The sequence below is a fragment of the Silurus meridionalis genome, chromosome 10 (genome assembly GCF_014805685.1).
Source record: "Silurus meridionalis isolate SWU-2019-XX chromosome 10, ASM1480568v1, whole genome shotgun sequence".
Lineage (NCBI taxonomy): Eukaryota > Metazoa > Chordata > Actinopteri > Siluriformes > Siluridae > Silurus > Silurus meridionalis.
Genome location: NC_060893.1, coordinates 23,780,566 through 23,852,654, shown reverse-complemented (window position 1 = coordinate 23,852,654; position 72,089 = coordinate 23,780,566). Strand labels below are relative to the sequence as shown.

The following is a 72,089-nucleotide window of genomic DNA, read 5'->3' as shown; positions in this document are numbered from 1 at the left end:
AGTGTCTTTGACCCACACACGTTCACCCGGACGCATGACATGCGCTTTGTGTCTTTGGTTGAAACTTTGTTTCTATTTCAGTCTGTACGTCAGTTCTATCTGTTTTAGCTTTTCCAAATCTGCAGTCTCTGGAATGAGCTGAGACGGAATCACAGGAACTCGCGTTCGGAGATTCCTTCCCATTAAGAGCTCGGCAGGACTGTAACCATTGGCGAGAGGGGCCGCTCGGTAAGCCATAAGTGCAAGGTAGGGGTCCGCAGACTTATTAAGGAAATTCTTAATGGTCCTTACAGCTCGCTCTGCCTCCCCATTACTCTGCGGAAAGTGAGGACTTGAAGTCACATGGTCAAAACCCCAGCCCCGTGCGAAGGCCCGGAAACCCTCAGAAGCAAACTGTAGCCCGTTGTCCGAGCGCACCACCTCAGGAATTCCATGACGTGCAAAGATGGATTTAAAGTGTTCAATTACAGCTTCCGCAGTCGTTGAGGACAGTTTGGAAACTTCAAAAAACCTAGAAAAATAGTCCACAATGACCAAGTAGTGCTTGTTGTCTTTCTGGAACAAATCTGCTCTCACCATAGACCAAGGCCTTGTTGAGAATTCAGTAGGCAGCAATGTTTCTTTAAAGTTAATTTTTTCCCGAGCACGTGTCACATTTCTCAATCATTTTTGTAAGGTCTTTGCTGAGACCTGGCCACCAAACTGTCTGCATAGCTCTCTCTCTGCACTTAGTTATGCCCAGATGCCCCTCATGCAACTTCCCCAGGATATCAGCTTGGAGCGATTTTGGAATGACAATTCTGAGTCCATTCAATAAGAGCCCATCATGCACACAAAGGGACCCTGAGAAAGCCATGTAAGGCTGGATAGTTTGGTCAATAGAGAACTTACTTGGCCAACCTTCCACACAGTACTTCTTTAGCTGCTGGAGTATAAAATCTTTGTCTTGGTGCTCCCGGATCTCTTTGAGCCTCATTTCAGTGGCTGAAAGGCGCGCTATTACAGAGTCAGCATACAGGTCAATATCCTTTTCAGAAAGCCCTTCCGCTGTACTGTTTATTGGAGCTCTAGACAACACATCTGCTGTCGCGATGTTTTTGCCAGCCACATGTGATATGGTGTATGAAAACCTCAAAAGATGCATGCGAAGACGCTGAATGCGGGGAGGGAGTTTGTTTAACGTCTTGGAGCCGAGCAGAGGAACAAGAGGTTTATGATCGGTTTCAATGTGGAAACTCTTCCCAAAGAGAAACTCTGCAAACCGCTCACACACCTATGTGGAGGCCAATGCCTCCTTCTCTATTTGTGCACAACGTTGCTCTGTGTTACTGAGAGCCTTTGAAGCATATGCTACAGGTTTACATACATTGTCTGATTGCTTTTGGAGGAGAACAGCACCTAGTCCATATGAGGAAGCATCTGCAGTAACAACTGTATCCTTATTCAGATCATACATCGCCAAACCTGGTGGTGTTGTCAGTTCCTCTTTTATTTTTCTTGAAGGCCTCAACTCTGGACAAAAAAGCAACTTCCGGCCATTTGCTGAAGTAATCCACAAGTGTTACTACGTACTTGCAATCTGATGGTGCAGTTTCAAATGGTCCGACAATGTCAATGGAAACCTTTTCCCATGCAGCAAAAGGGAATTCAACAGGATTGAGAGGAGCATCATGTGTAACAGCAGACTTGTCATTTTGTCTGCACGTATGGCAGTTTCGAATCTAAGATTCAGTCTGACTGTCCATTTTAGGCCACCAATACAGTTGTCTAAGTCTCTGCTTCATACGGACTATCCCTTGATGTGATTTGTGAGCCAGGTCTATGAGTCTCTTTTGTAATGACTCCGGTACCAAGAGATGGTACATTCCCCTGATAAAGAATCCATCCATGACAGAAAGCTCATGTCGAATTGGGGAGTATGACTGTAAGTCTGGATCAACATCCTTTTTGTCTTTTGGCCAGCGTGATTGGTGATAGGTATGCAATTTAGCGAACACCGGGCAGCTGTTACATGCAGACTGAAACTCATCTTTGGAGATTGCACTGGAAGCAAATGAAATCATAGCAACAGACTCAATAAGTTCAGCATAGTCCGGTTCCGTGCTTGTAAAAGGCAATCTTGATAAACAGTCAGCAACACTGTTTAATGGACCAGGTCTGTGTTGAACATTGTAGTCAAACTCCATTAAGCGTGCGGACTGGCAACACGTAAACTGGTCCGACTATTCCCTTTGCTTGTAAGAAGAGTGGTAAGAGCTTGATGGTCGGTGCACAGTAGAAATTTTCTTCCCCACAGCCACGTACACCATTTCTCTGTGAACCAGATGCATGCCAGTGCTTCCTTCTCGACAATGGAGTACCTTCGTTCAACATCGTACAAGGAGCGTGAAGCAAAGTTTTTGTTGTACAGGTTTAACTTTAGGACAGATCTGGTGATCTGGCTCTTTCAGAGACAGAAGACAAGGAAGGCTCCCGGCCCAGACGGTGTCTCCCCCTCCTGTCTCAAAGCATGTGCTGACCAACTGGCTCCCATTTTCACCTCTATCTTCAACAGATCACTGGAGTTGTGTGAGGTCCCCTCCTGCTTTAAACTCTCCACAATCATCCCAGTCCCCAAGAAACCCTCCATTACTGGACTGAATGACTACAGGCCTGTCGCTCTGACATCTGTCGTCATGAAGACCTTTGAAAAGCTGGTATTGGCCCATCTAAAGAAGGTGACAGAACAGCTGCTGGATCCCCTACAGTTTGCATACCGAGCAAACAGATCGGTGGATGACGCAGTCAACATGGGGCTAAACTACATTCTGCAACACCTTGACTGCCCAGGAACATATGCCCGGATTTTGTTTGTTGACTTTAGTTCGGCTTTCAATACAATAATTCCGGGAATCCTCCACTCCAAACTCCTAAACCTTACTATACCCCCTGCCATCTGTCAATGGATCACCAGCTTCCTGACAGGCAGGAAACAACAGGTGAGACTGGGAGGTGTTACCTCCGGTATTCAGACAGTCAGCACTGGTGCTCCTCAGGGGTGTGTCCTTTCCCCACTGCTATTCTCCCTTTATACGAATGACTGCATATCAAGTGACCCAACTGTCAAACTCCTGAAATTTGCAGATGACACCACGCTCATTGGACTAATCCAAGATGGTGACGAGTCTGCATATAAGCAGGAGGTGAAGCAGCTGGTGCTATGGTGCAGTCAGAACAACCTTGAGCTAAACACACTCAAAACTGTGGAGATGATAGTGGACTTTAGGAAACATCCTTCAACACTACTCCCCCTCACAATATCCAACATTCCTGTGTCACCTGTGGAGAACTTCAAGTTTCTGGGCACTACCATTTCCCAAGACCTGAAATGGGAATCAAACATAAACTCAATTCTGAAAAAGGCCCAGCAGAGGATGTACTTTCTAAGGCAATTAAGGAAGTACAGTCTGCCACAGGAGCTGTTGATACAGTTCTACACTGCAGTCATTGAATCTGTCCTGTGCTCATCAATCACCATCTGGTTTGGAGCAGCAACAAAACAGGACAGAAACAGACTGCAGAAAACTGTTAAAACAGCTGAAAAATCATTGGTGCCCCCTGCCCACTCTCCAGGACTTGTACCATACAAGAACCAGAAACCGGGCAGGAAAAATCATTAATGACCCTTCACACCCTGGACACAACATCTTTCAGCTCCTCCCTTCTGGCAGGCGCTACAGAACTTTGTTCACTAAGACTGCCAGACACAGGAACAGTTTCTTTCCCCAAGCAATCACCCTCACTAACAACTGACCATAATTATATTCCCTGCTCATATCTATGAGTACTGCACAGAACTGTCACAGAACTGTCACTCATCACATTATCTGTATATGTTGCACACACTATTGCTTCTATATACTGTACAAAGTTTTATAGTAACCTCTCTCATCATACCTGACACACAATACTGTCATTTGCACTACTATGCACTCCCACACTTTATGTACATTACTGGTCTGTATCCCTATTTATTACCCACACTGTCTATACTGTCTCATATTGTCTGTATTGTCTGTATTGTCTTGTATAGTCTGTTTTTGGCTTGTTGTGTCTGTTTTGTCATGTATAGGTTTTTATTTATGTCTGTACTTTTGAGAGTAACAAACAGCTGGAACCAAATTCCTTGTGTGTGTCAACACACTTGGCCAATAAACCTGATTCTGATTCTGATTCTGATTCTGATCTTCACTTTGTGTGTGAAATATTTGGCACATCCAAATCCAGCGGCAATTGGTATGGGAGCAGAACTACCATTAGAAGCAGGTGAAATACTGGAAGGTTGGAGCATTGCACAGGTTCACTCAAGCAAACACCTTTAATCTCAATGTCCAATGCTTGACATAAGTCACGTCCAATAACAGAAGTTCCTGATTTCACAATGTTAAACTCACCAGCGACAGTCTTCCCACAGTATGTCACATTCAGTGTCAGGTAACCACATATAGGTATTTTCTCTTTTGAGTAAGTCAGAAGCTGCACTTTTGGTGGAGACAGGGCACATGATTTGAAGTATTCTTTAAAGATGTGTTGCGGTAAGATTGATACACCAGACCCTGTATCTACCATCATCTTAATGGTGCAGGTCTCTGTAGGGAGTATGGGTGTAGCTATGGTAAAAGTACCCATTAGGGCTCCATCATCTGTATGGCGGTCATTCACACTAAGAACCGTCAATTCAGGTAAGCATACTTCATTAACTGATTTTGATGGTGATTTACACACCCTTGAGAAATGTCCGACTTTTCCACAAGTTCTACATTTACAGTCTTTTGCGGGGCAGCACTTATCATTTGCAAGGTGATTAGCAGAACCACAGCGGTAACACATCTGCTGTCCTTTCACATGCTTGTCCTCCTTCGATTTTATTCTTGTTGTATTTTTGTGCATTTTCTTGCTTTTGTTTCGCTGCTACTTGCTTCGATTCCCCTTCAGCTATGACCTTGGTGTCTACTACTGCCGCTTCAATTTGTCTTGCAATAGCTAGGGTCTTTTCAAGGGTTAAATTGGGCTCTAGTAACAGTCTTTCATGTATTCGGGGCATGCATGTTTTTTCCACAATCTGATCACGGATCATTTCACGTTGTCTGAAGCGGTATCTCTCTAAGACCACATTCAGCTTGGGAAAAGAACTGTTTTAGTGCTTGTAAAGATCCATTGAATGTATCGGCAGTAAGAGGCAAAGTATTATAAATCTGTTGTCCTTCTGTTCCCAAACAGTGTATCATTAGAGCTCTTTTCCTCTCAGCAGAAAACTCTTCCCCACCGATAGCAAGCAAGTAGTTCTAAAATAACTTTTCCTATGCATCAAATGAAATTTTCGGTTCACCTGGACATTCCAGGAATTCCTGGTGGTTGTAGAGAGAGCAGGGCCATCCTAATATCCTCGTTGCCACTTGTTATATAGAAGGAGGATTACCACTTCCTCATTCCACCACCATGTCTTTTTGCCTTCCTTTCTATTTACAGAAGTCACACCAAGTACCTTTCTAGCTGTCTCTCTTATTATGCAATTTATGTGGCGAGGACACTTACTAGTCTTTAGCCCTGTGTTTTCTGTGATTGCTGTTGTATGTAGCACAAGGGTTCAGGAGGAACATCGTTTCATTTCACTGTGTAATGTGTCAGCTATATATGCTTGAAATGACGACAATAAAAGCTTCTTGACTTCTTGACTTGACTTGAATCACTTCTGCAGTAGTTGCCCAATCATCCAGCACCTCTTTACTACCACACAGACCCTGTCTGACCTCTTCCCTGAACCTTACACTACAGTCTTTCTCCTTTAGTTTCCACCATCTTATTCTACTTTCAGTCCTCACTCTCCTCCTCTTCTTCTTCACCTTCAAAACCATCCTACAGACCACCATTCGATGCTGTCTAGCTACACTGTCCCCCGCCAACACCTAACAGTTTTCAATCTTCTTCAGGTTGCATCTCCTGCATAGAACGTAGTTCACCTGTGTGCACCTTCTTCCACAGTTATACGTCACCCTATGATCCTCCTTCTTCTTAAAATATGTGTTCACCACTGCCATTTCCATCCTTTTAGCAAAATCTACCACCATCTACCCTTCCACATTCCTCTCCTTAAGGCCATACCTACCCATCACCTTCTCATCACTTCTGTTCCCTTACATACATACCCATTAAAATCTGCCCCAATCACCAATCTTTCATTCCTAGGTACACCTTCTACCACTCCATCTAATTCACTCGAGAATTTTTCCTTCTCCTCCATGTCACTACCCACTTGTTGAGCATAAACACTGATGACATTTATCATCACCCGTTCAACTTCCACATTCATCACTCTATCAGAAACTCTCTTCACCTCCATTACACTCTTACTGAACTTTTACTTCAGGATGACCCCTACACTATTTCTCTTTCCACATCCATTTCCACACCATGATAGAACAGTTTAAAACCCCTTCCATGTTACTGGCCTTACTCCCTTTACACTTGGTCTCCTGAACACACAACATACAGTATCTACATTTCTCCTCTCCATCATATCAGTGCCATCACTCCCTTTACCGGTCAAAGTACCCACATTTAATGTACCAACTTTAACCTCCACTCTCCTACACTTCTCCATTTTCTGCTGTCTCTGTAGACGTCTTCCTCCTCTCCTTCTACTCCTTCGGCCAACAGAAGCCCAATTTCCACTGGTACCCTGTTGGCTAACGATACCTGTGGCGGTTGTTGGTAACCCGGGCCTCCACCGATCTGGTATGAAATTCTGATACATGATCCGCATATTTGTTTTGGCACATGTTTTACGCTGGATGCCTTTCCTAACGCAACCCTCCCCATTTTTTTCGGGCTTGTGACCGGCACTAAGAGTGCACTGGCTTGTGCAACCCTAATGGCTGGGAATGACTCATTGACTAATGGAATAAAATACTGACCTGGCAAATCTCAGTCATTATGACTGATTCATTGATTGAAACATATCATAGCCAAATAATTTATCGACTCAGACACTGATCTGCTGAGTCAAATGTCAGAATCAATCAAGAATCAAATGATTTACTGATTCAAACACTAACCTGATAAATGAACAAATCTCAATCATGTTCGAATTACTTACGAAGGATCCACACACGGATTTTTGAAATTCAAAAGCAATTAAAATACAACCTTTTTTTAAATTAACTTTTAACAACCTTATTATTTCTTTAATTAAATTCTCTGATATTTAAAAAAAATGGTTCAACAAGTTATCTTACACAAGGCCTTTAAAGTGCAATTTCGAGTTTTTAAAGGCCAAGGTATTGCATTAAAAACACAGAAGAATACCTTCTTGTGTGTCTATTTTAAGTTAGTTTAAAATTTTAAGCTCCTGTATTAGCACCGTTAGCATTGTAATATACACAAAAGATCATTCAGTCAGAATTAATACTTTAAATTATGTTTACATTCCTGTCTAAGAGCCAGCAGTAATAAATTCCATCATAGAAAAGTTCCTCTTTGGGTTATTTGGGTTTGTCCTATTGCTGCGCTTTGTCAACATCAATTACAGGAGATTTATCGGGCTGCACTGAGATTTCACACTGAGAATGCATGGACTCAAAACGGGTTTTGGATCAAAATCTATGTAATGACTGACAAGAGACATTTTAAAATATAATACATTTGGGCTGTCGTCATGGCTTTACATTTTTTTGCTTTCTTTTTTTCTTCAATCCCAACCATTAAAACGTATTTTCCAGATTTCTTCAGTTCATTTTTTTGACTGCCTTCTTCATCCAGTTTTGAATACATAGAAGCACAAAAGAAGTACAGTATATATATATATATATATATATATATTTTTTTTTTATTATTTATTTATTTATTTTTTTTGGTGTGCTGTTTTGTAAGTGTTGGACGTTTGCCCATGCAAATCTACACCAAAGAATGTGAGGTGGATCAAACAGGCAGCTCATTCTTCAGTACATAGCGCACTAGTGATGAAACAGTGTTGACAAGTTTTTACTTGAGGAGGAACAAAAGTTTCTAAAAAAAAAAAAGATTGTCATTAATTTGCATTTTCAGCTTTTAGAAATGTAAAGATTTATGCAAACAAAAACCTCATCCTAAACGTACAGTGCCAACAAATATTTAACCCTCCTTGAAAGTCATCAGGTTCATCTGGATTACAAATGACACCAACACAGATTGTTTCAGCCTTTAAATGAAAGTTTCCAATATAAAAATTCACCATAAAAATAAAAGCAAGTGTTGCTTGCATAAGTATTAACACCCTTCTGACGAGTACTTTCTAGAAGCACCCATTGCTGTCATAAGTGCTTTAAGTCTGTTGGTATAAAGTCAGATTTGCCAGGGGCTATTTAGGTTGATCTGATTATTGTATTGTTTTGTCTGCAATTGTCAAGCATTGCCATATGTTTTCAATTGCATTCAGAGCTATCCTTTGACTTGCATCACCTGTATTGCTTTGGTGTTGTGTTTGTGACCAGTTTACTGCTGTGTACTACCTTTTTACCTTTTTAGCCTTTTTAGCAGATTAAAGTGTAATATTCCCTAGAGTTTTACTTCATCCATTTTCCCCAGTGGTGGACAAAAATGTAATTAATTAGCTGTATTGTGTACCTGTACTTTACCAAAGTATTTTTATTTGGGAAGACTTTTTACTTTAACTTCACTACATTTCAAAGTCAAATACCTTACTTTTTACTCAACTACTTACTAAAACTACCAAAGTATCTACTTAGTATGAAAATACAGCATAAAACATCAGTTCAAGCAGAACATTTTGAGGAATTAATGATGGAAGAAATTAATGATGAATTAATGATGACTCGAACTCGCCACAACACCCGTGACCTCATTTGCGTGATTTTATCGAAGTAGTAAAAAAAAGTTTTTGGACTCATGATAATTTGAATAGATATTAATCAGTGTTTGACTCATTAATATAATATTATAGATATATTATCAATAGATGTGTGCTGAGAGTCACATTAGAGTCTTTTCACATAAGATGAGTTGGTTAAGCAAAGAGTCTTGTGACAAAAATTATAGGAATATTATTGGTATGATAAATCTAGGTTCTTTGGATACTTAAGTACATTTAAAGATAAATACTTTTATACTTTTACGTTTATACGGAGGACTTTTACTGGAGTAAAATTTTTATCTAGTGTATCTTTTGCTTTAACTCAACTACATGGTTTGTGTACTTTGTCCACCACTGATTCTCTCTTTAATGTTGGCAAGGAGGACAGATTCTATGAGAAAAGCATCTCCAAAGCGCAATGCTGCCACCACTAGGTTTCACTAAAGGGGTTGGCCTGCCTTAGGTGTATATGTTACGTAGCTTAATTAAACTAACTTTCAGGATCATTTCTAGCTATACACAATATAACAGTTTTTTTCCCTTTAAGTTCTGCAGACATTCTGATTATCTACATCAGTGGGACTAAAGTGTTGTGTAGTGTCCAGTCACCAATACTTAGGTATCCACATCTCTGAGGCTCTGTCCTGGCACCATACCACTTTAGTTCTATATAGGAAGGTCACTGTATCATCGAGAGCATCCTGACGAACTCCATCACAGTGTTGACTCATGATATCACCTAAATGAGGATGGGTTCCCCTTTTGAGTCTGGTTCCTCTCAAGGTTTCTTCCTCATAAAATCTGAGGAAGTTTTTCCTTGCCACAGTCGCCATGGCTGCTCATCAGGGATAAATACACATCGTTCACCTTAACAGGTGAATACTGTAAAGCTGCTTTGAGACAATGTGTTGTGAAAAATGCAATAGAAATAAACTTGACTTGAATTGACCTGTTGTATGGCAGCTGCATTATGGGTAAAATAAAAAAAGCCTTGCATGAGGTGGTAAAAAAACTACCCAATGCATCATTTGCACTTACTTAACTACCACCCCCTGGTCATCTGCACCACATTAGATGTCATCAGGGATTCCTCCTATCCCAGTCACAAACTGTTCAACAATCTTGCCTTCGCGGCAGAGATACAGGAACATTCACACCAGAAACAAAAGTCTCACTGATGTAACCAGTATTGAACACCTTTGGAATAAACTGGAACACTGACTACACCCCAGGCCTTCTCACCCACCATCAATACGTGACTTTAATAACAGCCTTGTGGATGAAAAGCATCTGCTTAATGCCACAAATGTATGGAAATGAATGAGCAGAAACCTTTACAACCACTTACAAAATCTATTGGAACATCTTCCCAGAAGAATGGAATTTATTATAACAGCAAATGGAGACTAAATGTGGAATGAGCTAAAAAAAAAAATGTATCTTGTATCTTATGTATCTTATTGTCAGGTGTCCACACACTGTTGTCTATATAGTAAATCTATGCGAATGTGAATTAGCATTCAGAAATTCAAGCAAATCATAAAATCTCAATGTAAATACACAGCAGTGTACTGATAATAGGATCATAAAATGTCTTTAGTCGAACCACAGAACCAACACCAAGACTAAGGAGTTTCACTTTCCCTTGGCCACACACTCACTCACTCACTCTCTCTCTCTCTCTCTCTCTCTCTCTCTCTCTCTCTCAGTCTGTTAGTCTCATCTAGTGGCAGGATTTAAGTATAACATCTGACAGGCAAACAGTTTTGAATGGTGTCACAATAGGGATTTGAACCAAGGTCGACTGAATGATAGGAAGGTGTGTGAACCCAAGTCCAAAGACAGATTTGGAAATGTAGGAAAATTGATAACTTTAATCTCGAATGTCCAAAAACTCCAATAGTCCAAGTTCAAAAATAGCGTCATCTGTTGAAAAAATGGGAAAAACCAGGAAAACAAAAACAAATAGCCAGAGCCCTGGCAGGAATCCCCCAGATCCTGACAGTAATGTATTGACATTTCAATCTCAGTGTCATGTCAGAAATGTGTACACTCTGTAGTAACTGGTGTGAGTTTTAAAAATCTTTAACTTTTCATGATATATAAATTGATTTCTATTTCAAATTCATGTTATCAAAGAACAGCATCGAATCATTTCCGACTGAGAAATAGGCATCTGACATGATGTGTATATATATACAAAATCCCCAGTTTTAATAAATGGCTATTTTGATTATTTCTGATTCCACTCCTATATACACAAATTGTGGCCATTGATCAGGTCAAGTTATTGAAAAAACCCTGACCATGCACCATTGTAGCATTACTCACATCCCCACATTAGCAACATCTTGCCAACTCCAGTTCTCAGCAAGCACCACAGCATGGCCATCACAGACACCACCCACAATGTGCAACACTCATATTTGTTGGATTTCAACATTTAACACCACCATTCAGCATCACCTGAATTATGTCATGAATTAGGTGGTGTTTGCTCGATGTACAGTGGTGTGAAAAAGTGTTTTCAGCCCCTTTCATGATTTCTTGTTTTTTTGCATATTTGTCACACTTTAATGTTTCAGATCATCAAACTAATTTAAAAATTAGTAAAAAAGAAAACAAGTGAACACAACATGCAGTTTTTAAATGAAAGTTTTTTTAATTGAGAGAAAACAAAATCCAAAACTACATGGCCCTGTGTGAAAAAGTTTTCCCCACTTCTAAAACTGTGGTTTATCACACCTGAGTTCAATTTCTCTCACCACACCCAGGCCAGATTTCCACCACACCTGTTTGCAATCAAGAAATCACCTGCCTGACAAAGTGAAGAAGAACAAAAGATCCTCAAAAGCTAGACATCATGCCAAAATCCAAAGAAATTGCTCTTCACTACAGTGGAGTTGAGCTGGTTCAGGTAGAGTAAGCAATAGATTAGTTAGCCTAATTTCTAGAGACACCTGAATTCTTTATTGCATTCTGTTGTGCTCATGTGCAAACATTCTGTTCTGCTGTGATATGCGGGTGAAATCTTTAGTTAGTTAGTCCAGATCATGAATAGCACCTCCAGCATCACCACACAGAGAAATGGGGCTCCCCAGGGCTGTGTGCTCAGCCCCTGCTGTCAAGTCAAGCCAAGTCAAGTTTATTTGTATAGCGCTTTTCACAGCAGACATTGTCTCAAAGCAGCTTTACAGAAATCAACAGTCAAGGTGTATGGTGTGGATTTATCCCTGATGAGCAAGCCAGGCGACTGTGGCAAGGAAAAACTCCCTTAGATGTAATGAGGAAGAAACCTTGAGAGGAACCAGACTCAAAAGGGGAACCCATCCTCATTTGGGTGACATCAAGAGTTTGATCATAAATCTTTCAACAATACAGAACACTGGAGAGTGAGAACTAACATGAGCACTGGAGTATAAGATTATAAGTAAATGTTCTTTCTACAGTCTTTGGTATTAAAGTAGGAGCTACTGAGCTCAACATTTGTGATCATCACAGATCCAGCATCAGCTTCTCCATGCCAGAGCCTTTAAACACTTCAGGAGGTCCAATGGCAAACTCCACACATGCAGTGGGATCCAATTGGCACTGGTACGTCTCTAGATGGTTCAGGATTCAGACTGCTGTTCACACTGCTGAGTCGTGACTGTGCAGCAATACACAGCAATACAAACTCAAATCACATCGTCAAACTGGCTGATGACATGACCGTGATAGGTCTCATCAGTAAGAACGATGAGTGATCAAACAGAGAATGAATGCATAGGTTAAGGGACTGGTGTTAAATCAATATCTCACCTTTAGCTTTGAATACTGTCCAGTACTGAAATGTTCACATACACATTGCGATGTCCTGTGTATTGGTTTGTTTATTCTAGTTAATTTTGTGTTGTTGTTTTGTATAGAACCTTGGTCCTGGAGGAACATTGGCTTATTCCACTATGTACTCCACTGTATGTGTTTCAGAGGTGTAAAGAGTACCTGAAAAATCATACTTGAGTAAAAGTATAGATAACTTACTGCATTAAAATTACAACTTACTCTTTTACAAGTCAAAAATCATAGATTCCCATATAACTTGAGTAAAAATCCTAGAGTATCTGATTTGCACAGTACTTGAGTATTTGGCTCATATTCAACATAGGTTCAAAGGTGCATTAGTCCTTGAAACCAAGGCACATGTTAGTGAAAAGCCCAAAACGGTTCATTAGTCAGGTTTTATTTCTTAAAATACAAATCAAATTGTACACCTCAACACTGCATTAAACAAGATCAACACAACAGCTGGAACAACATGCCAGAATGAAACAAAGATCAAACAATTTGATAAAAAAAGACAATATAGTAAAGAAATCTTTCAATAGGGGATATTTTAACATATATAAAATTACAATATTATGTCACAAAGAAGAAACAGAAAAAGCTGTTGTGCAAAATCTGTAATGTCATTGTCAATAAGGCAGTGTTTACACTAATCTGGAAAAATACACGTTTCCCAAAAGTTGCTCATCCACACTGAAACATTTGAAAATGCTTGAGTCCCTTTAATGTGCATGAGCAAAACATAACATGCACATAAACATTAAAATATTTATCTGAGCCTGCTTTAACAGATGAAGGACCCAGGGACAGTATGAAAACAAAGCTCTAGTCACCCTTTTCCTCTATTCACAATTGTGTACTGACTAAATCTGATTTATTAAGTTTATTCAATGGTTTGCTGAAACATTTTCTTATATATGCTTCCAAAATCCATTCAAAAGCAATGGGCAAACCATATGCTGAGAGCAGGGGGCAGATTGAATCACAGAAATAAAAAAAAAAAACAAGAGATACTACAAATAGTATTTTGTTAAATAATGCCTCAACAAAGAACAGCAGAAAACAAGCTTAAAGCTTGTTTGAGTAAAACAAAAACATTTGCAAATTAACACAGGAAATAGAATTGATAAAGAAAAAGAAATTCAAAAGTGTGTGCTCTGGAGTCCTGAAGTAGTGGGAATAGTCAATGATCTGTATGACAAGGGGTGCCCTTGAAAATGTATTCAAGATTTACATTAACATTCCTGGCACACATTCTTTTCCAGAGCAACTTACAGATTTTTCATTTATACAGCTGAGCAATAAAGGGGTAAGGATCTTTTTTTTTAAGAACCCAGCAATGGCATCTTTGTGGTGCTGGGATTTAAACCCCTGACTTTCCAAGCAGAAGTCCAAAATCTTATTTACTGAGCGGCTGTGTCCCCTTGACACATGTCCACCCTACTGTTACATCAAGCTCCACTATTCTGAAAAGGATGTGTTCATTAGTTAGATCAGAAACTGTTGTTGATTATGGAGGTCTGGCATATAGTCTTTTCACCTCAAAACTGTTCAGTGGAGGGCATTTGATTTCTTCTACACCAGGGGTGTCATATTCTTTCAACAAAAGGCTGGTGTCGGTGCAGGGTCCAGTTATTTTTTTTTTGTTCATTTTAATTTTTAATTACAAATTCTAAAAACACAGTTCCTGAGTTGTTTTGTGTATTATAACATCAATTATATTTGAATTATAATTGTAATTATAACAAAATGACAATCGGCCTAATTCTACTCATACAATGTGATATCATCTAAATTGATGTATTAGTTTTTTTTTGTTTTTTTTCAAATAAACACTGTAGTGACCTGCTTAGTCAAGCTTCAGACAAAGTTTCAAAGACTTAACTCTGTGAGGGTTTTAATTTACACAGTGAAACAGGGGTGCAGGGCAAAGAAAGAAAGTGAATGCGAGGAGGCATGTGCGGGGATGTGCGCTGGTCCTTCTTAGTGTGTGGAAGACAGTTTATTCTTTCTGTAGCGAGTGGGGGAGAAAAGGGACAAACAATTAATACAGATAAATTGAGTATATAGTTGGAAGGACAGTCTGCTCACAATTTAGCTCACAAAGAAAGGTAAAAATTTATAAGTAATTATAAAAAGTTAAAATTGACAATAATGGAATCAATGTTACACTTATTTGGTCTGTTCGTCCGCTGAACAGACAGTATAATATTTATTAATTCTATAAAAGAGGTATCTCCCCGGCCAAGAAAGACGTTACGCTCATTTATTTTACACCTTAAAAATTAAAAGAGCATGTAGTTCAGACCGAATGTTGCAGGAACTTTAAGTTATGAGCGATACTCAGAGGCAATCACTGGTGAAAAACATGGCGTTTAATGAATGAGACAAACACAACATAATGCTAACTACACAAACAAACGAACAAAGTAAAGAAAACAAAAATTGAAAATAAAATAAACAAAAGAAGAAAGGAAAGAAAGGAAGGAAAGGAATGGCAAGCTTATTCTTTAAAATTAATCACATCCTAACTGAGAAATCGTCATGGAAATTTTATTTCGCCTTAATATTAAGGGGTTTAAACTTAACACGCATCTAAATTAGTTGGTAAACCGGTTACTTGCATTGGCTTGTTGCAAGATGGCGCCGGTGAGGTTGGCTGCCGTCACGACTGCTCCGGCTACGGTTTTTCTTTTTTTGTTTATTTTATACTTTTATTTAACTAGTTTTATTTCCATTTACACAAGATGGACACCATTAGATATGACAGAGACACTCTTATATCTATTGGTGTACAATGCACTCACCTTTCGCCGCTTTTAAACCCGGACCCATGCTGGCCGAGAGAGATCCTGAGGGTGAACAAAGGACGCGACCCGTACCGGCGTCCGTGAGGGAAATGAGCCGGCGTCAGGAACAGGCTGAGGGCACGCGCACACCGCGCTCCCTTACCTAGTATCCTGTTAGCCAACGTCCAGTCACTGGAGAACAAGCTCGACGACCTCAGGGCAAGGGTCAAGTTCCAGAGAGACATTCGGGACTGCAACCTTCTCTGCTTCACCGAGACATGGCTGAACCCAGCGGTACCGGACCACGCCATCCAGCCGGCCGAGTTCTTCTCGGTTTACCGCATGGACAGAACACTGGAGTCGGGGAAGTCAAGATTTGGTGGAGTGTGTCTAATGGTGAACAAACACTGGTGCGACAGCGCGAGCATTGTTCCTTTTTCACGCTCCTGCACACCAAACCTGGAACTACTGACCATCAAATGTCGGCCCTTCTATCTACCTCGGGAAATCAGCTCGGTCATAGTCAGTGCCGTTTATATTCCACCTCAAGCGGACACGGACACTGCAGTATGGGACTTACATGAGTCATTAACGCAACACCAAACACAGCATCGGGACGCTGCGCTCATTGTGGTCTGAGATTTCAACAGTGCCAACCTCAAGCGCGCACTCCCGAACTTTTATCAGCACATCACCTGCCCCACCAGGGGCGAAAGAACACTGGACCACTGCTACACAACATTTAAGAACAGCTACAAGGCACAATCACGTCCACCGTTTGGGAAATCGGACCATGCCGCCATCTTCCTCATGCCTGTTTACAAACAAAGGCTAAAACAGGAAGCTCCGGTTCAGAGAGAGGTCGCGCGCTGGACTGACCAATCGGTGGCCGCTCTGCAGGACGCTTTGGATGACGCAGACTGGGACATGTTTCGGCGCAGCTCTGATGACGTCAACATGTTTACGGAAGCGGTTGTGGGATTCATCGGAAACTAACGGATGATACGGTGCAAAAACCACTATCAGAACGCTTTCCCAACCAGAAGCCGTGGGTGGATAAAACCATCCGCGACGCTCTGAGATCCCTCTGCCTACAACACGGGGCTCGCCACCGGGGACATGGATGAATACAAGGCTGCGTCTTACAGTGTTCGCAGAGCAGTGAAGGATGCAAAACGGCGCTACGGGAGGAAACTGGAGTCACAGTTCCAACAGGGTGGCTCCAGGAGCCTGTGGCAGGGACTAAGGACAATAACGGACTATAAAACACCATCTTCCAGATTGGTGAATGCGGACGCTTCTCTGGCAGACGAGCTGAACACCTTTTACGCTCGTTTCGAGGCTGCAGCTAACCGCGCTAGCGGCGCTAGTGGCACAACCAGCATGCACGCTGAGAGAGCCAGAGAGGTAAACACATTCACCATCTCGGAGCATGACGTGAGGAGGGCATTCAAGAGAGTGAATACCAGGAAGGCAGCAGGACCAGATGGAATCACAGGTCGGGTTCTGAAAGCCTGCGCTGACCAGCTAGCACCGGTGTTCACTGAGATATTCAACCTCTCTCTGGAACAGTCTGTTGTCCCTCATGTTTTAAACAGTCCACTATTGTCCCTGTCCCAAGAAACCCCAGCCCGCCTGCCTAAATGACTATCGCCCTGTAGCTCTGACCTCAGTAGTGATGAAGTGCTTTGAGAGACTGGTCAGAGACTTCATCACTGCCTCACTACCGGACACACTGGACCCACTACAGTTTGCGTGCCGTCAGAACCGTTCGACTGAGGACGCAATTGCACATCTTCTCCACACTACTATCAGCCACCTGGACCAAAGAAACGGGAATTACACAAAGATGTTGTTCGTGGACTACAGTTCAGCGTTCAACACCATAATTCCCTCCACACTCACCTCTAAGTTGGAGGTCCTGGGACTCAGCCTGCCGCTGTGTCAATGGATCTCAAACTTCCTGACGGACAGACCACAAGCTGTACGGGTGGGAAAACACACCTCATCCACCCTCACCCTCAGCACTGGAGCTCCCCAGGGTTGTGTTCTGAGCCCCCTGCTGTACTCACTGTACACATATGACTGTGTGGCCACTTCCAACTCCACAACCATCATCAAGTTTGCTGACGACACCGTTGTGGTGGGCCTGATCTCCAACAACAACGAGACGGCCTACCTACAGGAGGTTAAAAACCTGGAGAGATGGTGCCAGGAGAACAACCTTCTCCTGAACGTCAGCAAGACTAAGGAGTTGATCGTGGACTTCAGCACGAAGCAGGAGCGGTCATACCAACCGCTAAACATCTGCGGGACTCCAGTGGAAAGAGTGGACAGTTTCCGGTACCTTGGTGTTCACATCACACAGGACCTGTCTTGGTCCTGTCACATCAACACCCTGGTGAAGAAGGCCCGGCAGCGTCTGTACCATCTAAGACGCTTAAGGGACTTTAAACTACCCTCTCAGGTGCTTAAGACTTTTTACACCTGCACCATTTAGAGTGTTCTGACGGGTAGCATCACTTCCTGGTTCGGGAACAGCACCATGCAGGACAGACGAGCCCTCCAGAGGGTGGTGCGCTCAGCTGACTGTACCATCCACACCGAGCTCCCTGACCTGCAGGACATCTACAGCACGCGGTGCCGGACCAGAGCCAGGAAGATTGTGAAGGACCTCAGCCATCCCAACAATGGACTCTTTTCTCTGTTGCGTTCGGGGAAACGCTTCCGCTCCCTGAAGGCGAACACAGAGAGAATGAGGAGGAGCTTCTTCCCGCAGGCCATTCGGTGTTTAAACCAGGAAACACCCAGGATCTAAAAACTGGCCCACTCTCTCCATCACCCTTTTTTTCCCCTGCACAATCACACTTTTCGTGCTACGGCACATTATACACTGGACTTGCACAGCACAGTGCACTTTACTTTTCATATTTTCATATTTATTTCATATTTCTTATATTCTTTTTTTATACCACACCATTCTGCACAAGGACACTTTACACCACACCTTACTGCACACGGACACTCATGGACAATCAAAAACATGCCTAACTTGTTTACTGTTTACTGTTGAACTGCACACTGCCATAAACATTTTCTGTGTATGTGTATATATAGGTATATATGTATATGTATGTATATATACATATATATTTAGATATCTTTATATCTTTATTTATCTGCCTTCTTTTTCTTACTATATTTTTCTTAAATTTTGTTATTATATTTATATTTTTATTCCCCTTTTTACCCTATTTTATTCCCCTATGCCGGACCGTCGTTAAAAGCATTTCACTGCATGTCGTACCCTGTATGTATGTGTATGTGACAAATAAAAATTTGATTTGATTTGATTTGAAGAGTCCGGATGAGGTAGACAAAAGAATCTTGGACGAGTCGGTTAGGATGGAGTCAGATGTTCTTCCAGCTTTTCATTAAGATCAGAGCAGTTGGTGTTTTTGAAGATGAAGCTTGCTGGAAGATCTCAAAAGAGATTTGAGATCTCGTCCCGAAGAGTTGCTGCTGGGCTGTTCAAATCGTCCGACTCTCCAGGCCTTCGGGCCCCGGGGATCCGAGCCTTTCCGGTCAAGCCAAGTGAGCGAACTTGCTTCCCTTGACTGAACCTTGATTAGTTGGGTTCAAGATGTTTTAAAGGTCCTGAACCCCACTCATCTTTGGGGAATGGCCAATGCTATGGCCTGAAATCTTGGAGGAAAAAACTCCCCTTTGTTTCATGTGTCTGTGGGCATGGTTTGGTCTATAAAACTTAAAAGCTTTATAGATAGATAGATAGATAGATAGATACAACTTTATTGTCATTGCATTGTACAGGTACACAGCAACGAAATGCAGTTTGGCATCTACCAGAAGTGCAAAATGTAGCAGTTGTGCAAAAAGTGCAGATAAATATCTAGCATATTTACAGTGCAGATAACTATCTGGCATATTTACAGCGGTGGTATATATATGAAGTATATACAGTGAATAAATATAAAGGCTATGAAGGTTACAGATCACAGGATTATGGCAGTAAGGAGTAGCAAGCTGAATAAACAGTCTACTATATATAAAAATATATATATATAAATATATACACATACATTATGTACACAGATTAATGTGAAATGTTGGGCAGAATGTACAGTGATGATAAGTATACATACAGATATAAAAAGTGCAGATGTACTGAGGAGTGAAAAAGATATAATATGAAGTATGTACATGTATTGTACAGAGGTTATATGCAGTCTTTTGTTTATGTTTGTTTTGTAGTGATTTAGCGGTGTAGTGTTGAGTTCAGTAGTGTGATGGTGGATGGAAAAAAACTGTCCCTGAACCTGCTGGTTCTGGTACGTAAGTTCCTGTATCTCCTTCTTGATGGAAGGAGGTTAAACAGTTTATGACTGGGATGTGAAGAGTCCTTGATGATGCTGTGAGCTCTGCGCAGACATCTGCTGTGGTGAAGGTGTTCAATGGCAGGTAGTGTAGTGCCAGTGATGCGTTGGGCGGTTTTGACCACCCTTTGCAGTGCTTTACGTTCACACACAGTGGAGCCTCCGTACCATACAGTGATGGAGTTGGTCAGGATGCTCTCAATGATGCAGCGGTAGAAGCTCGTTAAAATCCCCGGGGACAGATGAGATTTCTTGAGACTTCTCAAGAAGTACAGGCGTTGTTGTGCTTTTTTAACCAGAGCTGACGTGTTCTGCTGCCATGTCAGATCCTCAGAGATGTGAACTCCCAGGAACTTAAAGCTGGAGACTCGCTCTACCTCGGTTCCACTTTATCCAAAGTGTATTAAGACGTTATGGTACCTTTCGTGATCAAATAAAATGCACCATTTTTGAAAAATAAGTAACAGATAATTTTGTGGTAATTTGGATACTAAACATGAAGAGGAATGACGGCATAAAGGCAGTGGTACATTACATACATAGATCAGTTCTCAAAGTGTAACTGATGTTACTACGATTGTGTTCTGGTAAAAAAAGAAATGAAAACACAAAACAAAATGCACTTTCATTAGGAAAGTGAAAAGCAGAAAATTTTGTATCAATTTTGACATCCGGCCTTAAAAGAAATTAAAGCATTAGAACAGGGATAAATTAACTTACAGAGATCAGTAATTAAAGTATAACTGATGTTAATACAATGTTGTATTCTAATCAATAAATAAAATGCACCCTTGTCAGGAAACTTAAGAGCAGATAATTCTAAGTCAATCAAGCCTTAATAGAAGAGACAACATTAATAGAGTTACATTAATAGAATACATACAAGGTATCGGTTTATGTCGTGGAATATGGAGCATCTTATTTACTTGTTTAATTAGAAAAAGGAATGCCCCGTTGTGTGTGTGTGTGTGTGTGTGTGTGGGTGTGCATGTGTATATGTGTGTGTGTGTGTGTGTGTGTGTGTGTGTGTGTGTGTGTGTGTGTGTGTGTCACAAGCAGCCATGCTGGATCGAGTTTCGAGTTTGGATTGTTTTATGGTTGTTCCCTGTGAGGCCAACAAGAGTTCAGGGGTTGGTCCTGTTTTGTGTCTTCGGAGGGGGAGTGTGACACTGTGGGATACACCACCCCCAATAAAAGTTTCACCTTTTGATTGAGCTGTAGATGTTATAGGTTAAAAGGAATGCCTGGGACATAAAATCTAAATGACCTGTGCCAGACGCTACATTGCTATGTATCTTTTGAAATCGGGGTTGCCTTTCAGGAAATCGAGCTGCATCGCAATGCTTTGGGAAAGCTTTCGTGTTGTCCGCAGGCACAACAACACTTTGCAGCCGCATAAATAGATGACATGATAATCCACTCCGCAACATGAGTGGAACACCTACACCGTATGAGATAGGTACTAAAAGAGCTTAGGAAGGCTGGCCAAACAGCAAACCCGCGGAAGTGCTGCCTGGGGCTTACTAAAGCACAGTGGCTGGTATACCACATTGGTTTACTGAAACCACAGGAGAAGAAGATAGAGGGGGTAAATGAGTATTTGCCTTCCTGGGTTTGGCAGGCTACTATAGACGATTTATGCCACCCTAGCCTCCTCCTTCTCAGACCTCACAAAGGAGGGACAACCCAAACAGGCTTGTTGGACCGGAACAAATGAACAGGTGTAATACTGACCAGTGCACACATGCTAAGGAATGTCTTTAGGTTAAGTATGTAACCCTAGCTCCCTGAGGGAACGAGACACTGCGTCACAACACTTTGGGAATGTTTCCGCATAGTCCACGCTCTTAATCACGTGTGTTATCTGTCCAATGGAAAGCACGGCGTCACCAGCGGGGTAATGTCGCAACCAGAAAGCTGTAAAAAGCACATGGAGTAAAGCCAGCACCAGCTTCTGTAAGGAGAAGGAAGCGCTGCAGGTATGCTGGCAGTGTGGCATGGAGATGTAGCATTTCGTTCCTCAGGGAACTAGGGTTACAACGTAACCTAGACATGTTCCCTTTCAGGAACTCAAGCTGCATCACAATGCTTTGAGAACGAAAGTCCAATACTGCCAGACAGACCAGTCCCTGATGGATGGATGGATGGGCCAGGAGTGGCACTGATTTCAAGGTTATAGAACCTAATGAAGGTCAGTGGGTGGACCAGCCCGCTGCATTGCAGATGTCCTGGAAGGACACTCCCGAGGATCTAGCCTTAGAGGCTGCCACACTCCGGGGCGACCAAAGGACTCATAGGAGGCTGCGATAGCATCAATAATCCACCTGCTCAATGTCTGCTTGTTCGCAGGGAGGCCTCTCCTCGGAGTGCTGTCGAAGACGAGCAGTTGGGAATGCTTCCGTGTAGTTCACGCTCTGAATCACATGTGTAATCTGTCCAGTGGAAGGAGGTGGGGTGATATCATGTGTATTTTATGTCTATTGTTTTTTTATTGTTTGCTCCCCCCCAAAAAAAATAAATGAAGGCAAACAAATAATCAAAGCACACTTTTCGGCTGTGTGTTCCTCTCTGCTCCTGCTATATCTCAAGGGGGGGAGGCTCCCAGGCAGCCTCTGTGTAGTTAGCCTGGGAGCATGCTAAGTGGGTTTTTGAGAGAGCTGACTGCAAACACTGCTCTCGCATGTCTATGCGATTGATCCGCTCCCAATGGGCACTCTTTAAGGAGGGTGCCACTACTGTTTGTGGTTCTGGCTCCACTCTCACCGAAGCAGAGCGGCACGCTAGTTTCTGGGGCTTCGATGGACCTCGCAGATGGATTCGAGATGGGCTGGATCCCTTTCTCCAACCTTACTTGTCCGGTCCTGCCTCCAGCATCACAGCCTCCACTTTGGGGTCTTCCATTATTTCTGGACCTGCACACTGAGGTGTCCAGGTCCTGGGCGAAGCCGTTTTTGGCCCGCCCCTTTAGCCCCGAAGCGGCCTTGTACTCCAATACCACGGGACTTATGAGACTCAGGTTCAAGATGCTGAACCTCAAGCAGGTTGTGTCTCAGATCGGATTCGAGGACTGGTTTGTCACAGGAGATCTAAAGGATGCATACTTTTATGTATCCATCCTCCCTTCTTAAAGGAAGTTAATGAGGTTAGCTTTAAGGGCCAAAGCTTACCAGTATCGGGTTCTTCCATTTGGGCGTGCCCTCTCACCCTGCACCTTCACTAAGTGTAACTTCCGGGCATCTGTATCCTATACTATAAACTATATCGATTGATTGACGATTGATTGATATTAGCTCATTCAGAGCAGTTAGCGATCCGGCTCTGTCATTCTCGCTCACATGAAGGTGCTGGGGTTTCAGCTGAATGCCAAGAAAAGATGTGCTTCCTCCATTACAGAGAACCACGTATCTAGGTGTGATATAGAATTAGACCCTTATGCGTGCACAGCTTTCACTTGCCCGTATTGCGTCCATCCTTACAGCCATCAGGAGGGTCAAAGAAGGGCAGTCACTCACTGTCAAGCAGTCCCAGAAACTGCTCGGGCTTATGGCAGCAGCTTTCAATGTGACTCCACTTGACCTTCTGCACATGAGACCCCTTCAGTGGTGGCTCAGGACCACTGAGATATCACCATGTGCTGATCCGTTTGGACAACACCTTGGTGGTGTCGTACATCAACCATCGCGGGTCTGCGCTCACAACCCTGTACAGGCTGGCATGGGCCTCCTGTGGGCCCAAGGGAAGCTGCTCTCCTTGAAGGCAGCATACATCCTGGGCCACCTCAATGCAGCAGCAGATGCCCTGTCCAGACAGGGGTTGAGACCCAGGGAATGGTGGCTCAATCCCCATGTGGTGGAGCAGATTTGGAAGGAATTCTGCAAGGCTCAGGTGGACCTGTCCGCGTCTGGAGAGACGTAGCACTGTCCCCTCTGGTTCTCCCTTACACCCCCAGCCCCTGTAGGGCTGGACGCCATAGCTCAGGGGTGGTCGAGGCTACGCATGTAAGCCTTTTCCTCAGTTTTGCTGCTTCTGGGAGTTCTGGAGAAAGTATGGCCAATGCCTTCTTTTAACTTAGGATGGCATACATCCCCATTGTGCCCTTGGTCGTCCCATGACGTGTTAGGGCTCCAGACATTCTATCCTCCTCCTTTTCAGGCCCCAGACCAGGAGAAGCTGAACCAGCTGTGCCCAGTGCGAGCACTGGACACTTATGTCTACAGGATGAGTCCGTGAAGGAAGTCGAAACAACTGCTTGTCTGCTATAGCCCTTTGAGGAACAAGCAGACAGTGAGCAGGTGGATTGTTGATACTATTGCATCCTCCTATGAGTCCTTTGGTCGCCCCGCTCTCTTTGGGTTCAGAGCACACTCCACCCGTAGTGTGGAGGCCTCTGAAGCTAGGTCCTCGGGTGTGTCCTTTCAGGACATCTGCAATGCACTGACCTTCCTCAGGTTCTATAACCTTGATGTCAGTGCCACTCATGGCCCGTCCATCCTTTGACCTAGCTGTACACATACACACTAGTCAGGAACTGGTCTGTCTGGCTGTATTGGACTCTCGTTCTCAAAGCGTTGTAATGCAGCTCGAGTTCCTGAAAGGTAACGTGTCTAGGTTACGAAGTAACCCTAGTTTCCTGAGTGAACAAAATGCTGCTTCTCCATGTCACACTGCCGGCATACCTGCAGCGCGTCCTTCTCTTTACAGAAGCTACTACTGGCTTTAATAGCTATTTTAAAATGCTTTTTATAGCTTTCTGGTTGTGACATTACCCCACCTGGTGACACTGTGCTTTCCATTAGAGCGTGGATTCCCAAAGCATTGTGATGCAGCGTCTCATTCCCTCAGGAAACTAGGGTTACATACATAACCTAGACTTTTCTCAGGACTTTTCTCAGCATGGGTGTACTGGTATTCTCAGTATTACACCTATTTAGTTGGCTCTGTACAACAGACCTGTTTGTGTTGTCCCATCTTTGTGAGTTCTGAGAAGGAGGAGGCATAAGTGAGGGATAAATCATTTATTGAGGAGGCATAAGGGAGGAATAAATCATTCATAGTACCCTGTCAAATCCAGGAAGGCACACACTCCTTTACCTCCTCTATCTTCTTCTCTTGTAGTTTCAGTAAACCCCTGCCAAAGTGGTATACCAGGCACTGTGCTTTAGTCAGCCCCGGGTTTGCTGTTAGGCCAGCCTTCCTAAGCTATTTTATTACCTCTCTCACATGTTGTAGGTGTTACACCCATGTCGCGGAGTGGAGTACCATGTCGTCTAATTATGCAGCTGCAAAGTGTGGTTGTGGCTGTAAGACTATGTCAATGACATATTGGAAGGTGGCGGGCGCCCTGTGGAGGTCAGACGGGAGAACCTGATATTGCCAGTGTACGCTGGTGCTGCTGAACGCTGTTTTGGGCTTTGACTCCAGGGGAAAGGGCTACCTGCCTTTTGTCAGGTCTAGCATTGAGATGAACCTAGCCCTTTCAAGGTGCTCTACCAGGTCATTAACCCTGGGGAGCAGATAGTTGTCAAACTCTGAGACCTGGTTGATCTTACGGAAGTCATAGCATAATCTCAGGCTCCCATCCGGCTTCGGGACCACGACTATGGGGCTGGACAAGGGGCTGGTCAAATGTTCAATAACTTCATTCTGTTGTATCTTGCTAACTTCTACCATAATAGTGCGGTGACATTAGTTTAGACACAAAATGTGTACCTTGGTCAGTTAATAGCTCCTTTAGGATTCTTACATGGCTGAAGAGTAGCATTAACTCTTTGGTAATATTTTTTGCAGCGGCCTTCCTCGCAGGGACTGCTTCTGGATAACGGTTGGTCTAGGTGACCATGACCAGTATGTATTCATGTCCCTGTGGCAATTTTGAAAGTGGGCCCACGAGTTCCATACCAAACCTCTCGGGGAATCCCTATGATTGGCAGTGGTACAAGGGGTGCAGGGGCTGGTTTGGATGGTGATGTGTGTTGGCATTTGGGGCAGCATTCCTAGCCAATGGAATCTATCCCTTATCTTCTCTAATGTGTCTCTTGCCCCTAAATATCTGTCCAGAGGGTGTATTTAAGCCAGGTGCATTATTGAGTCTGTCTTCCCCGTCGACTCGCGTGATAGTATAATAACCCATTTTTTTGTCCAAAAAATATGCATGGGGTAGCTGCTGACCTGGTTTTTGGTTTTCCCTCTTTATTTGTAGTACCTGGCTCCAGCAGTGTTTTAGGCGCTCATCTTAGTTTTGTTTTTTCCATTTTGTTAACATCCAAAGTTGTCTTCACGGGAAGCCTGGTGGCACACAGACAGGGAATTAGTCTTTTTAGACTCACCCACTGCTCCTGTGTCTTTAGTGTCAGTTTGTATGTCGCTGTTTTCCCCTGCCATTCTTTTGAGTGGTGGGTGGGTGGGTTTGGGAACCCTGAACAATCCCTACCTATGAGTAGGGGTACATTCAGGTGAGGAATCATGCCACTATTAAAGGCCACTCACCTTCTTGTTTTCGACCTGGACCCTGGCGGTTGACACCTCTCATACATCTCCATGTACACACTAATCCCCTGGTTTATATAATTTTTTATCCCACAGGCTTTCGCTAAGGGTCTGGCGAGTGTAATACTGCTCCCTGTGTCCAACAGTGCTTTTGTGTCTCTGCCGTCTACTTTTACCGTGATGACTGGTGTTCGGGGCTGTGCTGTTGCATGCAAAGTACATCCTGCCAACCATGATTTTTTACATTTACATTTGCGGCATTTAGCAGACGCCCTTAGCCAGAGCGACGTACAAAAGTGCTTTGGGTCTCTAGCAATGAATAAATCTACACGGGTACACAAGATTACAAACTAAATATAAATATAATTTTTGAATTCTACAAAGCAAACTTGGAAAGTGATAATTTAAGTGTTTCAGGAAAAGGTAGGTCTTCAATCGTCGTTCAGAGGTAGCCAGGGACATCTAGGGGAACTCATTCCACGACCTCGGTGCCAGAACAGAGAAGAACCTTGAAGTATACTTACCTCTCATTCTGAGAAGAGGTGGTGTTGTTGGATGTTAGTCTCTAACAGGTTCTTCATGACTGGGTTTATGGTTCATTACAGGCTGGGTTTTTTCTGGTGTGTGTTCTACAACCCATGTTTTCCACCAGTGTAGCAACTCGCTTAGTCGAGGCGCTTGAACACAAGCACCAGACACAAGGTTTCAGTGATTTAACTCTGTGAGGGTTTTTATTTACACAGTGGAACAGGGGTGCGGGAAGATGAAGAAAGTAAATTTGGGGAGGCATGTGCGAGGATGTGTGCTGGACTTTGTCCTTCTTAGTGTGTGAAAGAAAGATATTGGTACCATACGAGATTTGAGGTGTATGACGCCGAGACAAGCTCGGCATGGGGCGAGAGAGATGGCTGCAAGCCGGAGTTGGTGCTCTTATCGTGTGAGCAGTTGGACCAGCCATAATCTCTTCTGTTGATGTCATTCTCATCTCTGATGCTGCTGCTGCCTAAAGCGTGAAAGAAAGACAGAACCAGGGTCAGTGGGGAGCCAGACTTTCTCCCCCCTGCTGTCTTGCAGAGCTCCTTTTATACACTCTGCTCCACTCCGCTCAAGGATGGTGAGGAGCTGTTGCTCTTCTTATCAGACACCAGCCGTGTCTGATTTCGTTGCCCCACCCCTCTGCCATGTGCTCCGGGTCATGTTTGGAGCGTCTGCCTTTTGTCCCATCGTCACAAAACATTAATTTTTTTAACCACTTACTGTTTATTCTCTTCTTTGACACATGCATGTAATTAATATTTTCCGCATACTCTAAACACTATTTCAAAGGTGCACACTATATGTTGATATGTTGATAACCAGTGTTAAATTCAAAGTAAATGATTGCCTAATTTCACCCAATTGATCTAAACCAGATTTTATTTCTATAATATTTAACTCAGTCACTGTATGCATTAAAAAGGCTACATCTGAAAATGGAAGCCATATAGGTCAAGTCTATTACATTGGGAATCACTCTATTACAATTTATGAGTAGAGCAATGTGAAATTTAAAAGAGTATTTTAAAGAGTTGTTTCATTTCTACTTTATTCATATTAATTTATACCCTGACATGCTCTTTTTCCAGTGAAAATAAAGCACTTGAAATAGAAATAACTATTTCTACAGAACAAAATGTATCTTTTTCACTGAATGAAAGAGAATCAGTGACAAAGGCATCAGCAGAAGCACAATTACACTTTAGAAACATAGTATAAGAAACAAAGGCTAGTTTTTTTTTATCACAATAATAAAATTGTCTAGAATTCCATATACATGTCCATATCCATACTTCTAAAACGTCTTTCAAGTTATACATTATATGGACAGTTTGTGGACACCCGACCATTACACTGCTATGTGCTTTTTAAATATCCAATTTCACATTTATTCCAATTGCATTGTTATTCAGCCTCAAGTATTTTATTAAAGTCAGATACTGATGTAGGTGAGGTGAGGAGGTCTGGGGTGTAGTCAGTTTATCCCAATTCATTGCAATGGTCTTCAATAGGTTTTAGATTAGAGCTCTATAGCAGGCCACTCAAGATCTCTCACTCCAACTCATGTAAACCATATCTTCATTTTTCACAGGGGCACCTCCTGGAAAAGATTTTGGGTCTCCTAATTAACGTGAAACAGATACTTCATGCTGTAATATTCAATGATATTCTATAAAATTGTGTGCCTCCTTCTTTGTTTGAAAAATTCGGCGAAGAACCACATATTTCTGAAAAAGTCAGGTGTCCCCAAACTTTTCTGAATATAGTGTATCTAGAGATCCGTAAGAGTAACTTAGATATGTTCAGACAAATCTGACTGAATAAGTATCACATCACATATGCACATAACCCTTTGTACACACTAGCAAGTAACAAGTCCTTGTGTTGCTAGCAGTTTTTCTCTTGTGAAAGTGTATTGACTGCTACTATTGCCTGCATTGGGTGTGGCATGTCCATTATTCCTATAAACTACAATAGCTAGATATTGAGTCTAAAACTAACTTGGTTAAAAGCAAATTAAATAATTAAACTAACAGTTAAAATTGTTTGTTTGTTACATTGATAGATTCATTGTTAAAATCTATACTAGCCACGAACATGTACCAGAAAAAACAATGATCTCTTCTATTTCCTTTCAAGGATAAGATGACAAAATCGCAATAGTTTTTTCACTTGCAGTTTTGCACTTAAACCAGTAGTTGGGAATTAAATCTAGTTAAGAACTAAAGTTGTGAGTGGAGAAATGATAAAACATTGGACTTCACATGCCATAGTCACAGCAGCAAGACTTTATCTGCTTTACAAAAGTTTGAGAAAAAAAATCTTAATCCAAATGTAGTTTGATTTGGTTATGTCACTCATTGCTGCAAATTAAATTACAGCTCAGAGATGTTGACATGCAAAGACAATAAACAGCTAGTAGTCACTTATTAGAGTAAAGATCGGGAAAAGGACACTTAAACCCGCAAAACATTTCAAACATGAATTGGCAAAGGCTAAAATGCACTAAAAATAACTACTAAGCAAAAACAAACACATCTAAGATTGTCTATGCATTTGTATACCATCTAACCCTAAGATAATCACACTCCTAGAATAAAATAGATCTAGCAGTCTATCTTCAGTCAAGCTCTCTGGGAGAACCATTAAAGATTCTGCAATGGAGTTTCTCTACCAGAGAGATTTTTTAAGAATAGACCTGGAAAATTAAGTATCCAAACATCTTTTCAATAAGTTTACTTTTCTAAGAATGTATCGTGTATCATATGTACGGTAAACATACATATAGATTTTGTACATATATACTGTATGTACAACTCTATAGGCCTCTCCCCAACTGCAAGGTAAGTAACAAAATAAGTAAGTATGAGAGAATGCGCCATCTTCCAGTCAGGTGTGCAACTTCACATTTGCTGAGAGGCATGCAAGATCATGGATGGTGCCCCCCTCTATAAAAGAATAAATACACTATATATAATGGCGCCCCCATTTGCAGTGCCACTATGCACTGCATATACTGCATACCCCATTTTTGGGCCTCTGCCTCCAGTGGCTGAACATGTTTGGATACTGCTGTCTCCTTAGTGATATATTTTACTAATTGGGCTGATACCAATTTGCCAAACAAAACAGGAAATTGAATTTGACTGTCAGTAAATGATTTTAAAGTCCAGGACTGGAAAGGCCTATGGGAATGTGCTATTAAAATACCCAGAAGATTTGAATCTGTGCAGCTAGACATAGGCTATAAATCTTGAAGAACTTTCACTAATCATTTGATGTGGTTCTTAATCCCTTCAATAATTTTTTTTAGGATTATATCGCAAGTGAAGCACAGAATAAGACAGAATAATAAAAAACATAATGCAATTGGAGAGGGCTTGCCAGTTAGGGGGACAAAATCTATCAAAACCTACTGGCCAACAATCGAAACCTATAGAAAATTGGGCTGTGATCAGGTCCACTGGTTAAACTCTTTAACTATTGCCATTTTAAAGCAATATCTCTTGAATATATCTACTCGGAATGTGGCCGGGAGCAACAGTTTGGCCTTCTTAAGTTCCTGCAGAACGAATGCAAAGGATTCTGTCTTTGTCTGCTTCTTGCTCCTTTCCTCTCGTCTTTTTTCCTGCTACCTTTTGCTGAGCTGCACCGGCTAGAAGATGAAAAAGCAGGAGGGCTGGAAGGTAGGGGAGTGTAAATGTCTGGAGTGTTTGCAAGCAAAATTTGATTGGATGTGTCATCAGGTAGTTTAATTTGCTTCTTCAAAACTTGTTTCTCCAGGTGCTTTTGGATGGCTGAACCCAGAACTGAAACCTCAACTACAGCACCGTAGATATCCCATGTCATGCCTTTCTCGTCCCAACAGACTTCTTGTACTGGCTCAGGTTCATCTGAACCTGACTTGACTCTTGGCTCTGGCTCTGGAATCAACTCAGGTGAGCTTAAGTTGAATGGAATAACAGGACCTTTGGCAGTTGAAAGAGTTTCTGCACATAGTTCAGGTGCCCTTGTTGCTATGGGTGTCATAGGAGCTGTGGCAATTGAACGAGTTTCTACCTTTAGCTCAGGTGCCCTTGTTGCTATGGGTGTCATGGGAGCTGTGGCAATTGAACGAGTTTCTACCCTTAGCTCAGGTGCCCTTGTTGCTATGGGTGTCATGGGAGCTGTGGCAATTGAACGAGTTTCTACCCTTAGCTCAGGTGCCCTTGTTGCTATGGGTGTCATGGGAGCTGTGGAAATTGAACGAGTTTCTACTCGTAGATCAGCTGCCCTTGTTGCTATGGGTGTCATGGGGGCTGTGGCAATTGAACGAGTTTCCACCCGTAGATCAGGTGCCCTTGTTGCTATGGGGGTCATGGGCGCTGTGGCAATTGAATGAGTTTCCACCCGTAGATCAGGTGCCCTTGTTGCTATAGGGGTCATGGGAGCTGTGGCAACAGAATGGGTCTCTACCTGTAGTTTTGTTGCAGTTCTTGCAATTGGTGTCGTTGGAGCTGTGGGAACTGAGTGGGTCTCAATCTGAAGTTCAGGTGCAGTTGTTGAAAAAGGGGTCATGGGAGCTGTAGCAATCGAACAAGTCTGCAGTAGTAGATTTGGTGCAGTTGTTGCTATTGGTGTCATAGGAGTGGTGGCGATTGAGCGAGTCTCTACTTGTAGTTCAGGTGCAATTGTTGTAATAGGTGTCATGGGAGCTGTGGCAACTGAACGAGTCTCCACAGGTAGTTCTGGTGCAGTTGTTGCTATTGGTGTCATGGGAGCTGTGGCAATTGAATGAGTTACTACTTGTAGTTTGGGTGCGATTGTTGCAATGGGTGTCATGGGAGCTGTTGCAACTGAGCAAGTTTCAATCTGTATTCCTGGTGCAACTGTTGCAATGGGCGTCATGGGAGCTGTGCCAACTGATTGAGTTTCTATTTGTAATTCAGGTGCAGTTGCTACTATGGGTGCCATTGGTGCTTTGGATACTGATCGAGTCCCAACCAGTAGTTCAGGTGCAATTGTTGCAACAGGCGTCATGGGAGCTGTGGCAACTGAGTGAGTTTCTATATGTAGTTTAGGTGCAACTGTTGCAATGGGTGTCATTGGTGCTGTGGCAACTGATTGAGTCTCAACCTGTAGTTCAGGTGCAACTGTTGCAATGGGTGTCATTGGAGCTGTGGCAACTGAACGAGTCTCTATTTGCAGTTCTGGTGCAATTTTTGTAATGGGTGTCATTGGAGCTGTAGCAACTGAACGAGTCTCTATTTGCAGTTCAGGTGCAATTTTTGTAATGGGAGTCATTGGAGCTGTGGCAACTGAACGAGTCTCTACTTGCAGTTCAGGTGCAATTGTTGTAATGGGTGTCATTGGAGCTGTGGCAACTGAACGAGTCTCTATTTGCAGTTCAGGTGCAATTGTTGTAATGGGTGTCATTGGAGCTGTGGCAACTGAACGAGTCTCTACTTGCAGTTCAGGTGCAATTGTTGTAATGGGTGTCATTGGAGCTGTGGCAACTGAACGAGTCTCTACTTGCAGTTCAGGTGCAACAGTTGAAATGGGTGTCATGGGGGCTGTAGCAATTGATCGAGTTTCTACCAGTGTCTTTGGTGCAGTTGTTGCCACAGGTGTCATGGGAGCTGTCGCAACAGACCGAGTCTCTACTGTAAATTCAGGTGCATTTGTTAATTTGGGTGTCATGGGAGCTGTGGCAACTGATCGGTACTCCACTTGCATGCCCACCTGGAGCTCAGCATCCTTTGTTTCCACCTGACCTGATTCAATCCCATCACTTTGGCCCAGTTTGTTAAGGCAGTATGGAAAGAAAAAAGCAGTGGAATCTTCTGGAGGAGTCATAGGGCTGGTGGCTGCTGAGTGGTATTTAACCTCCAGGCTAACTTGTGTCTGTATTTGCTGTTGCCTGGATACAACTTTTCCATCTGAGTCTCTCTTTTCTAATGATTTCACTTGCTTTAATGACACATTGCTCACTGTCTTTTCTGACCTGTTAGGATCTTTTGAGTCAGGTGAAATTAATTCCTCTGATGACTGGTATTTGTTGGCACATATCTCTTGTTGACTTTTAGGTTGTGTTTGTTTTTTATGGCTTTCTATGAATCCAACTTCATCTGACTTGGGCATGTTCAGATCTCCTATGCTGGAGATTTGCTCTTCTGAACTGTTGCTGACCAAACAGGTTTGTTGCATTTCACTGAGCTCTATCAAGTCTGCCACCACCATGGATACATCCAAATTGTCCTCCTCACTTGGCACCATACACTCAAGATTGGTGTCACTTTCTCCACAGCACTCCCCTTTCTCCATTTCATGCTCAGGTGATTCATGATTAGTGACCAGAATTGTGATTTCTGGCTTGCTTGTTGCAAATCTGATTTAAATCGCTCTCTACGTGTAGGTCCTTCACTTGATCCAAGACTTAAATCCACCACTACTGTTGAGCAACTCAATACGGTTGAGTGAATCTGATCAGATTTGGTCACAGCAGGCTGGGAGTCAGTATGGATCTCTTCAAGGGCAACAGTTTTTGAATGTTTGCAGGCTTCAGGCAGTTTGTTATCCATCATGGTGTCCTTCGAAACAGTCACACAGGCATGACTTATAGCAGAGTTAATTTTTGAGCAGATTCCCCAAAACAGTCATATGGAGCTGGTTGTCTCATTGTTCATGTAGTTGAAGAGATTTACCCATTTTCTGTAAATAAAGAAAAAAATGTAACTTAGATTAGCTTTTTTTTTAAATTGGTTATGTTGTTGTGGATATTCTAATAAGATAAGATCTAAGTGTGATTACGGTTTAGTTACAATATTGGTAGATAACGGGATTTGCAGAAAAGAGGCAAGAAATACACCTGTTTTAAGCAAGACATGAGCCACAGTAACTATACAAGGCAAATTTTGATTTAATTTGTTGTGCTTGTATTTGGATTGTATATAATCCCAATCAGCATTGCTAAATTACAGAAAGCAGGCAAATTATTCACAAGTTTACACAGCACAGAGCAATTCATTATAGAAAAATGCAGTTTTATCCTAGTCATAATTGCATACTGGTGTTATGCTGCAAATCAATGGCAGCAGGCAGAAGGAAAAAGACACCATTTCATAAGCATAGGTGCACAGATTCCGATTTTTACTTCTCCATCTTTAATACTTGCTGCAAAGGAATGCTCCGTACACCACCTGTCTGATCCCATATAATTTATACATGTAGCAGGGATAATGATTTAGAGAGGTATTAAAAGATTCAAGCATGTAATAACAGAACGAATACATACCTCCAATATGATCACTGATTAGTAACTCTGTTCATGTTTATATTCCACACACACACACACAAAAAAAAGCAATATGTATCAAATCCACGACACATTCATGGCTCTTTTCTGAAGCTCCTACTTCTCCTGTGGGTGCTGAGAAAGGCAGGATTGTTTTCTCGAATCCTCTGCTGTGTATGGAGGTCTTTGGATTTCAGCGTTGTGTCTGAGCGTTGAAAGCTTCTGATTTTCTGTTTCCCTGGAAACAAGGCTCAAACTGGCAGCGAGCGGTAATGCAATGACAAAGTCTCTTCAGCTCTTTAATAAGCTGCAAATGGTGTTGAATATTACGTGAGACAAGTCTGAATACAATCTGAAGAGTGTGTAATCAAACAAATAGATTGTGCATCAACGTGCATTAGTTTAAATGAAACAAATGACAAACAATTGTTCCCCAGTTCTGGTGTATCAGAATCCCGTTATTTTTTACCACTGAGTCACAATTTAGCAACAAACTCACACAATTTGTAGAGTGAAAAAAACATCTTTATATGGATATGGTTCATATCTGTGTGTACGCGTTGCATCGTGTTTGTTTTACTGGCAGAAGGACGAATACAGATGGTTCTTTGAACCGAGAATTTCTTCTGCGTAGGTGTAAAAACAAGATTCGTAGTCTGGACGTTCTCATAAACCCGTTCCAGGTGTTACACAACTCTGTTGCCTAGCAACCTGCTGTGTGGATATCGGCATCAGCGGATTGGCGGGTCCTGATGGTGGAGGTGTGTGTGTGTGTGTGTGTGTGTGGGCATACTGTGATTTTTTTTAGGGGTGTATGCAAAAAACCCACCAAAAACCATTTAATAACTGGGAAGAATTTCTTACCAGCAATTATATAAAGTGGAAGGAGAAGGACATGAATAAGGGGGCTGCATAGGGATGAGTGGGAGGCAAGAGAAAAGAGAGAGAGAGAATGCGGAGGAGGTGAAGAAGCCTGAATAATGAGCAAGTGAGAAATGCTTGCCTAAGACCTAAGACGTGAGCAGTATGGGGATGTTTTCTTTTCTTTTTCAGTTATACTTCTATAGTGTTGGTTGTGTCACATACACTTTCAGGTCACTTTAATACCTGTACATTTACTGTACAATTATCTAAATATCCAATTAGGTTGCAGGAGCATAATGCATGTAATTATGCAGATATAGTGAGAGTTTCAGCTAATGTTTACATGAAAAAACAAAATGGGAAAATCTTAGTGACTTTGAGTAAGTGTACAAAGGTATTTATTATTACTTACACACACGTTTGATCACAACGTATCAAACCACATATTTCAGACCGTTTTTTCTAAACGTAACTACCAACCCTCTCCAATACACCATCTCTGGTTCCCCTTCTGGACAGATTCCCAGTTTTCCTATCAAGACAACATCCCTAATTCCCCTCAAGAATTACATCCCAGGTTCCCCTTCATACCAGCATCCACAGTTCCATCAAGGACAGCATTTCTGGATCACGTTTTTCAGGAAAACCTCAATGGATCCCCCATCCAGAACAGTATCCCTGATTCTCCATCATACCAATTTCATTAATTTCCCTTCAGGACATCTTTCCTGGTTCCCTTCCGAGACATCATCCCTTGTTCCACTCCTGGGCAGCTTCCCTGTTTTCCTCCCATGACAAATTTCTTGGTTTCCTTTCCAGGACAGCTTTCCTGGTTCCCCACTAGGACAGCATCCCTGGGTATTGTCCACCCCATTCTCCCTAACACTTTATTTTTGCAGATGATTTTTTATTGTATTTCTCAAACAAATGTTCCTAATGGTTCATCCTGTTTCTAAACGTAACAAATAGTTAGACTTATGAAGTTCTGCTTTCATGTTTCATGTAAAATATATCCTTTTGAAATCAATGTGGTTTCCTATATCTATATATTTACTTGTGATGTAATAGTCCTCAGCTGCTGTTCTAATAAAATTTGTTCCACTAGATTTTGGAGCGTATTTGTGGAGATTCATTCAGCCACAAGGGTGAGGAGGCCTGGGGTGCTGTCAGCGTTCACATTCATCCCAAAGGCGTTCAATAGGGTTTAGGTCAGAGCTCTATGGCAGGAGATCTTGCACTTCAACCCATGTAAAGCACATCTTTATGAAACTGGCTTTTGGCACATAAGCATTTTCATGCTGGAACAGGTTTGGGTTTTTTAGTAAACCTTCTTTCCCTATACTGTAGAAATCCCACACTATTTGTGTTAACAATTTGGGGAAGAAGAACAGGTGTCCCAAAACTTTTTTTTCCATCCTGACTGAAAGCTCTTGTGTTGCCTTGACAACACATAACCACTTCTCTTTGAATACTTGTCCATTGGCAATGGAAAGACAAGCACTTGGATTACAAACAATAACAGTGCATGATACCTTTGAGATTGAGAGAGAGAGAGAGAGAGAGAGAGCCATGATCTATTTTCATTATGAGCCACTGAAGGTCTCACTGCATTTGTGCAGCCTGAGCAAACACAGTTTATAGGGCAATCACTGCTTTAAACTGCAAACAGGGTTTATGGGTTCATCAATGATTCAGACATGTGAAAGTCTCAACTTTTATTGTTTTAGATAAACATGATCATTCCAGATGTAACGTTTAGAATTATTATTTTTTTATTGTTAGATTATTTGTCCTGATGAGAGGAAATTAAAGGTTAAATATAAATAGCAGCTTCTACAGCCAAGCTACTTGCTTCCCAGTTTGTGTCCGAAATCCTTTATGGTCTCTGAGGCTTTTTCTGATGCTGTGTCGATAGCAGACTGTGTTTGCTTGGACATTTCCTCAGCGGCTACACACATAGAGCCACAAACACACATATGAAGATATGCATGTTAAAAGTATGCTTTCTTGTACATAATGAAAAATCTGATAAAATACTCTCTTGCTATCATACTGTGTTTCTTGCTCACCCATGTTGGTGGTTTCTTTGGACGATTCTGCCACCTGCTGCACAGCATCTTGAGCTGTTTGCACTGGAATCACATGAAAATTGAAAAACAAAATGATCTGTGCTCTGACTTGAAGTACAAAGAGAAGTGCAGATATTGTCAATGTATTAATATTTTTATTAAAGGATTTCTTGTGCATTATATTATATTATATTATATTATAATTGTAATATATTACACCTAGAAAAAAAAACTATAGAAAAAGAAAAATACACCTAGAAAAAGAACGTGTGTGATATAAGTTGAAGTACCTGCTGAGTCAGCAACATTTTTCGTAGCTGACTGTGTGGTGCTCTTCAGCCCCTCTAGAGACTTCTTAAAGGAGGCCATGTTCCTCACAGGAGGCTCTCATCCACATGCATGGCCTGTATGTGCAGGGAAAAGTTGGGTCTGGAGCAGAGTAAGCCCCTTTAATACCCCACTGTGGTGCAGGAGGGGCAGTTAAAGCCCTCACTATCCTGCCTGATTACACACAGTGACAAAGAGATGAGACGAGGAATGAACACAATCTGCTTCTCTCAGCAGCCTCACATCCTGTTTATGGTGAGGTAAGAGAGAACGATAGTGATGATACAAACTGCACACTGGCTTGTGTAATTATAACACAATGAATTTCAAAGAGTTTCAATCATTTAGCGAAAAAGATAGAGATCCATGTGTGCAAGACACATTAACATAACAGGAAATGGAAAAAAATATATAAACCAAAATTAGATCTGCAATATTAAAACCTAAAACACAAAAATACAACAACAAAAACAAACATAATACAAATGATAACAAGCCTAATAAAAAAAACACAATATAAATAAAAAAACAACAGTAAAAAATACACACAAAAAAACAGAAGAAAAAAACAAACAAAACAAACATACAAACAAACAAAAAAATTATATAACATTTTATATATATATATATATATATGTTATTTCTAGCTCAGTTGGCTATGATAATTTCCCTTCTACCATTTCATTCTCTAAAAATAGAACTTTCCTACACAGTATCTCTGGATTGTGCTGAGTGTTTGGTTTGAATATCTCAGCTATAATGAACCAACATATCCATCCTAGTGACAGTATTTCTCAAAGGGACAGTGTAGGTCAATAAATAAATAAATCGATCCCTTTAATTCATCCCAGAAAGTATTTTTGTTTTTGTTTTGTTTTGTTTTTAGATAAATAGATATGTAACACTGCATAGTTAAACGAGTGTTTTGTGAGTTCTGTCCATTACAGCTGAGAAACGCTATAACAATTCCACAGTACTCTGGTCTTCACTGAGATGTCCTCATTTAAAGTTCCTAAACAGAAGGAATCTGGAGAATTGTCAATACCTGGTCATGCTGTATGGTCTTAATAATGCCTCTTCCAATGTAAAAAAAAAAAGGTTAGTGGCTAAAAACATATCAACAAACCTCTATTTAAGTGTGTCCACTGATGCATTCTAAATGCATCCTACAAAGCAGACTGACAAACAAAAATAAAATGTGTTTCTAATTATTCTCACCCATGATCCTTTTCCATGTTCTGTTGGCTAATAAAACACCGATCCTGAGTTAGTGCTCTTTGTTGCCAGAAATTTTTTAATAGCACAAAGTTTCAGCCAATATTGTGTTAATCTTGAGTCTCTATAAAGGTAGTATTGCATCCTTAATTTCTCAGAAGAATATTTATTTTATACCGGATCGGTCGAGGTCCGGGTTAGCAACGACCACCACAGGTTTTGTTAGCCAACAGGGTACTGGTGGAAATTGGGCTACTGTTGGCCGAAGGAGGAGAAGGAGAGGAGAAAGATGTCTACAGAGACGGCAGGGAAAGGAGCAGTGTATGAGAGTGGAGGTTCGGGTTGGTACTTTAAATGTTGGTACTATGACTGGTAAAGGGAGAGAGATAGCTGATATGATGGAGAGGAGAAAGGTAGATATGTTGTGTGTTCAGGAGACCAAGAGGAAAGGGAGTAAGACCAGGAACATTGGAGGTGTTTAAACTGTTCTATCATGGTGTGGATGGAAAGAGAAATGGTGTAGGGGTGATTCTGAAGGAAGAGTACAGTAAGAGTGTAGTGGAGGTGAAGAGAGTTTCTGATAGGGTGATGAACATGAAGCTGGAAGTTAAAGGGGTGATGATAAATGTCATTAGTGCTTATGCTCCACAAGTGGGTTGTGAGATGAAGGAGAAGAAACAATACTGGAGTAAGTTAGATTAAGTGGTAGATGGTGTATCTAGGAATGATCAATTGGTGATTGGGGCAGACTTTAATGGGCATGTAGGTGAAGGGAACAGAGGTGATGAGGAGGTGATGGGTAGGTATGGCCTTAAGGAGAGGAATGTAGAAGGGCAGATGGTGGTAGATTTTGCTAAAAGGATGGAAATGGCAGTGGTGAACACTTATTTTAAGAAGAAGGATGATCATAGGGTGACGTATAAGAGTGGAGGAAGGTGCACACTGGTGGACTATGTTCTATGTAGGAGATGCAACCTGAAGAAGGTTCAAGTATGTGGTGAGGGAAGACATGGTAGTTAGTTTGAAAGAGGCAGATGTAGAGGACAGAGTAGTGTGGAAACTGATGATCCACTGTGGCGACCGCTAACAAGAGCAGCCGAAAGAAAAAAGGAGAAGTTTAATGCTCCTTTCCGAGAACAGCCAGGTTCCAGGAGGCATGGTGTGGGTGGAGCGAAAGAGTCTCGACTACACGATGATAAATGATGGAAGAAACTCCTGACTCTATCACCAGTGGTCTTACGTGTGATTTTTTTGAAATAGTAAAAAAGTAGGTTTTGGGCTCATGATAATTGTAATAGATATCAATCAGTGTTTAAGTCATTAATATCATTCTATTAATAGATTATTAAGAGTCACATTCGAGTCTTTTCACATAAACTGAGGTGATTAAGCGAAGATTATTGCTGAAATTAATAATAAGTACATTTGAGGGCAAAAACATTTGTACTTTTACTGAAGTGAAAGTTTAAATGGAGCACTTTTACTGGAGTCACATTTTACAGAGTGCATCTCAAGTTTTACTCAACCACATGGTTTGTGTACTTCGTCCACCACTGGCATCCACAGGTCCGTATACAGAATCTCTAGTGGAATGCAGGTTTGTAACACGATGTACAAAGCAGTCGCAGGAAAACCTCATGACATTTTTTTGGTTTGTTTTTATTGATATATTTACAGAGGATTTGCTTATCTTGTGTGACACAGAAACCTGTAGATCGACATTTCCAGCATTGTCAAGCACTATTCCGACACCCATAAACGTTTTCAAAACACTTTTACACTGACTTCAAAATCTTCGGTACACAAACGTACACTCACAGACACGCAAACGAATACAAACCGCCCATTATTATTATTATTATTTTTTGGAACAGAGAGTTCACTGGAATGATATCACAAGCAACTATAAAGATACACTGTATAAAACTCGTACTTGAAAAACGTCAAAATAACGACTTGCTTTGATAATAAAAAAAAAAGAAAAAAGAAAAATATCCACATACAGGCATCAGCTCTACATTATATATATATGTATGTGTGTGTGTGTGTGTATATATATATATATATATATATATATATATATATATATATATATATATATACACACACATACACCGAATATATTTATTTATTTTATGTTCACCCCCAATATGGCATTGGAAGATCAGAAACATCTATTACACAAATAGAAACACATAAAAACAGGCACAAAGAGCCACAAAGGGCGAGTTGGTCGCATTTCATTGGGAGGGAATCAAGGAAACGAGACGAGGTTTCGCCCGGCAGTCGATAAAGGAAACTATACTCACCACGCTACAGGACATTTACAATCGATCATAATAAAAGTATATTTATATTTATTTATATTTATATATTTATAGAGAGATTCTGATAGGAAGAACATTGTTCAGCAGGATTAACTGTAACTTTTTTTTTTTTGGCTTTTTTTTTTTTTATGTTTATTGGGATGAGTTCAGCATTTGTCCTTCTTATTGGTAGAAACATTATTGTGCTGCTGGTTGACGGTGACGATGGAATGGTTGCTTTATGCTTCAGGTTCGTAGTCCTGGGACTGCTCCTGACAGGAAAGAGGAGAAATCCTGATCAAGAACTATTGCACAAAAGGAACAAATATGAACAAAACGCTAATGTGTGTGGCAGAAATAACTATAACTATATAGTGTTATTGGTAGGTGGTTATTGGTGTGTGGTCAGGTGAAAGCTCCATCCAATCATGGTCTTCCTCAGAGACATGTGAGACAGACTAATCACTGATTAAAAAACGTACAATATCATTGATTGAATATGTGCAATATGCTTTATGGACACCTGGGAACACATTTTGAACATTTCATTGCACATGTAGTCACCATTTGCTGTTATAATAATTTTCACTCTTCTGTGAAGATGTTCTACTAGATTTTGTGGAGGTTTGAGAGGTTTCATTCAGACAAAGGGGGTGTTAGTAAAGCCAGGTACTGATATAGGTGATGTGAGGAGACCTGGGGTGTAGTCACTATTCACATTCATCCCAAAGGTGTTCAAAACGATTGGCGCTCTATAGCAGGAGATCTTCATGGAGCTGGCATTGTGCACAGGGGAACTGTTGAGATGTTTAAAGTTAAAACTTTTAAGAAGTTAAAACCTGTGGAAATATAAAATTAATAAAAAAAGATCCTGCACAATTCTGTGCTTCCTACAGTTTGGGAAGAACCCCATATGGCTGGGAAAGTCAGGTTTATCACCAGTGTATTTTGTCAATGACGTTAAAACTAATTCCCTTTGTGTCAGTCATCGGGATTTTGTTGTGTTTCTGAGGGCACTTGGGGTATTTTTAAATGAAGCTTATCCCAGCCAACTTGGTCAAATTTCAACCGCATGTAATCTGTAAACCCCGACACGATCACGTTCAGTCCTACGTGCCGAATACAAGTCCATTATACACCATCATCACAGTCAACATGTTTATTAAATTAACACCTTTCTACAGTCCAGCACCAAGTGCTCTTAGTCCAAAAATACACAGAAGACAACGCACTTCTGCACTTGCATGAGCGTTTGCTCCGACGTAAACCTGGCTATCGCGCACATGTCTACTGATGATGTAATTTCTGATGTCACTGGCGGGACTCGTTAATATAACCCGATAATATACGTATGCAATTACAACTTACATCTTATATATGGATTTTTTTTCTTCCATGTGGAAATTAGGGGATAATTTATATAGATTTGTGATATGTGCAAAAGCTCCAAACTATTTTGGTTTCGATTCATAGTTGGGTACTGATGTAGGTGAGGTGTGGAGGTCAGGGGTGCAGTCAGCGTTCACATTCATCCCAATGGGGATCTATAGAATTCGATAAAATGTTCAGTAGGGTTGAGGTCAGAGCTCTAATAGCTGAAGATCTTAAACTGAATACCCATGTAAAGCAGATCTTCATAGAGCTGGATTTAAGCACAGGATAATTGTCATGCTGGAACAGGTTTGGGGAAGAACCAGATATGGCTTGGAAAATGAGGTGACCAATAATGCAGATTTGGATTAAAAACCATTTAAAAGGTATGCTTTACTGGTAGACAGTGAAATCTTGACATCTTGACAATCGTACTTTAATAAATATTTCAGCAGCTGTCCTCGCTAAATAATTAAAAGTCACACATCAGTGCCCTTCTGCCATGTTTAACATGTGTAAGCAGACACTGCCGTGTACTAAAGACTCTGACGTACTGCGCTACCTACTAAATCATCATTAATGTATCGGTCTGTTGCTCTCCATTCATTTTACTGCACATTGCAAATCTAAACGTATTGTTCCCTATTCCTGCAGCAGGGGGCAGGATGAGACTTTGCACAAATCAGGACGCCATTTCTGTCCTCCTTATACTGTGTGCCGTCACGGAACGAAGCCAAAAGGCAAAAAATAAAAGGGTGTCATGTGACTGGGTTTTTTCTGACACCTAACATGTTAGTGGTCACATGATCATTAAATACAGCGAGGATCTATTTTATAGGGAGGGGAAATGGGAGGAGAAGTGGGGGAGGTGACTCTGGCTACAAATACCCACAATCCATCTGCTGTTTGGCGTCACTACGCCCATGTGGCTTGCCGGAGAGGTAATGATGGAGAGAAAGAGATGCGGGTGCAGACAGACACACACACACAGAGAGAGAGAGAGAGAGAGAGAGAGAGAGAGAGAAAGAAAGAAAAAGCAACATTATAGACCACTAAATTTTTTTTCTATGGGGAGAGGGGATTTTGTCACTGTGTGTGTATGTGTAAGTGTATGTGTGTACGTGTGTATACGTGTCAATATATCTGTGTGTGTGTGTGTGTGTGTGTGTGTGTGTGTTTATGCTCCACCTGCTGATTCTCATTGTATGCGTCTCCCTCTGGATTCACCATTCCCTCCCCCATCTGCTCCTCGGTGGCCTCCTGACCAAACTCTTCAGTCTACACACACACACACACACACACACACACACACAGACAAACACATAAACAGTAAACATTATTAGGAAAACAGGACTGGATTTGTATTCTAAAGTAGTGTATAAATATTTTTAGATGGTATAATATTTCTTCAAAAAATATACTCATTAAAAACTCTGTTAAAATATAAAATTACCATAACATTTCTAGATACCACATCCAAAAAGGTTCTATACAATTCTGTGCCTCCAACCTTGTGGTAACCGTATACTTTTGGCCACTTGTATATCTTATCAATGATGTTCAAATCGATTCCCCTTTGTGTCGGTCACACTCTATTTAAAAACACTGTGATAATAAACCGGGATTTTGTCGTGTCTCTGAGGGCACTTGGGGTATTTTTAAACGAAGCTAATCCAAGCCAACTAGGCCAAGTTTCAACAGCGTGTAATCCCTAAACCCCGACACGATCATGTTCAGTCCTAATACAATACTACCCCATTATACACCATCATCACAGTCAACATGTTCAAATAAACACCTTTCTACAATCTACAGTGCTCTTACTCAGTCCAAAAATACACAAAATTACACTCCTGCACATGAAATTACAACAGAAATGTTCCATTCCTTCCATGTAAATATTAGGGGGTAATTTGTGTAGATTTATGATATACCAGTTAATTACATATAGTTCCAGGTTGTAAGGAGATGAATACTAATAAGGGGATTGTATACATGTATGTATGTATGTGTGTATATATATATATATATATATATATATATATATATATATATATATATATATATAAGCAGACAGAGAGATGTACAGAAAGAGAGACAGAAGGTGGAAAGAATGAAAGGGCGTGATAAAGAGAATGAGAGAGGAGGAGGGTGAAAGAAGAATGGAAAGAGAGGCGGAGGAAAAGAGAGTTGAAGGGTAAGAATGAAAGCGGGTGAAAGAAAGAGAAGCCAGGGACAGATAAATGGACATATGGATATATATATATATGTGGGTTAGAAGCAGGAAAAATGGGCAAGCGTAAGCATTTGGATGAGTTTGACGAGAGTTAAATGGTGATGGACGACTAGACGACTTGTTCAGGGAATTTCGAAATCTTCAGCTCTTGTGGCGTGTTCGTGGTCTGCATTGCAAAGCCACATGTCCTATTCATTATGTTCATGTTTTTGTCTGCTTGACTATACAAATTTGTGTATTTTGTACACAAAATGAGCAGTTAAAATTTGGTGCTTTGGTGCACTTTTGTGAGATACTGGATACATACACACACAAAAGCTTACACTGGTTTCTGCATTAAGCGAGTAATACGATTACTAAATGAGAATCAGGTCTGTAGGGGTGTGTAAGGAGGAAACTACACACACACACACACACACACACACACACACACATGCGCATCAGTGTTAAATAGTCAATGCTTTGCGTTGATATCAAATGGCATCATGGAGAAGAAACACCTGAGTAATGAGCAAACATGCTGACAGAGCTCTGTGACCTTCAGCAAGGTCATGTGGGCAGGGGGAGGGATGGAGGAAGTGCAAATTGTAGGAAGTGGATGGAGTGCAAAGAGAGAGAGAGAGAGAGAGAGAGAGAGAGAGAGAGAGAGAGAGAGAGAGGGGAATGAAGTGAGAGGAAGGAGAAATAAAAAGAGAGAAGCAGACAGAGAGATGTACAGAAAGAGAGACAGAAGGTGGAAAGAATGAAAGGCGTGATAAAGAGAATGAGAGGAGGAGGGTGAAAGAAGAATGGAAAGAGAGGCGGAGGAAAAGAGAGTTGAAGGGTAAGAATGAAAGCGGGTGAAAGAAAGAGAAGCCAGGGACAGATAAATGGACATATGGATATATATATATATGTGGGTTAGAAGCAGGAAAAATGGGCAAGCGTAAGCATTTGGATGAGTTTGACGAGAGTTAAATGGTGATGGACGACTAGACGACTTGTTCAGGGAATTTCGAAATCTTCAGCTCTTGTGGCGTGTTCGTGGTCTGCATTGCAAAGCCACATGTCCTATTCATTATGTTCATGTTTTTGTCTGCTTGACTATACAAATTTGTGTATTTTGTACACAAAATGAGCAGTTAAAATTTGGTGCTGGTGCACTTTTGTGAGATACTGGATACATACACACACAAAAGCTTACACTGGTTTCTGCATTAAGCGAGTAATACGATTACTAAATGAGAATCAGGTCTGTAGGGGTGTGTAAGGAGGAAACTACACACACACACACACACACACACACACACACATGCGCATCAGTGTTAAATAGTCAATGCTTTGCGTTGATATCAAATGGCATCATGGAGAAGAAACACCTGAGTAATGAGCAAACATGCTGACAGAGCTCTGTGACCTTCAGCAAGGTCATGTGGGCAGGGGAGGGATGGAGGAAGTGCAAATTGTAGGAAGTGGATGGAGTGCAAAGAGAGAGAGAGAGAGAGAGAGAGAGAGAGAGAGAGAGAGAGAGAGAGAGGGGAATGAAGTGAGAGGAAGGAGAAATAAAAAGAGAGAAGCAGACAGAGAGATGTACAGAAAGAGAGACAGAAGGTGGAAAGAATGAAAGGGCGTGATAAAGAGAATGAGAGAGGAGGAGGGTGAAAGAAGAATGGAAAGAGAGGCGGAGGAAAAGAGAGTTGAAGGGTAAGAATGAAAGCGGGTGAAAGAAAGAGAAGCCAGGGACAGATAAATGGACAGTGAGATAATAATAATAAAGGGAATAAGAGAGCTGCAAATAAAGCAATATGTGATAGAAAAAGAGAGAGAGAGAGAGAGAGAGAGATGTATAGATGGAGAGAGGTTTAGTGAGTGATAGAGAGAGAGAGAGAGACAGAAGGTGGAAAGAATGAATGGGCGTGATAAAGAGAAAGAGAGGAGGAGGGTGAAAGAAGAATGAAAAGAGAGGCGGAGGAAAAAAGATGAAGGGTGAGAATGAAAGCGGGTGAAAGAAAGAGAAGCCAGGGACAGATAAATAGACAGTGAGATAATAAGAAAGGGAATAAGAGAGATGGAAATAAAGAAATATGTAATAGAGAGAGAGAGAGAGAGAGAGAGAGAGAGAGAGAGAGAGAGATGAGTGTGAAAAGTAAGAAAAGATTGTTAAAGCAAAACAGAGCAATAATATAAAGAGAATATAGAGAGAAACAAATGCAGAAAAAGAGGAATGCGAGATGGAGGAGGAGTGTGAAAGAAGAACGAAAGGAGAAGCAGAGGAAACAACGGAAATGAAAAGGGCAAAAAAAATAGAAGCCAGGAAAGATAAACAGATATCGAAATAATGAGTGAGGAATGAAAAAAAAATGAGTGATGGAAAAGAGAGATAGAGAGAGAATAATGAAAGAGAGATGATAAAAAAGGAACCGTAAGAAGAGCAGGACAGAGGAGACAAAAGAGAAGAAGAAAAAATATAGAGATAAGAAGGCGGTTTGAAGAAAGAAGGGATATGACTATTGGGAAAAATGGAGAAAAAGACATGAGGGCTTAAAGATGAAAGAGAAACAGAATTATTAGTTTGGTTTTCTCTTTGATCTCTGACATCTGCATCTACATCTGGACAGGGATGGATAGATGGGTCATACGTACGTTCATGTCGGAGGGAAACTCGTCTTTCTTCATGAGGCCGGTGGCAGCAGCGATGTTTCCGGCTCCAGAGAGGACGACGCCCCCGAACTGAGATGCCTGCTCCTTCGTCTTCTCAGCCACTGGAGGAGAAAACATTCAGCTTCAGCAGAGATCAATCCATCCAGACACAACAAACTCCAAACTTCAATCATAAAATTATCATTTCATTCAATTCGCTTCAATTTTAACTTGATTTGATTTTATCAAGTTCTATTCATTGTTTTTTATTTAATCGTAACAAACAAACAAACAAAAAAAATGAAATTTGTTTCTATAAATCTGTACATTGATGATCATCCTCACTGGGAAAAACCTTTTTGTCAAATTTTGTTGTGCCATTTATTTTTCAATCTTTCTTTTCAATTTCCTTCTAATGAACTTTGTATTTATGTACAACACCTCGGGCCTAAAATGTGGAGGGGAAATAAACTGACCTTGAAAACAAGGTCAACTTATCTAAACAAACAAACAAAAGAAACAAGTTAATAAATGTATTAATTAAACCATAAACTGAAACATAAACAAATAAAAAAACTAAATAAAAAACCCTGACAAACCTAAATACAAAAACACCACAATAATAAACTGATAAAAAAATAAACAAATGTCCAAACTAAATTAACTAAAAAATAAAGAACAAACATTCTAGCAAAAATAAGCAAACATTAAGCAAACAAAAATCAACAAATAAATATATCAATACTTTGTTAACTAGTACATTTATAAATAAAAACTGAAAAAGCACATTAAATAAAGATATGAACAAACAAACAAACAAATGCAAAAAACACCCCAATAAAATAAAAACTAAGTGAACCAATACATGAACAAACACAGAAAAGATAAATTATACTGTATATAAATAATTATAAGCATAAAATAAATAATAAATATGTAAACAAACCAAACAAATAAAAGTAATAATAAAAAAACACCAAACCAAAAAATTATTAAATGAATAAATTATAAAATAATAAACAAACAATGATTAACAGGAACAAATCAACAGATGAATACGTGCATTTAAAAATAAAAGCAAAAAAAGTAACATAAAAAAAGCCTGAGTAAGTGAATAAGTTGGGTCTGGGTCCGCTTTTTGATATGCGCTTGAAAAACAAAATGTGAATTATGATGCCATCGTTCCTTTTTTTTAATCTAAAAGGTGAGGTTGTAGCTTAATGGTTAAGGCATTGGACTTTGAATTTGAAGGATTTTAATACAAATCCCATCCACACAAAAAGCTGCCACTCCTGGGCCCTTGAGCAAGACCCTTAAGCCCATAGCTGCTCAGTTGTATTAATGAGACAAATGTAAGTTGCTCTGGATAGGGGCATCTGCCAAATGCCATAGTTCCGAGTGTAATTTAAATCTCACAGTATGAAATACGATCAATGCCCTAAAGTGCACAATATTTCCAATGTAACATTCAATCCTTAACTGGAAGTCAAAGGGAGTATAATTGACTGTCTTTTCTTAGAAAGAAATGCCCTTTCTGTGGCCGTGTGCACCAATGATATATAATATGATGGTGCAGGGGTGGGGCAGAGAGGCGCAGAGGCAGGGCAGGGGCGGGGCAGGGGCGGGGCAGGGCAAGGCATGGCGTTGTCCCTTTCTTGTTGCTTTTAAAAAGCACATAGTGATCCATATGAACTTCTCAGAGTGAAGCTAGAATATTAGATGGAGTCACTGACTGATTCTGTGCTAAAGGTTGATCAGTTATTTTACATCCTGGGTTGTTCAAGTGTCCCACAAACCCAAAAACCTCAAAGTCAAACAATAAGATGGCAAGAAACAATAAATTGGGCGCATTCCGTTTTGATAAAAAATCAAAATCAATCTTTAAACATAGTTATTTCATTATTTATTTTTCTATTTCAAAGCAAAAAAAAAAAAAAAAAAAAGATGAAACCTAAATAGACTCTAAATGAAGCGATGAATATAAGAATAGCGTGTTTTTTGTTAAATAATGGTGCTGAGAGAGCAGGCTCAGGATCAGGGGATCAGTCTGACAGAGATTGTAATTTAACCCTGATTTAAAGAGCACCCAAATTTTACACTTCTACACTTTTACACCTGTCACTGGCTCACTGCTGCACGCTGGCCACGTGCCACAGCAATTTAATCCAGCATTTATTATTTAGGAGGTGAAGAGAATGAGCTCACCCGTAGCCACACTGTCTTTGGTCTTGCTGCCTGGAAACAGAAAAAAAAAACAAAGAAGACACATGAGATGAGATTCTTTTCGGCAAAAGTCTGTTTTCACACTTCTGTCACTGAAGGGAGTCAGAGCCGTCGTTATTAAACATCTGACGTTTCACTACAGAGCATTGTCGTGCGCAGAAACATGAAGAAAGGGTGTAATTACTGACACCAGAAGAAGCAGTGATGATATTTATGGGTAAGAAGCTTCCACACTGCTTATAGTTCAATCAATATGATAGCTATAACAGTGTATACTTTTTACAGAATTATTACCATTCAAATTTCATATATATATATATATATATATATATATATATATATATATATATATATATATATATATATAAGAGAGAAAAGTCTGTGGACACCTGTGCATAAGATTGGTGTGTGTTTCTTGAACATCCCATTCCACATTTAGTCCCCATTTACTGATATGAGAACCCCGACTCTTCTGGGAAGATGTTTCACTAGATTATGGAGTGTGCTTGTGGAGATTTGTGGAGATTCATTTAGCGACAAGGTTGTTAATAAAGTCAGGTGTACTGATGTAGATGAAGTGAGGAGGCCTGGGGTTCATCCAGCATTCACATTCATCCCAAATGTGTTCAATGGAGTTGGATTGGAAAAAATATTCAGTCGCATAATTGTCATAAGCGAACTCGTGATTACTTGCAACTTGATCGCACATTTTTATCTCTTCCAAATGTATCACAAATTAATACTTTACATACTTTCAAAATGTATGTTATTTATTAGTAAAAGCATCCTCAACATTGTAAATCATCAGGACACCGAACGGAACTTTTGCTATGTTTCCACACGGACGGCTTTAATGTGTGCATCATGGTGGACTTGGTACATCATTAAAACAAAAGTTTAGTCATTAAAAGTGGTGGAGTTTTTTATATCTGAGTAAAGAAATTACGTCAGAATAAATGTTGTGTTGAAGGTTTTAATTTTGCCTCTTTTATATTTATTTGATTAATATTTTTATTAAAAATGGAAATATGCCCTGTATTAATCGTGTGTTAATGAAATCAGTGTTAGAACTGATAACATAAAGAGAATAGATTTTATTTGTGATTAACAAGATGTTATAAGTGTTTGGCTTCTCTCACAGCTCTGTGTGTGTGTGTGTGTGTGTGTGTGTGTGTGTGTGTGTGTGTGTTTTATATGTAGAGCTGATGGCAAAGGAAGAGTGAAAATTAGCGCGTTCACACTTGTGCCCCTCCTTCATTTGAGCTCACATAATCTGTCCTCTAAAGATCAATCTCTCTCTCTCTCTCTCTCTCTCTCTCTCTGCCTCTCTCTCTCACACACACACACACAAACACATGTACACATACATCATGCTAGCTGAAGCGTAGCTTTCTGGGCCATCTTTCTGTCAGTGTGTGAGTGATGCTGCATACACACTTCTATGCTAACTATCAAGAGGCAAGATTAACATATCTAGGCTAATGTTCTCTCTTTCCTTCTTTCAACTGTGTGTAAATGTGGGTGTATGCATATATATACACACACACACACACACACACACACACACACACACACACACACAAATCATTTGGATTAATTCTAAAAAACCCTGAACATGAATTAACACTGGGTACAGTAGCATACTATAGTGGTTGAATGAAGGTGCGTGTATGTAATAAAAGCTCGTTGGAAGAATCAGGTCGATAAAAATCTATTTTCCATCCCTCAAATACGACAGCCTGCCGCCAATCAGCTTTACCTTCTGCTCTGCTCCTTGTTTAAATATGCCTCAGGGGACTGTCTGAAGACACAACACTTTAAACACACACACACACCATCTGAATCATTTTTTCAAAAACCTTTAGGAAAGCAGAATCATTGAGATTCAAGAAAAAATGACAACAATACTTAAATGAAAATAATAGTTTGCTTATTTCCCCCGAAACACTCCAGAAATCCCACAAACCAACTGCTTGTTATGGTTGGAAATGTGAATGATGTGACACTTTCGGCCATTTTATAGCTCTTCCAAAGATCTGATCATCAGGGCCAGACTTGTCTCATTCCAGAATGCAAAAAACTCTGTTTGTCCACATTACAGTTTATTTTTGGTTTAAATGAGGATGGGTTCCCCTTTTGAGTCTGGTTCCTCTCAAGGTTTCTTCCTCATAACATCTAAGGGAGTTTTTCCTTGCCACAGTCGCCATGGCTGCTCATCAGGGATAAATACACATCGTTCACCTTAACTTTTAAAATTTTGAAAAGCTGCTTTGACACAATGTCTGATGTGAAAAGCGCAATAGAAATTAACTTGACTTGACTTGATTTTTTTATATTAAAAGAAAGGGTGCAAATAATTTCGAAACTTCAAAACATCCACCACAAATCCAGGGGTTTAATCTTAAAATCTCACTAATAGCTTCCTGTATTCATTTCTGCTGTGTTTCTTCCTATGAAGGGTGCCAATAATTGTAAGCAGACTTCCACTGAGTTCAAACAAGTATCTGCATAGTACACAATATTGCCAAAAGTTTCTGGACAAATTACAGTCAAATTGTTATGTGCTTTTTGAACATCCCATTCCACATTTAGTTTGCTGTTATAATAACCTTCACTCTTCTGGGAAGATGTTTAACTAGATTTTGTGGAGCTTCATTCAGCCACAAGGGTGTTAGTAAAGCCAGATACTGATGTAGGTGAGGTGAGGAGGCCTGGGGTGCAATCAGTGTTTACATTCATTCCAATGGTGTTCAACAGGGTTTGGAGCTCGATAGCAGAAGATCTTCCAATCCAGCCCAGCTATGTGGCTTTGTGCACAGGGGCATTGTCATGCTGGAACAGGTTTGGGTCTCCTAGTTTAAATGAAGGGAGAATTTCATGCTACTGCATCCAAACACATCCTGTACAATTGTCTGCCTCCAGCTTTGTGGAACGGTTTGTTAAAGAATCACACATGGCTGAAAGATCTGGCTTTCTTATGTGTTGTGCGAAAAAGATTTACATTTATTCGAATGACTTGAATGAGAGAGAAACTGTTGTGTGAATTATCCTGTGCCATACTATTAATGAAGCTGTTGGTGTTAACTCCTGGTGCTGTTTTTCATTATAAACGATGTGGTATCAAAAAGATTTGAGAGTATTTTATTTATCTACGTTTTCACACTATCACCTTCAAAATAGTCCCCTTTGCACATCATCTCAGCGCTCCCAATGTTTCTGCCACTGCTGGAATGTGTCCTGGAAGTCTTCTCTTTAAAGTGTGTGAAGCACCTTCTGCGATTCGTGCTGGATCTCGGCAATGGTGTTAAAACGGTGACTATTGTGCCGGATCTTCATCTTTGGGATGAAGAGTCCGCAGGAGACAAATCTGCCGAGTAGAATGGGTGTGGAAGTGAGACTCACGTGTGAGGAGACCTCTGTGACAGGGAGTGCATGTCGTCAGAATAGCAATCGTGGTAACGCATGCGGTCAGATGTCCTTTGGCACACTGACTTATAAAGATCGGTGCTCCCTGTGACTGTGCGTGCAGCCTTGTGCTGCCGTCTGTTGGCTTGTTACAAAACTAATCTTAAACCTTTTTGATACCACCTCGTATTTGAATGTTATAGTTCAGCAAATTCATCTTGTGCCTCAAGCCTTTTTTCAAAATCATATTCAGCATATGTTCAACCAAAAATCGATCATTCGGAATCTTCACGATCGCTGACTCAATCTGTGTGGAGCTGGATGTTACTATGGTAACAGTTGCAGCTCAATTATTTAGAACGCCGAATCAACTGACAAACGCAAACAACTGTAGCTGTGTTCAATGCTCTGAACTCAAACCTGCGTCCAGCCAATCACAATCCAGTTTTATACAGATCATGGTAATACATACTGTAGCTATTAAACGCTAAACCCTAACAATCACCTTAAGCATTTTCCTCCTTCTAGATCCAAGATCAGTCTCAACTAATTTGTCCCAGTCTGCAGATTTATAGTATAATCCCACTCGACAGTCAAAAAAGTTAAAAAAGGTGGAAACTGCACAGAATCTGATTTACTTTGATTTCTCCAACAATCAGCTTCAAGGCCATGAGCAATAACCTAATGCCAGCCTCGCCTGTCAAATTGTTAGATCTAAAGCCCTCGGGTTGTTCTTTGGTTTGGTTCTTTGCGAGAACCAGTGGTGAAAATAAAAAATCTAATATCTATCCCTAGCTCAGCAGTGAAATTATTAGCATTAATAATTAAATTAGAGCTCGTTTTTTGTATCCTGGTTATCCCTGGGCATTTGCAATACAATGGTGGTTGCCTTATACATCATTCTCTACTTTGCCTTTTTTGCACATATATAAGGTCTAGATGATAGTCATTTGACATTTTTATTTAATTTCTCTGCACCGTACAGGTCTATTCCTGCACAAGGTCAAAGATCATTTGCACTGAGCAGATCTCTACATACTCTTGTACCTTATACCTGCACATTTTAAACAACTATACTGTGTTTGTGTGTATATAGTATATAGTATATTGTATAGTGTGTATATATATATATATATATATATATATATATATATATATATATATATATATATATATAGTATATACTATACTATATGCACTTCTGGTTAGATGCTAACTACAATTCATTGGCTTTGTTCTTGTACTCTACACAATGACAATAAATCTAAATCTAATCTAATCTAATCTAATCTAAGGCAATCTGGAGAAGATAAATATCATGACATTTTCAACTAAAGGTTATATTATGTGCCTTCTCATTTTCTCTTCATAGCATTTAGGGGAGGCTCTGAAGGATGTGAGTTCAAATCCTAGCCACACCAAAATGACACCCCTGGGCCCTTGAGCAAGGCCCCTTAACCCAAGGGCTGCTTATTTATATGAATTAGATGAATGTACTGTAAATTGCTCCGGATGAGTGCGTCTGCTAAATGCCATAAATGTAAATGAAAATCACTTACGCCGTTTGGCAGACAGTCGCACCCTTTTCTAAGCAATATACAACGATTTCACCTAATGCCACTGAGCAATTGATAGTTAAGAGCCTTTCTCAGGGGCCCCGCTTAGTGCAGTGGCAGCTGGTTGGTTCTGGAATTTGAATTTCTGATCAGATGTCCAAAGTCTTTTCCACTGAGCTGACAGCTGGTGGTAGCTAAATGGTTTAGGCACTAGATTTTGTATCTGATGGTCCTGAGTTCATATTCCAGCCACACCAAGCTGCCATTTCTGGGCCCCTGAGAAAGGCCCTTAACCCCAAATATCTACAGTCTGGGACGGAAAGAAATCAGCTTCACTTTTTACTTCTTTTCACACTTTATTATTACGTATAAGTTGGTGCTGTTATGCTCATATCCAAAGAAAAAAAACCTTAAATGTGTACATAAACCTTAATAATCATTTTAATGGTATAGATTAAAGGCAGGATTCCCAAAATGATTTCTGCTGCATAGAATTAGCTCTTTTAGAACATTTCTTCTGTATGGCAAACACTTTAAGGTTCACCAGAAGCCATCACTTTTTCATTCATTCATATTATTAGGTCTGGGAATTAAAACGATGATCTGGTATCCTTTATAAGAATTGATACCATTCATAGTTCCATTGTGCGAATGTTATATAGCTATAAACACAATTCTGTTTTCTTTTTCTCACTGTGAATAATCTGAGTAATATAGAATTAGATAAAGGATTCTGATGAAGTTTCTCATATCAGCAGTGAGTCATAGAAATAACATTAATGTTGTGTTTCCAGGTGCATTCTGCTGTCATGCTGTCACTGCAACTTCGAAGTTTATTATCTTTTTTCCTACAATTTACTCAAATGGACAATTTTTGTGGACACATGAGAATACGATTAGTTTGTAAGATTGGCTTATTTATAAACATCCCATTCCAGATATGGTCTCCATTTCCTGTTATTATAACCTCCACTCTTCTGGGAAGATGTTCCACTAGATTATGAAGTGTGCTTGTGGAGATTTGTGGAGATTCATCAGACACAAGGATCTTAGTAAAGTCAGGTACTGATGTGGGTGATGAGGCCTGGCGTGTAGTCAGTGTTCACATTCAAATCAATTAAATAAATTCAGTTCAGAGGTCAGAGCTCTTTAGCAGGAGATCTTTCTCTACAACCCATGTAAAGCACATCTTCATTAATGTATCTTTGTGCACAGCAAAACAAAAAACAATTAGATGCATAGACAGAATCTGAATACATGGAACTTTCCTCAGAACTGTTGTACTTACTGGGAAATTGTGTGGTACACACCCAGCAAATTATGGGCACTTAGCACACTTCCTCAATTGTTATTGGCTAATTATGGACTGATATGGGTTCTAGTTGGAAGCCCCTATCTAACAGGAAATCATTTTTTGTGGGTTTCTCTTGAAACGTCCTCCAAGAGACAAAAACAACAAAACAAAAAGGGAACTTTATATCGCAACGTGCAAGTCTTTCACATAATACATATAATACAGGATCTTTCAAACGGTGTAGTATTTACAGGGTAGCACTCTTTCTTAAGAAGTACCTGATCCACTGAAGTACCCCTGATGGTACCGGGTTCCCTTGCGTTTGCTAATCTGCATTTTTCAAGCTGTACGTCCAATAGCACTCGATTGTGTGAAAGCAGGAAGCAGGTCAGCTTCTACTAATTTACACTCTGCTTCGCATGCTGAGCAATGTGTCAGTGTGGCATGCAAACACATGGTCTTACACACACACACACACACACACACACACACACACACAAACACACTGGGGCACATTCAGACCACATATTAATAATTGATCATTATACAGGATTCATCATTCATCGTAGAGTGTTCAGTTATACCAAGGCTCCTATTGTTCTAAATAGACCATTATACATTATCAGGTACACACACACACACACACACACACACACACACACACACACACAGCCATGAATTTTGTTGTAATAAACGAGGTGTGTGAGAGGGTGTGTGCTGAAAAATGCTACGCTCTGAGATCATGGAATATTGTGACATGTGGCCGGTGTGGCTCATGTCCAACCCTCGGGCAGAAGATCAGAGAGGAGCTGGAGCATGTCCAAACTGCTACACCTTTCTCTCTCGGTCTCCGTCTCCGTCTCTCTCTCTCTCTCGCTCTCTCTCTTTCCTGCTCTCATTTCATCAACAGTGATGCAACATACAATATAGTCTAATATACTGTAGCTCGATTTTTTCTTCTACTTGAATGAAAGGTGTGAGTATATAGCCATAAAGCAATATGAAATATTAATAATGTTCACATTCGATGCTAAAAGTATAGATAACGACCATTTAAAATGGTACATCCTGGTCAGACATTTATTCATATCAAACGCAGACTCTACAGGCTACGAGTAAAGAATATAAATGGTTTCGAATCGATTGGACGATTAACAGGCCTAGGAGAAATCACACTTTCATACATTTCAACACAGACTGTGGTGGTTCATCGGCAGCCCCCTTTGTAGATGAATATCAACATCCATACAGACCATAGCAATCAATGCCTATCAAACCTAATTTAACCACTATGCTCCTTCTATAAGATTGATATGCATACAATAATTTGAATAATTTTCTCTTTACGTAACTCAGGGTTTCTTGCCATAATATGGATTTGTACAGTAGTTGTAGTAGCACTAATAGGGTTATTGACGCTGTGCTCAATCTTTCTTCTGTACAAGACAACTGATAGTCTGAAGCACTTTAAAAAGGCAATGTTACAAATTAACTCTTAACAAGGCACAGCTGTGAACTAAAAACCATTCCAGGTAACTGCATCATGAATTTGATGAGAGAATGCCATGAGTGTTATCTAAAAATGAAGGTACTTTGAACAATCAAAAATATGAAAAGTTCTGGGTTTATCTGCTACATAATTGCATGTGTTTTTTCCTAATTTGGATGTTTTCTGTATTAATGTACAACATTGAAATAAAAAAGAAGAAAGAAAAAACACTGGAATAGAAGGTGCATCCAGAAAATCGACTTGTGTGTGTATATATATATATATATATATATATATATATATATATATATATATATATATATATATATATATATATATATGTGTGTGTGTGTGTGTGTGTGTGTGTGTGTGTGTGTGTGCACTAGATAGAGCGTGAACGGTATAACTAGGTCCCATTAAACAAAATAAATCAGTAAGATGCATTTGTCACACACACACACACACACACACGCTTACACTCACACGCACACGCCTACACTCACACGCACACACACACACACACACACACGACACCCCTCACCCCCAGCACGCGCCCAACCAATGGCTTAAAAAAACGGATCTCCTCCCACGCGCCACCCCACGGGAGTGGAGATGAGAGGAGATGGGATGTGCATGCGCGTCAGCCTCTTACCCACGAACATGACGCCTTCCTTGGTCTTCTCCGCCGCCACCGCCACGCCTTCCTTGGTTTTCTCCGCGGCCACCGCCATGCCTTCTTTAGCTTTAGAAAACCCCTTCATGAAAACGTCCATTTTGGCCTCTCTCTGTCTGCGGAATGAGCGCGAGAGCACGTTTAGAGACGAACACACACCAAGGAAAGAGCGAGAGAAACCGAGAGCGCGCGCTCGCTCGCTCGTCCGTCCGCGTGCATGTAATGGCAGAATACCTGAAGTGTAATAGTGCACTGAATTGCATTTGCACCATTGAGGGGTAATGATGGAGTATGGTGTATATTACTATTATTCTTATTGATACAGCAAATAGCAAAATATTCAGTGGCAAAATATAGAATGCATGCACGCGTTATCATCATCATCACCATTATTATTATTATTATTATTATTATTATTATTATTATTATGATTATTATTATGGTGTAGTGCATACTGCATATAGATATTCTATCTGGCATCATTGCATATTTAAGCTTATTGCACTGAATTGCATTACAGATTCATGTCAGTAGTACACATCAGTAACATTATACATATACATATATATATATATATATATATATATATATATATATATATATATATATATATATATATATATATATCTTCAGTCCTCTATAGGATTGCCATTATTCTGGATCATTATAGGAATGTCAGGATTCTCACTCCCACTATATCAGCATGACAGCACCACTTGATTGCAGAAGACAAAGCATTACAAGTGCATTGCAAATGAATTGCATGATCAGCTGGTGCCATTTTATTTAAGACCACTAAATGCTGAAGAAGTGCATGATATCTAATGTACAATAAGGGGCTACAATATCTAATCTGGATTGCATGCCATAGAGAGATAGATACATACGTTATTCACCCCAATGGGAAATTTACATGAATTTAGACATAAAACACTACACTACAATGGACCCTTAAGTACATGGCATTCATTGCATCTCTGTTTCATGGCTGCACAGCTCTAGGATTGTATTGTGTGTGTGTATCCTCTTAGCATCACCTCAATTTCTTACTCTGTAAAAAAGAACTGCATGGTATTATTGGTCTTTCTTTTGTTTCGTTTTTTTCAGACCCAGCCTGCATAGATCGAATAGGAACATGGTATCCTTTAAACGGTTAACTAACACCTGCTCATTAATTATTACTTGATAGGATAATGATATCCTTGGTGATGAAGGACAAAAGGACCTTACAGAAAATATAGTCAATGATCGGACGTGTGCTAAGATAAAACTAGGTATGGTGTAGAAAAAGCCATACTCAATTAAAAGACAAATCCCATGCTTGTATTAAAACCTGTTTTTTTTTTTTTTTTTAGAAATTGCATTGTAATAGTATATGAGAAATACAATATCCTTATCCTTCTATAGTATACATTATAACAGTATATAATAATATATATTGTGCAACATTATAATATAAATAATATAAAGCTATAGGATCGAATTGACCAGTGGGTTTAATGATGAAAGAGAAAATGATCGATTGATCACCCAGGCATAAAAAAAATGGTATCTTCCATCGTTTCATCTGGAATCTATAGTCAATCTGTAAGTCACGACTGAAATAAATAAATAAATAAATAAATAAATAAATAAAAGTACACCCCGAACTCGGAGATTTTCTTAATTGTGCATGCAATTTATCCCCCTCCTATATATGTATAAATATATAAATAAGCACCATGCATCAAACATCAATTTCTTTCTTCATATCTTTATACTCAATGCATTGCAAAATAATTAATTTTATAAGTAATATTATTTTAAAATATATATAGTCTAATTAAAATCTTAATGAAAGATCACTCTCACCTTTTCAGTCCTCCTCCTGCGTCCACACCGTTTCAGCAGATTCAGTAAGAGCGAGTAAAGACACGCTCCGGTGTGGGATGTGCGGGTGGGCCTCGAGCTCCGTGCGCTCAGCCAATAGCGGCCGCTGATCTCCTGACCACGCCCCCCTTTCCTCCTGCGACGCCCTGACTCCATGATCCTGCCTGTGATTGGTCAGTTTGCTCGTAATACGATAGGATCAAGATTTAATTGTTTTTTTTAGATCAAAAAATGATTTTGTTTTGCTTATATGAAAAGGGAGATTTTTAAGATCTTTATTTAGAATCACACCCACTAGTGATGGAAGGATGTGATCTTGGTTCGTTGAATCTGGTTTATCAAAATGAAAGAATCTTTTTCGAGGCATCTCGTGTTCCTCTTACTCTTTAGTCGCTTTTATAGAGTATACAGGATTCACGTGACAAATGGACGAACGATGTCCTCTCATGACCAGAGGATTAATGAGACGCACCGCCAGAGGTGGAAAGTAACAAATTACGTTTAATCGCGTTACTGTAATGGAGTTGGTGTACTTTTCAATTTTTTTTTATAGTTTTTCAAATATGTCATTTTAACAGTGTTTTGTTCGAAGTATTGGACTTAACTACATTTGAAATCATATCCGTTAAGGGGTAAAAAATAAATAAATAAAAATATTGCGAGGGGATAAAACAATCGCTCCCCAGACACTACCACACTGATTGACTGATGGGCGGGAAAACAAACGCGCTAAAATCACGAGAAAGCTGAAAGTGAGATGGCGTCAAATCGAAAGTTGTTCAATGCTTGTGCTGACTGTCTGATTTCTAAATCTGCATTTGCGATTTTCTCTTCATTCCGGAGTAAGAACGGGAGCTTTGAGGATGGATTGGACTGTAGTTAATGTCAACAGTCTGCTACATTGACTCAGGACTACAATACGCTTCTGATCATCTTCACTGCACCCCGCAACATCGTATATCTGCAATAAATGGACATTCGGTGCAACCCAGATGGGGACGGGTTCCCTCTTGAGTCTGGTTCCTCTCAAGGTTTCTTCCTTATGCCATCTCAGGGAGTTTTTCCTTCACCACAGTCGCCACTGGCTCACTCATCAGGGACAAACTTACACATATAAAGAACATATATATATATATTTTTTTTTTCATCACCACATTATCTGTGTAAAGCTGCTTTGAGACAATGTTCATTGTTAAAAGCGCTATACAAATAAAAATGAATTGAATTGAATTTTCATTAACTATACTAAAATCCCGCAGTCCACCCCCGCTGTAACTCTAAATGAGACACTTTTCACTTTTACTGGAGTAGATTTTTAGACTGGTAATGCACTGCATAGCGTATATGGTAGTCACGACTCGGACTAAAAGAGTCGGGAGATGAACTTCTCAATTTTGTTTCCTGTACATAACCTATGTAGATTTTGCGATGCTTTGCTCATGCGCGTCCAGTAGAAAATGAACGAATCACTGTTTGAGAATTTTTTTTTGTTCTAAATCACATTAAAGACTCGTTAAAAATGAACGAATCATTCATGAATTCGTCACTAACACACACTTTATTGAGAACACATGTTCACCTGTTCATTCATGTAATTAAGCAGGTAAACAATCATTTACATTTATGGCATTTGGTACACATTCTTATTTAGGGTGACTTACATCTGAGCAATTGAGGGTTAAGGGGCCTTGCTCAAGGGCCAGCAGTTGCAGCTAGGTGATGCTGGGGTTCAAACCTGAGTCTAGTGCCTTAAACACTAAACTACCACCTCCCCTAATTTACGGTATTTGGCAGATGCCTTTATCCAGAGCGACTTACAGTTATCACAATCATTCAACTGAGCAGCTATGGGGTTAGGGGCCTTGCTCAGGGGCCGAGGAGTGAAAGGTTGGCATGACAGGGATTTGAACTCACGACATTTAAACCCAAAGTCCAATGCCTTGTGTCAGAAGATGGTGTCAGATTTTTCACATTTGTGTTGGTGCAAAATGGGGGGATTTTGTGAAATGTATTCCAGAAATGTCTAATCTGGTCCTATTTTATTCAGAGCACCCCATCCCCTCTCTTCTTTTGTTTTCCTGATTTTCTGTGATTTTTTCCAAACATCTCACTAAGTTTAAATCACCTACCCCAATTATCTGGGTTACTGATCTGAAGGCTGGTGGTTCAAGCCCCGATATTGCCCTGCTGCCATTTGATCAAGGTGCTTAACTCTCTTTGCTCCAGGGGTCAGAATTATATTCGTGTGGATTTTATTCCAAAATGGCTGACAGAGGAGAAGAAATTGATCTGGTCGGAGATAGACTTACAAGGACATTTTGCGGTTGCAGGGAGAAGAGGTGCTGAAGGTGGAGGAGTTTAAGTATCTGGGGTCAACAGTGCAAAGTAATAGAGAAAAGAGTGCAGGCAGGGTGAAGTGGGTGGAGAAGAGTGATAGCAGGAGTGATTTGTGATAGAAGAGTATCTGTGAGAGTGAAAGGGAAAGTTTATAGGACTGTGGTGAGACCTGAGATGTTTTATGGATTAGAGACAGTAGCATTAAGTAAAAGACAGGAGGTGGAGCTGGAGGTAGCAGAGCTGAAGATGTTGAGGTTTTTGTTCTGAGTGACGACGATGGACAGGATTAAAAAACGAGTTTATTAGAGGGACAGTGCATGTAGGACGTTTTGGAGACAAGGTGAGGAAGGTGTGATTGAGATGGTTTGGACTTGTGCAGAGGAGGGACATGGGGTATATCGGTAGAAGAATGCTGAGGATGGAGCCACCAGGAAAGAGGAAAAGCGGAAGGCCAAGAAGGAGGTTTATGGATGTGGTGAGGGAAGACATGCAGGTAGTTGGTTTGAAAAAGGCAGATGTAGAGGACATGTATAGAGACGGATGATCCGTTGTGGTGCCCCCTAACGGGAGAAGCCGAAAGAAGAAGATTTACACGGACATTTAGAAAATGGACTTTTCAAGAAAAGCTGGACTTTCTTGAAACAGATGTTAATCTTTTTCATGAACCATTTAAACTTTTGTGTTTTCTTTCCTGTAGAATTTGCACAAAAACACTCAATTTGCCTTAATTTCAAATCTCCAAGAAAACTGTAATGCTCAGAAAAAATGCAAAAAAATGCGTAGAAAACCTGCGGTCATTTTATGAGGGTAATATTGATGCTTCTGCTGGAGATCAGGTATGCGGGCAGTGTAGCTGTGGCTACAGTGAAAGGAAACTTGTTGAATTGTGGTCGTTGAATTTCTTGTTTCTTTATTTGAATTTCTTGGCATTTATTCTCACTGTATGAGATTCCTGTCTGTGCACTGCACTGTTATACTGCCTTTCTCTATAATATTGATGGTTTCTAAAGACATGGCGTCAAAGTGATAGCATTGAGAGGCGCATTGATTCAGGCAGGACACCACTGTAGGCCAAGGTGTGAAATGCAGTGGAAAACAAATAGAACAAATAAATAGTGATTGTGGTAAAGTGTAATAAAAAAAAAAACAAATATTGTAAGAGGCAGAGGAGGAGAAGATTAACCTGGTTAAATAGATCCTATAATGTAAACTCTGTGGGCTAATGAAAAAGACTGCACTTGTACAGCTTGCTTGTCACCTAGAAACTGCAATTTCTCCACTATTCGCTTCCTTGCAGTTTTCTTCTTGACGTGGCCATGGTAACAGCTAGAGGACATGTCGTATGAGCAAGATCTCTGCTGCCACAACTCAACAAGATTTTATTGGTATAGATGCCGAGATTCTTTTCAGCTCTTTTTGCCTTCATAGAATTTAATTTTAGCACCATGTTGGGTCAATCAATACCTCATTTCATGTTGCAAAGTCTTCCAGGATTTCTGACACTGACAGAACATTTTCACAGGCATTCTTTGGTCACCAGAGCGTAATAACAGCCATATTTGAACCTTTCTTAGCGTCCAATGTAGGGCCACTTATGAGGATCCATGACCATAGAAATACAATTTTTTCCACATTTACCATCTTTCAGTTGGAAGAAATTATACAATATACTATATATAGGGAATACATTTTTGGTAGAGATGTTGCACTGATAATAGGACAGTCAACCTGCCTCTAAGTCGAGTCACCTCCAGCACATCTAGAAGACCTTAAACGAGCTGAAGGTCAGGACCACTGAAGGTCACGAATGATTCCTCATGCTCCCTGTTTCACTCTTTAAAAATAGGAGCCTGATTAATCTTTGGTAATGTGATCCTGAAATATCCCTGTGCTGGATGTCAGGGAAGAAAATGTTCATTAATTTGATATCCTGGTTATATAATACGTCAAGGTCCTCAGCCGTGTACGTTAAATTACCGCATAATGGTGCTGAACTGAGACCATAACACTGCCTCCAGAGGTGTGTACACTAGATGTGTGATAGAAACATGATATGTGCATTACTTCATACACTTCCCATCATGCTGGAAAGGGAAAATTTGGACTCATCTGGTCATATATATATATATATATATATATATATATATATATATATATATATATATGATCTCAAATCACTGTGGTGCAACCTTTAGCCATTAAGTCTGCTTTATCACACAATGATGACTTTGCAGCATTCCATCATGCTAATATGCTAGTTATTACAAGCTAGTTATTACTTAAGTAGCAGGTAATAACTAGCGGGTTAGCATTCCATCATGCTAACACGCTAGTTTTAACCTGCTACTTAAGTTAAGAAAAAAGAAAAAATATATCTTTTATGGCCTGATTGTGTCTGTCTTAAACAGGAGACAAACATCCTCTGTACCTTCCATCATATTCATCATGTGAAATAATCCTAGGGAAGAAACCAGGCACAATATTTACTCATAGGGTCAGCCAGAATCTGACAGCTTGTCAGGAGAGGCGACACTCTTTGATTTACTCTGTGCATGACGACTGGAGTGGAATCAATAAAAACACCATTTTGAATGCCAGTTTGCGCATGTTAGAAAAAAACACCTCACGGATCATTCTGACTACGACAGCTGCTTTTTAGACAATGTGGAATCTCATAGTTGTGCTGGTCATGAGGGATAATCCCGAATACCTAAATATAAGACAGAAATTTGAAAGATGATCTGAAGATCTTCAATTATCTCATATCACAATAATGTATAAAATAAACGTGACCAATACATCCCTGGGATCTTTTCCTTCTTTGAATGGACATCCTGTCTCACTATATTTCAATAAGTGTTCCTCTTATTGGCATTATAATAAGTTGTCACAGTTATTTTGGCAGTACAGAGATCATTATTTTGACTTGTTATCTTTTATATTTGTTTCATTATATTATTTTTTTAAATATTTTATATTCTGTCCCCTTCTGCTCTCAGGACTTGACTCATCCACCCTGATGGATCACGCACAGCCTGATGATACATAAGGTTACTGCGAATGGTTCTACTAAGGAGGCTTGCAGGAGGAAAATGGTAGCTCAGTGCTTATGGCTTTGTATTTATGCTCAGGAGTGCATGGGTTCAAATCGCAATGCAAAGCTTTTATTGTAAATAAGATGAATGTAAGTCATGTATAAGGGCAGTTTCTAAATCCCATAAATAACCCCAACAATGATGAAAGTAGGATAAATGAATATCAGGATGTCACCCAGATGACCATGAGTTCCCTTTTGAGTTTGCTTCCTCTCAAGGTTTCTTTCTTATATTGTTATATTGTTTCTCATACAGTTTTTCCCTCACCACTATCATATATGGCTCGCTCCTAAAAATAAACTTATAGGGACAAATTTATTGATTTTAAAATGCATATACGTATTATATGTAATCTAATTTTAATTTGCAATTTATTTATTTCTGTGAAGCCACTTTAGGACATTTACCGTATTTTTCGGACTTTAAGCCGCTACTTTTTTCCCGTGTTTTTAACCCCGCGGCTTAAACAACGAAGCGGCTTATTTTACGAATTTTCCCTGGGGTTTTCCCGGTTTCACAAACTTCAAGCTAAAAAAACAGAGCGACATAAGATTAGACCAATGAAATTTCCGAACGGAAACGAAAAAACGCACCTCACCTGCACGGCTTCGGGAGGATAAAACTTCCATCAGGTGATTTTTAAACGCATGACAATGCCAAAAGATAAACTCTCGAGAGAAATAGTTGTGAAAGGAAGGAGGAAGACAGTGAACAATGACTTTCTTGGTAGGCTACTATTTAGATACAAGCCGTTGTAGCGCGTTGAGTCTGGGTGAAGGGAGAGCTCGCTAACTCCAGTTACAACAGAAATCATATAAGCACAGACAGGTTTCCAAAACTCGTGCTTTTTTATTTTTCTTGGCAACAGCATTATGGGTTAGTCAAAGAAACTTAGAAATCAGCATCAGAAAATAATGACATAATCCTCAGTCTTACACACACGCAGTAATAACAGAAGAATGCAGTGGCATGCTATTCCCAAAATACCGCTATGCTCCTAAAGGAAGCGCAACATATTTCACCGTTATATATATATATATATATATATATATATATATATATATATATATATATATATATATATATATATATATATATCTCAATTAACAAACATGAACCCCGGCTTGGCTGTAAAACATGGTGATGGTAGTATCACCTACAGCCTTCCCCATCGTTGCTCGTTAACATTTTTTTTTTTCATGTTAATAATCACCTGCCAATTATGACTGCATAAACAATGCAATACAAAAGGCAAATCAGATAGAAATACATTTGGTTTGGACAAATGAACAATGCAATCTAGTGATGGCAGGATCGGATCATTTTAGAGAGTTGATTCTTTGAATTCTTTTTTGAGTCATTTGAGACATTCGTTTCGTTCCTTTGATCGGAAATAAAATAAAATGCTTTCAATAAGCCGAACCCAAATAAATATTGTAACAATAATGTCAAGATTCCGACCCAAAAAACCTGATCTATAGCATTGTGTAGCGTTTATGGGATTTGTGTGACAAAGGAACGAATGACTCGGACCAGAGGACTCATGAACTACTCAATTCTGTTTCCAGTACATAACCTATGGAGAGTTTGTGATGCTTTGCTCATGTGCATCCAGTAGAAAATGAACGAATCATTAATGAAAAACCCATTGCTAATGGAATCCAGAGTTTATACCAGATGACCTTAGGATCCATGTGCACATTTTATCTTTTTGTCCCAAATCATAATCAGCAGTCAGTGACAGTGTTGGGCGAAGAGCAGAAAGCATGTAGTTAAGTAAAAGTAGAGATACAGAAGGTAAAATATGACTTATGCTCCCTTTAAACTTTCACTTGTGTAAAAGTACAAATGTATTTGCCTTCAAATCTAATTAAGTATCCAAGTACTATGATTTATTACAGCTATAATGTTCCTATTATTACTTTGATCAAAAGTCTCTTCCTTAATCAATTTAGTTTATGTGAAAAGACTCTAATCTTACTCTCAGAACAATCTATTAATAAAATGATAATAATGTGTCAAACACTGATTGATTTCTAATAATTTATCATGAGCAGCTTAAAAAGAACTCGAGCAGATAAAGCCACAGGTGCTGTCAGGAGTCACTTCCATCATTTATCCCTCTCAAAATATTCTGCTTGTTGTTGAACTGATGCTAAACTGTATGTTTGTGATAAGTACGTGGCTGTAGATACCACCAAGCGCCAATGGTGTTTCCAGCTTGAATGGCACCCTGAGTGAACTACGCCATGACCCAAAGTCTACCCCATTGATTAATTTCAGCATTGAAAAGCTTCTCTCTGCTTCAGCTACCGTCACTGGATGAGTAAAACAGATTCTCAGAGCCGTCCACAAATTTGGATACATTTCTGAGAGCATTATACATGTAGAAATATCACCCTGAATGCATTTATTACACAATTACATTCAAGTCATTGTGCACAATTTATCAAACTCTCAGAACCAAACAACTTTAATTGTAGCCTTAAGATACATACAACATCTATATCCTTATAATATCTGTCTATTAAATGAGCCTTTAAAGCTGCACTGGAGATTCTCCATACTGAGCTCAGGAACTTTTCAGTACAATCACACAAAACCTTTATGACATCACCTCAATGAAAGGGAACCAAATCAATAAGTGCTGTTTACCTATAATCCAACTACACTAGTTTGGCTGTAATTGTTTTGTTGCTACACACATTATAATAAACTACATACTATAAATTATTAGATTATGCAGCTAAAAAAATTGTTGCGCTAAGCGTAAAAGCACAGCAGGCAACACAGTATAAACTAATTGATACCAGGTTATTAGCCTATTTCATTAAATGCATTATCCTTTACTATCCTCATAACGAGATGAGTAATAGAGCTGCATGCACACCTTTATCTTTTGCACATCCCCCACACACACACACTTTTTTTTTATTGGGCTACTTAGGGTTTAGAGCTTTTTTTTGTCATCCATTACTGTAATTTGGATTCATTTCTCCTTAATGACGTGATGTCACCCAAATCCCGCCTCTCCTTTCTGAGTGTATGAGTGAGGAAACTCCTAAGGGTGGTGGGTGCAAGAGTCCCGAAAGGTTCATTCACTGTGATATGATATAATTATGGAAAAAAAAGAGATAATGCCTATGGCGGCTGCCCGTTTCACCAAAGTCTAAATCCCTCAGTTTAAAATAGAACGCGTGCGTTAACCTGATTGGTGGCCAATTTTTTATCCACTCATGAAGAAAAGGTATGACTGATTTTGGGAAATGTAGTTGAGTAAAACGTACGATAAGTAAGTTTATAAGTAAAAGTTACGGAAATACTTGCGTAAACTGCAGATACACAAAAATCTACTAAAGTACAGTAACGAATTACATTTACTTCGTTACTGTCTCCCTCTGGTCAGTGATTGTACGATCAAAGAAATAGCAATCAAAACATGTTTATAACCAGTGTGTATAGAGTGAGCAAACAGGAAGTGAATTTCCGGGAACATTTGTAGACATATTTTCTGCTTCTGGTTTCACAGGAAAAGATAATGAATACAAATAAATACCATTTAATTATTGAAACATAGTGTGGTATTTCTTTTAAACTGTTCATGCTGTAAATGTGTTTGTTTCAGCTTTGGTTTTCAGTAGAAATTGTAGGTTTGGGGTTCATCACATACACAAATTCGGCAAGAGCAAAATGTCCTCGGATCACTTATTGTTTGATTTATAGATTGATTGATTTTGCTTGCATGAATTGTACATATTAATCCATCTCCACTCCTGTTTACCTGCTACATGTTAACATGTCAATGAACATTGCATTGTTGATTCAGATTAAATTAATAGCACTGGAATAAAAGGCGAAAATGCAATTAAGTTTGAATGTGTTCATGTGGAAGATCTATTTGATATTAAACATTACACCGTGTTTGTGTCCAAATCAATTGAGGCCAAATCTGAGTTTAATCTTTATTACAAAACATTGAAATCACTCCCTCATGAACATGAAATTAACATGTAATTGGCAGATCATTTTTTCCTAATATTATTGATTTAAACAACCTTTAACACAGCTGCATTAGAAACTGTTAACAGGGTTCGTTTTTCACAATAAAAAAAATCAATAGGTCACATTAAGCCATACAGCTGTTCTGTTGCAGAAGTTCCTCAAATGCCGCAGGGGCTAATTATTCGAAATTGTGGGTAATTACAGCTGCACAGCTCACATGTGAATGACTCCATGCTAATAGGGTATTGGCTTTAAAAAAAGGTCAGTTGTCGTTTCACTGAAAGTGAGCGATGCAAGATTGTAAAAGAAACATCACTCGGCAGATTCTCATTATGAGAAAAAAAGAATTAATGTATATACACATATTCCATGGTGCTCAGACCTTTTTTATTGATACTCCGTCACAATATTAGACCATATCTTGAAATAAATAAATGAACACAATCAATTTCAAATAAATGTAATAAGCTCTTCATTTCAAGTGAAAGTAATACGGTATATATTTTATACTCATCTAAAAAAGACTTTGAACAAATTTAAAGACAGGTTTGTTCATATCTGTATATATATATATATATATATATATATATATATATATATATATATATATTAGTTGTATAAATATAACTGCATCCTTTGTCGACCTGTTTGGCAAATTGGTTTGGGCCCGGTGGAGGTGGTAGGCCTGCAGTAAGGTGATTCAGAACCAGTTTCTCAAAGCACTTCATAAAAGGGTAGTAGGGGGTAGGTGCAACTGGGCAAAAATCATTCAGGCATTCTGCAGCTAAATGCTTAGGCACTGGTGTAATGGTTGTAGTCTTCAGGCATGTGGGAACCATAACTTTTGCCAGTGACAGATTAAAAATGTCAGTAAAGAACTGTGCCAGTTGACCAGCACATACTCTGAGCATACGACCTGGTATACAATTTGGACTACTGCCTTGCGTGCGTCCACTCTGCTAAGTGCTGAATAGACATATTTTCTGTTGAGGTTTTGGAAAAATGCCATATGACTTGATCGAAACAATTAAGAAAGTGATTAATATATAATGGTGTTCTTCTTCTTTCGTCTGCTCCCGTTAGGGATTTGCCACAGAGGATCAACTGTCTCCATACTGCCCTGTCCTCTACATCTGCCTCTTTCAAACCAACTACCTGCATGTTTTCCCTCACCACATCTATTAACCTTCTACTTGGTCTTCCTTATTTTCTCCTTTCTGATGGCTCCATCCTCAGCATTTTACCGATATACCCCATGTCCCTCCTCTGCATATGGTCAAAATGTCTCAATTTTACCTCCCTCACCTTGTCTCCAAAATATCCTACATGCACGGCCCCTCTAATAAACTAGTTTCTAATCCTGTCCATCTTCGTCGCTCCCAACGAAAAACCTGAACATCTTCAGCTCTGCTACCTCCAGCTCCACCTCCTGTCTTTTACTCAATGCCACAGTCTCTTCACCTGTACCCTAAACCCACCTTCAATGTTCCTGGTCTTACTCCCTTTCCACTTGGTCTCCTGAACACACAACATACCTTTCTCCTCTTCATCATATCAGCCACCTCTCTCCCTTTACCAATCATAGTACCAACCAAACCTCCACTCTCACTGCTGTCTCTGTAGACATCATCTTCCTCCTCTGCTTTTCCACCTTTGGACCCTGTTGACTAACAATACCTGTGGCGGTCGTTGGTAACCCGGGCCTCGACCGGCTTGAGCAACCATAATGGCTGGGTTATTGATATATAGAATATAATAATATAATATATAGTATATAATAAGCTATGAGAATAATTAAAAAGAACAGCTTAGTTAGAAGTACTATAAAGCTGAACACAGTGGTAGCTCCTGCATCGGGACAAATGAAGCAAATCCCTCAGCATTTTCACACATCTTATATAATCTTTAGCTTCTGCATCTATGACCAAGGAATTGTAACAAAGTCACTGACAGATATAAGATGATTTTCCATTGATTTAAAGTAACAGGGTAAATAGAGGACCATTGGGGAAAGGCTCATGCTGCCCCAAGCAGTTTGTTATGAGATTGAGAGGGGCAGCTAATGATATTAGCTCTACTATGTTTGTTTTCCACACTTTGAGCAGCTACTTGCTGAAAAGATTGATGAGGTCAAATCGTTGGTGAACTCAAGTGGCTGTGTTATGCCACAGATTTTCATTGTTTTCAGATTATTTATTTTTGTTGGTGTGCTGGCCTTTATATCAGACTTTGACCAGATATTTCACCAGAATTTACTATTTGATACTGTTGAGATTTATCTCAAGTAACTACCTCATGATGTTTGAACATCCCAGTCCACATTTACTCCCTATTTGCTGTTATAATAACCTCCACTCTTCTAGAAAGCTGCTCCATTAGATTTTGAAGTGTGCTTATGACGATTTGCTCTAATTTAGCTACAAGTGTTGTAGTAAAGTCAGGTACTGATGTAGGTTAGGTGAGGAAGCCTGGGGTGCAGCCAGCATTCACATTAATCCCAAATGTGTTCAATAGGGTTGGAGCTCTACAGCAGTAGATCTTTAACTCAAATCAAAGTAAACCATATCTTAATGGAGTTCGCTTTGTACACGGGGCATTGTCATGCTGGATCAGGTTTTGGTCTCCTTTAGGACATTCTATACAATTAAATGTCTCCAACTTTGTGGTAACAGATTGTGGAAGAACCAAATATGGCTGAAAGTTTAGTATTCCAATATTTTTTTCCCATTCACAAACAAACGTAACACATCCCTCATCTTTTCAGAGCATCCAAATTCTGCATCTACAACTAATTCGTAAAAAAACAGCGCCATCTGGTGTTACAACAACGACAGAACCCTATTTCTAATACATTTTGTAATAAGTGTCTCGTTATAATCTTTGAGAAATACATCAGTTGTGTGTCTTTTACTTCAGCAGTAAAAGACCTGGGAGTTATTTTAGACAGC

General features: G+C 40.1%; 2 protein-coding genes across 3 annotated transcripts; both read right to left on the bottom strand.

The window, feature by feature from the left end:
* Window positions 1-27,939: 27,939 nt before the first annotated feature.
* On the bottom strand, window positions 27,940-34,593 carry LOC124391893 (calphotin-like). The gene is made up of 2 exons (XM_046858567.1): window positions 34,192-34,593; window positions 27,940-33,608 (listed from the first exon to the last, which is right to left on the bottom strand). Exon 2 carries the CDS (start codon window positions 33,219-33,221, stop codon window positions 30,435-30,437), a length of 2,787 nt encoding a protein of 928 aa, XP_046714523.1. The 5' UTR covers window positions 33,222-33,608; window positions 34,192-34,593; the 3' UTR covers window positions 27,940-30,434.
* Window positions 34,594-40,304: 5,711 nt separating this feature from the next.
* On the bottom strand, window positions 40,305-59,787 carry sncb (synuclein, beta). 2 transcript variants are annotated; one of them, XM_046860302.1, is made up of 6 exons: window positions 59,690-59,787; window positions 57,818-57,954; window positions 49,404-49,433; window positions 47,202-47,320; window positions 43,532-43,621; window positions 40,305-41,244 (listed from the first exon to the last, which is right to left on the bottom strand). In XM_046860302.1, the coding sequence occupies exons 2-6, from the start codon at window positions 57,936-57,938 to the stop codon at window positions 41,212-41,214; spliced, it is 393 nt and encodes a 130-aa protein (XP_046716258.1). In that variant the 5' UTR covers window positions 57,939-57,954; window positions 59,690-59,787; the 3' UTR covers window positions 40,305-41,211. The 2 variants fall into 2 exon arrangements, with proteins under 2 accessions (XP_046716258.1, XP_046716259.1); XM_046860303.1 differs by having other exon boundaries at window positions 40,305-41,238.
* Window positions 59,788-72,089: the final 12,302 nt, after the last annotated feature.

What these genes read in the sequence shown, in the direction of transcription:
- LOC124391893 (XM_046858567.1), bottom strand. Translation starts at nt 33,221, where the DNA reads ATGGAGAAAGGGGAGTGCTGTGGAGAAAGTGACACCAATCTTGAGTGT.
- sncb (XM_046860302.1), bottom strand. Translation starts at nt 57,938, where the DNA reads ATGGACGTTTTCATGAAGGGGTTTTCTAAAGCTAAAGAAGGCATGGCG. An exon ending in GGAAGGCGTCATGTTCGTGG is followed by an intron (nt 49,434 to 57,817) that starts GTAAGAGGCTGA and finishes TTCTGTTTCCAG; the next exon opens with GCAGCAAGACCAAAGACAGT. An exon ending in CAAAGACAGTGTGGCTACGG is followed by an intron (nt 47,321 to 49,403) that starts GTGAGCTCATTC and finishes TTTCTCCTCCAG; the next exon opens with TGGCTGAGAAGACGAAGGAG.